The 69,868-nt window shown below is 57.4% G+C and overlaps 1 protein-coding gene and 1 long non-coding RNA gene across 2 annotated transcripts in view; both read right to left on the bottom strand.

Moving 5' to 3' along the window:
• Positions 1-16,137: 16,137 nt before the first annotated feature.
• Positions 16,138-47,411, bottom strand: LOC108962666 (uncharacterized). Its single transcript, XR_007779052.1, has 3 exons — positions 47,215-47,411; positions 40,040-40,452; positions 16,138-17,060 (listed from the first exon to the last, which is right to left on the bottom strand). It is a non-coding gene; the product is annotated as an uncharacterized LOC108962666 (long non-coding RNA).
• Positions 47,412-60,354: 12,943 nt separating this feature from the next.
• SLC39A11 (solute carrier family 39 member 11) overlaps positions 60,355-69,868 on the bottom strand; it is a 41,794-nt gene continuing 32,280 nt past the window's right edge. The window contains exons 8-10 of the mRNA XM_050981571.1: positions 63,304-63,402; positions 62,083-62,241; positions 60,355-61,740 (exon numbers count right to left, since the gene is read on the bottom strand). Of these exons, the coding sequence (XP_050837528.1) occupies positions 61,662-61,740; positions 62,083-62,241; positions 63,304-63,402 (337 nt within the window). The 3' untranslated portion in view covers positions 60,355-61,661. The remainder of the gene's footprint in view (positions 61,741-62,082; positions 62,242-63,303; positions 63,403-69,868) is intronic.

Raw genomic sequence — 69,868 nt, 5'->3', positions numbered from 1 at the left:
AGAGGCTGCTCTGAAGGGCTTAAAGCCGCTGCTGTGCCAGCCCCAAAGCGCTCCCGGGAGCCTGACAAGGGCAGGGGAGAGCAGAGACACTCACTTTGGGGTTTCACCCAAAGCACAGAGCCAAAAGAGGAGCCCGACAAGGGCAGGGGGAGCAGGGACACTCAGTTTGGAGTTTCACCCAAAGCACAGATCCCAGGAGGGCAAGGGGCAGGAGGGAGCAGGGACACTCACTTTGGGGTTTCACCCAAAGCACAGCCCCAAAGATCTCCCAGGAGCCCCACAAGGGCAGGAGGCAGCAGGGACACTCATTTTGGAGTTTCACCCAAGCCAGAGCCCTAAAGATCTCCCAGGAGGGCAAGGGCAGGAGGGAGCAGGGACACTCACTCTGCAGAGTTTCACCCAAAGCACAGCCCCAAATGTGCCCTCAGGAGCCCCACAAGGGCAAGGGAGAGCAGGGACACTCATTTTGGGGTTTCACCCAAAGCACAGCCCCAAAGAACTCCCCAAGAGCTCCACAAGGGCAAGGGAGAGCAGGGACACTCATTTTGGGGTTTCACCCAAGCCACAGCCCCAAAACTCTCCCAGGAGCCCAATAAGGGCAGGGGGAGCAGGGACACTCACTCTGCAGAGTTTCACCCAAAGCACAGATCCACAGCAGGAAGGAGGAGGAAAATATTAAAAAAAAAAAAAAAAAACCCAAAAAACAACTAAAAAAAACGAAACGCTGAAGGTGATGCAGAGAGCCCGGGGTCAGATTCTTTTCTGCAGAGGTAATGGGGGAAGAGGGAGGAAATTCAGGTTAATAACAAACGGGCTGTGGTGGTTAAAGTTTGCCAGCCCCGAGGATGTGCTCGGGCTGAGCCATGGGCTCCCAGGGCAGGGCTGGCACTGCCAGGGCACAGGGCAGCCCTGCAGGGGGCAAAGCTGCTGGAAATCCCCGTCCCTCCTAGAATTGTATGGTTATAAATTAAATATTATGTATGTGTGTGTATATATATACATATATATAACTTTGTGTATATATATATATATATATATATATATATATATATATAAAAAATACTTTGTGTATATATATATATATATACAATAGTTTTATAGATATATATAAATACAAGTGTAATACATACATAAATACACATATATAAATATATAAATGCATATATATATCTAAATACAACTATAATATATAAAATACAGGTATAATATATAGAAATATAAGTATTATATAGTTAAAAAATCAGGTATGATATAGGTATAAATATATATATACAAGTATAATATACAAATATAATATATATATATACATAAATTCAGGTATTATATATAGAAATACAAGTATTATATAGTTATAAATCAAGTATAGTTATAAATATATCTATACAAGTATGATATAAAAATATAATATATATACACATACATGAATACAAATATAATATATAGAAATACAAGTATTCTATAGTTATAAATCAGTTATTATATAGTTATAAATATATATATACAGGTATAATATACAAATATAATACATACATACATAAATTCAGGTATTATATATAGAAATACAAGCATTATATAGTTATAAATACATATATTTTAAAGTACAAGTATAATATATAAAAATACAAGACTTATATAGTTATAAATAAATAAAAATACAAGTATCATATTTATATACATATATACAGATATAAATACAAGAATAGTATATAAAAATACAAGTATAATATATAAAAATTAAAGTATAATATATAGAAATACAAGTATTATATAGTTATATATATATACACGTATGATATTTATATACCTGTATAAGTGTATATTTATACCTCTAGAAATACAAGTATAATATCTAGAAATACAAGTATAGTATCTAGAAATACAAGTATTATATAGTTATAAATACATATAGAAATACAAGTATATATCTAGAAATACAAGTATTATATAGTTATAAATGCATATAAAAATACAAGTATAATATCTAGAAATACAAGTATTATATAGTTATAAATGCATATAGAAACACAAGTATAATATCTAGAAATACAAGGGTTATAAATCCAAGGAAGTTTTGTGTCACCTCCCTGGATTTCTCCCATTGCAGACCCAGCACTCCTCTCCTCTCTCTGCAGGAGGATTTCTCCCGGGTGCAGCAGCTCCAGGCAGGGGAGCCCGGGCTGGCAGGGTGCAGCTGAGAAGCTCCAGGCACCCCCCAGGAGGAAGATCCCAGCTAGCCCAAACAGCCTCTCCGCTCCCAAAATTAGCCCAGACCGAGCTCCCACCTGGAAGCGATGCCAGGAGCTGCAAACCCAATTACCTGCATGACAGCACCTCCATGCCCGGACTTGAAATTTGGAGTTTGGGGTTGAGGAGTTTGGGTTCCCGCCCCCCCCCCCCCCCAACCCCATTTTTGGCTACTTGGCACAGTTCCCCCGGCAGGAAATTGGGAAGAGAAACAGTCTCAGTGTCAATAGTGCCCCGAGCTTATTTACCCAGGGCTATTTGCACGAGATAATCGCTCACAAGTGTCTCACCTCCTCCACTCCGGCTGATCTCATGGAAGTGGCATCCAGGGCAGGAGCCAAAGTGAACCAGCATAACCCAGGCCCAGCAGGAAATGGCTCCGGAGCCTCTCCACGTGCAGGGAATGGAGCTCCCCTTCTCCCCAGGGCTGGCCAGGACATGGAACCTGCTCCCCTTTTCCCCTGGGATTGTCCAGGACATGGAACCTGCTCCCCTTCTCTCCAGGGCTGGCCAGGACATGGAACCTGCTCCCCTCCTCCCCGGTGGCCAGGACATGACCTGCTCCCTTTCCTGGGGCCAGGACATGGAACCTGCTCCCCTTCTCCCCAGGGCTGGCCAGGACATGGAACCTGCTCCCCTTTCTCGGGCTGCCCATGGCGACCTTTCCGGTGCCAGGACATGGAACCTGCTCCTTCTCCGGCTGCTGTTCCCTTTCCCTGGGATTGTCCAGGACATGGAACCTGCTCCCCTTCTCTTCAGGGCTGGCCAGGACATGGAACCTGCTCCCCTTTTCCCCTGGGATTGTCCAGGACATGGAACCTGCTCCCCTTCTCCCCAGGGCTGGCCAGGACATGGAACCTGCTCCCCTTTTCCCCAGGGCTGGTCAGGACATGGAACCTGCTCCCCTTCTCCCCTGGGATTGTCCAGGATATGGAATCTTCTCCCCTTTCCCTTTGGGGTTGTCCAGGAATGAAATCAGCTCCCCTTTTCCTCTGGGACTGTCCAGGACATGGAATCAGCTCCCCTGGGACTCTCCAGGACATGGAATCTTCTCCCCTTTTCCTTTGGGATTGCCCAGGACATGGAATCAGCTCCCCTTTATTCCAGGGCTGTCCAGGAATTGGAATCAGCTCCCCTTCACCTGGAATAGAAATTCCTTTCCCCCAGAACTCTCCTTCACATGGAATCAGTTCCCTTTTCCCCTGGGACTGTCCAAAACATGGAATCTGCTCCCCTTTTCCCCTGGGACTGTCCATGACATGGAATCTGCTCCCCTTTTCCCCTGGGACTGTCCAAGACATGGAATTCTGCTCCCCCTTTTCCCCTGGAACCCACAGCAGCAGAGCACTGCTTGGTATAAAACCGAGCCCAGCTTTTGTAGGAGGCAAAAATAAATGAAAAATAAATCAATAAAATGCTGTGTCCTTTCCAACAAGCGCAGCCAGCAGGGTCCTGCTTGGAGGGGACTCCTGCACCTGGATGGATTTCCAGAGCTCATTAAAACAAGGACGAGTGGGAAGCTGGCGTTCCCTCCAGCTCCTTTCAGCTCTCCGTGTTCCCAAAGCTCAGGGACCACAGGGACTGCCCTGCTTGGCAGCCCTCGAAAAGAACCCTCTTGCATTTTATCCCATTCTTTAAACAACTAAAAGCCGAGAGGGAGGTGGAGCCCGGGGGGTATCAGACGATTAAATATCCCCAGCAGCCCAGAGAGAGAAGAGCCCAGGAACAAAGGGGTGGGGAGGAAGGAAAAAAAAAAAAATCTGCTTTTTATTATTAAACTATTCTCTCAAATTTCTAATAAGCAGGTTGAAGTTTAAATTACCAGATCTCTGACAAAGTCAGGATCCAAACAGCTCAGGAGCCTGCAGATAACAATCGCCTTCCCCCAGATCGCTTTCAAGGCCCTTTCTGCAGAGACAAAGCTCCCATTCAGAGGGGCACAGGCACCTCGGGGCTTCGGTTTCCCCCAGCCCCGGAGCCCCGAAGGCTCGGCCAGGGAGAGAGGCAGGTCCTGCACCTGCCAAGAAAGGAGCAGGAATGCTGGAAAAGCCAGGATCCACGGCAAGGACCAGGAATGCTGGAAAAGCCAGGATCCAAGGCAGCCAGCACAGGCTGAGCCCCCGCTCCACACAACCCGACAGATCTGTCAGATTTGGGGGGGAAAATGAGGGAATGAGGAGCCCCGAGTGCTCCCAGAGCTGGCCCAGGTTTGGCTGCTGGGGAGGATAAGGCAGAGGATGTGTCACAGCTTGTCCCAGGTGGGATTAAAGCTGGAAGCGTTCCTGCCTGGGAATGTGGCAGGAAGGACGCCCCAAATCCCTGATCATAAAAGTTCTGAGGGAATGGCAGGGGAAGAGACATTTGATAGTGGATCAGGAAGGTGGGAGCGGGCTGGGAGAAGGGGCAGGTGATAACCACAGAGCACCTGGGCAAAGAGCAGCCAAATCTCCATTTCCAGCACCCAGATCCCAAATGCCTGGAAGGATCTGCAGATCCCGGGCTGATTCCTTCCAACTCCTGTTGTGTCCCACTTCCTCTGGTGCCTGTCCCCAGCTGGCACAGGGTGACAGACACAGACACCCAGCTCCACTTCCAGCTGGGGCCCTGCACGTGCCAAACCCATCTGCAGCTCAAACCCACGGCTTGTGTCACCACGGGAGCCCCGAGGAGCTCCTGGTGCCACCAGCTGCTGGCCAGGGCTGTGCCCCAGCTCCCCTCAACTAATTGGGGTTAATTAAGCAGGAGCCAGCTGGGGGACCCTGGCTCATCCCTCGGGGTCAGCTGGCAAGCATCATTCCCCGGCAGGGAATTGAGGATTCTCCAGGAAATGCCATCCCTTGCACCTCCCCTCGCCCCCAGGGCTGCTCCTTTCCGTGCTGAGGATAATCTCAGTGCTCCCAGCTCCCCCTGGATAAATCCAGCTGGAAAGGCTCCACATTCCCGTGCTGCCCTTCCTCCCCTCTGCCCCTGGAGCGGGAGGAAGGCTGGCAGGCTCACCTGGGGCAGGTGAGCATCCCAGGGATGCTGCACAGCCAAGGGCCTGCCAAAACCTGCAGGAATTTCCCTCATCCTTCCCGGGAATGTTCAATCCCACCTGCCCAGCAGCTCAGGGAGGTGCCAAAGAGGTAAAGGACAAGAACAAACCAACGCCCCCTAAATCCACTTCTCCTCTGGAGCCTGGAATTGAGGCTGAATTTCCTCCCCCGCGTGGTGAGGAGCCCTGGAGGAGCCAGGGCCCGGCACTGCTCAGCCTCAGGGTGCTGTGTCCCACCTCCTCTACTTCAGTATGCACCAAAACTCCCACAACAGAGGGGAAATGCCCAGAAGCAGCATTTGGGATTTGGGACACGCAGTGCCCGGGACCTTCCCCCCTGCCCACCCCCGTCGTGGCTGAGAGCGGCTCCAGGAACCAGCCTGGGAAGGCAGAGGAAGGAGATTTAATTCCTGCTCTGCCAAGAGCCCATAGATCACCCTGGAAAAACTTCCCCCACACCTTCCCAGCCCGGCCTGCCGTCACAATTCCTCTAATTAATTCAGGAGAAAATTAATTACAGCAGGATTTGCGGCAGCACAGCATCTAATGACCGACTCCTGTGCCCCAAAGCAGATCATCCCAGCTCCCGCCTGCGCTGCCAAAGCCGGCCCTGCCTCCTCCCCCTTCCCAGACCAGCACAAAGCCCTGCTCTAAATTAGGCAGGGAAAGAGTGGCTTGGCAAAAACGAAGCAGAGCACCGAGGTCAGGCCCTGAAAAACAAGAGCGGTGCCTAAAGAAACGCCGGCCTTAATCCCGTCATGCTTCCGCCAAAGATTCCCCTTTTCAAGGGTTTTCTTCCTGGTAAACAAAGTCCTCTCCGCTGGGCTGTGAATTTTAGGACATGGTTGCTTGGTAATGCCAGGCTGCGGAGCAGGAGGTTTGTGCTGCAGAGGATGGCTCGGGGTTTAGCCAGGAAATTCAAAAGGAGTTGGAATCTCAGGGCAGGCAGAGCTGATCTGCAGCACAATGACTCCGACCCAAGCCCAGCTCTGCTCCTGGTGATCTGGGTTTTTGTGAAGATGCTCCCCCCAGCCCTCCCCTGCAGCTGGCTCTGCCCATCTCCCCTTGCCCCGAGGAAGTTCCCAAAACTCTGTGATCAGAGTGCCCAGGATTCACCTCTCCCAGGGCACGGCCCAGCCCTGCCCTGCATCTGCTCCCGCTCACCCAGGGGCTGGAGGTGTCACCTCCCTGTCCCTGGGGTCACTGCACCACCTCAGCCCCCTCCACACCCACCCTGGCACTGCAGCCACCCCAGGGCCAGCCAGGACACAAAAAACACAAAACTCTTCCCATTCCCAGGGAGCAGCTCCTGCTCCCAGCACCCCCACGCTGCTGCAGGGAGGACGAGCTGGGGCACCAGCCAGGGTGGGGGATGAAGGAAGAGCAGGAGCTGGGAATGCTGGAGCCACCTCAGTGTCCCTGAGCATCCCCCCAGTGCCATCCCAGTGACCTTGAGCATCCCCCAGTGCCATCCCAGTGTCCTTGAGCACCCCCCAGTGCCATCCCAGTGTCCCTGAGCATCCCCCAGTGCCATCCCAGTGCCCTGAGCATCCCCCCAGTGCCACCCCAGTGTCCCTGAGCACCCCCCAGTGCCATCCCAGTGACCCTGAGCGTCCCCCAGTGCCATCCCAGTGTCCCTGAGCGTCCCCCAGTGCCATCCCATTGTCCCTGAGCACTCCCCAGTGCCACCCCAGTATCCCTGAGCATCTCCCAGCAGGGTGAGGGCGTCACCAAGGTGCTGCACCCACAGGAGCAGAGCTTTGGGAATGCTGGAGCCATCCCAGTGACCCTGAGCACCCCCCAGTGCCGTCCCCAGCAGGGTGAGGGGGTCACCGAGGTGCTGCAGCCCCAGGAGCAGAGCTCTGCACAAGGCTGGTGCAAACAGCAAGGGGAGCACTCCCTGTGCCTGCCCTGGTGAATCCCAGCATTTCCAGCAGCTCTGGGAGCTCAGGGGGACACGGAGATATCCAAGATGCTCTTGGTCCCACAGCTGAGGTCCCTCCCCACCGTGGGCTCCCACGAGGAGAGGCCAGACGGACCAAAGGGCTCCTGGCAACCTGTGAGGAGCCAACAAATCCTCCTGAGCCCTCCTGAGACGGGTCAGGAGCCTCTCAGGGCCGGGCTGGCACAGCCTGCACTCCCAAAGCCCGATCCCACCGATTCCAAGGCAGCTCGGTGCCCAAATCCAGCTGGCCCCAACTTCAGAGCATCCCCCGAGCCTGAGCGGCTCCTGGAGCTGCCACATCTGCCCCCAGCCCTGCAAACACCACCGCGGGCACCCAGCCTGGCAGGAGCAGCCCAGGGCTGGCACAGCCTCCAGCTGCCCCGGGGAGCTTTTTGGGGCCGGGTTTGTTCAGCTCCTGGCCGGCCCTGCCGGTCACACTCACTGTTACATAACGGGTGAGAAGTGCCAGTGCCGGAGTGGCACTGCCAGCAGCCAGGCTGGGGAGGGCACAAAGCTCAGCTCCGGGGCCACCCCAGCAGCAAAAATACATTCCCAGCCCTGATTTAACCCCTGCTGGTGGCACGGACAAAATCTGAGGAGATCAAAGCAGGCTGGCGCTCATTGCAGCCTCTGAAAGCTCCAGTAAAGTTTTGATGGCGTGACTTTGCCCACGGTGAGGAGACGCCCAGCTGGGGCAGAGGTGTTCAGAGCATCCTGCTCCCACCTCCCCCCCTCCCCCAAGTCCATTTTTCCCAGGTTTCTGCTGGAGGGAGCAGAAGCAGGAGAGGCAGCCCCGAGCAGAGCTCAGGAAATTTGCATTTTATCGATATTCCCACTCCAGGGAAACCAAGGGAACCGCACAAAGTTCCAGAAAGGGCCGCGGGATGTTACAAAGTTACCTTCAAAGCTGCTTGGAATTCTGGGCAGTGGGGGTGTTTTTCATTAAAAACAAAGAAAAAAACCAAACCCAAAGCAAACCTAACTTGTGCGCGACTCAGCTCTTCACCCAAACCGTTCCTAAACCAAGATTTGAATAGAAACCCGATAAGATTTATAGGGAAAACAGGAGGGATATACCAGGAAAAGCCTCTCTGCCCCGAGAAAATGAGGCTTGAGGGCGCTCCCGCAGCCCTGTCCTGCTCCAAAGGCAGGCAGGGAACCCCCACACCGCGGTGGGGAGCCCCAAAGGCGGCAGGGAGGAGATGAAGCCCCAGCTGTGCCTCCTGCGGCCCCTCCTGCACCCCCCAGCTCCTCTGGCTGTTTGTTTTCCCAATTTCTCCGCAGCAAACCAGGCCAGTTGGAAAGAAAAGGAGTCAAAAACAGAGAGGAGGGGGAGGGAAGGAGGGAGGGAGGGAAGGAGGGGGAATTAACTCTTTGCCACCGCGCTGTCCATCTCCAGCAGATTTTAATCCTGCCACAGCAAGGTCAGAGTTGAAGCCTGGGCTAAAGGGCTTTGTTTTGTCCTTGGGAATTGCGTGTGACCAGCGGCAGGCCGGGGCCGCGGGCTGGAGGAGGCAGAGCCGCAGCCCCTGCTCCGAGAACCAGCTGCTTTTACCTCCCACATTTCCTACACCTCACCCTTGAAACTGAGGCGTTTTCGCTAAACTGTTTCTTTTGTAACTTTTGAAAGTTTCTTTTTAGCTTTCTCCTTCAGCGGCCAGGGATTTTTAAGAAGTGTTATTTGGGGGTTGGGGAAAGATTAAACCGCGCTGGAGGAGCTGGACGCGGCTCGTTTGACTCCCGAAGGAAGCTGAGCATGGAGAAGGCTCCCCCCGAGCTGCTGGAGCGTGGGCTGGGGGCGGCAGCTCCGGGGGAGCCTCTCCCCCCCGGCCCGGCTGCCGGCGCATCCCGAATTCCATCAGGATAAGCCCCGAGTGCCGTCCCCGATGGCACAGGAGCGGATCCCCGCCGGTCCCACGCTCCCCGCGGGCAGAGCGCGCATCCCGTTCCCATGGCAACGCCGCATCCCGCCGGGATGGGAGGGACGGCGTCATCGGCCCGGCAGCCAATGGGAGGCCGCCGAGGTGATGTCATGGCCGCGCCCCCCCCGGCCCCGCCCGGCGGGAGCGACCCCCGGGCCCCGCGCGGGTGGCACCGGCCGGGGACACCGGGGACACCCCGGGGGACAAACCCAGCGCGTCCCGCCGTGACTCGGCGCCCACAGCGCTTCGGCCCTTCCAGAGTTTTTGGCCAAATTTTTGTTTTTCCTTTTGCCCCGAGCTCGGGCAGGGGCCGGGAGCGCCCCAGGCTGGGCCCTGCCCTGGGTGATGCCCTCGGACAGCTCGGCCAGGCCGGGAGCTGGAGCAGAACAGGGACAGGGAGGGGCCCGATGGCACCGGGAGGGACACGAGGGTCCCCTCGGGGCCCCGCAGCTCCGGCCAGCTCTGCTGGGAAGGGAGAGAAAACGAGCAGGGAGAGCAGGGACAGTGCCAGGCAGCACTGGGAGCGCACTGGGAAGGGGCTCAGCAGCGCCAGGAGGGCTCGGGATGGCGCAGCTGGGTGACAGCAGTGTCCCCTCTGTGCTCCCCTGCCTGGCGGGGACACGGGTGACTCACAGGGTGACTCACCCCGAGCCCAGGCAGCGCGGAACGCTCCGTTCCACCGGGCTTTCCATTAACCCCGCGCCCAAAAGCCTCTCCAGGGCTGCAGCCGCGGGACCCCTGCGGCCCCGGGTGGCCGTGACACGGTGCCAGCCGCGCTGTCACCGCTGTCCTTGCCCGGCTCACCTGCCCCAACACCCCGCGCGTCACTCCCGCCCCGCGCTGTTGCCAAAACCGCGGCTCGGCCGCTCCCAAGGGAGAGCGGAAAACCTGGCCGGGCACAGGGGACGGGCGGTGCCACCCGGCCCCTCCTGGCACCCCGGGGGACAGAAAGGTGGCACCGCGGTGTTGGGGTTCCCTGCCTGCTTCTGGAGCAGGACAGGGCTGCCTGGAGGCTGCGGGAGCGCCCTCAAGCCTCATTTTCTCAGGGCAGAGGCTTTTCCTGTTATAATCCCTTCTGTTTTCCCTATAAATCTTATCAGGTTTCTATTCAAATCCTGGTTTAGGAACGGTTTGGGTGAAGAGCTGGGAGCAGGAGCATTCCCCGCTGGCATTGCAGGGGGCACGGCCGGGCAGGGGCTCAGAGGTGGCACCGAGGGGACGCAGAGCCCGAGGGCCAGCCCAGCTCGGCCCCAGGAAGCGCCGCTAATCGGGGCATCGGCAGCGCAGGAATTTTATCACCTGCGGACAGCTCCGGGCAGGTTTCTCCTCGTCAGCCCCGGTTTGACAAACACCCGGCACGGCCGGCACAGCGCGGGCGGCTCCGGGGCACGGAGGGGGAGCTGGATGCTGGGATTTGTCCACCTGGCTGAGCCTGAGCAGAGCCAGAGCCAGAGCAGAGCCTGAGCTTGAGACTGAACCTGAGCCTGAGCAAGAGCAGAGCCTGAGCGAGAGTCTGAGAGTCTGAGCAAGAGCCAGAGCAGAGCCTGAGCCAGAGCCTGAGTCTGAGCAAGAGCTTGAGACTGAACCTGAGCCTGAGCCAGAGCCTGAGCCTGAGCTTGAGACTGAATCTGACCCTGAGCCTGAGCAAGAGCAGAGCCAGAGCCAGAGTGTGAGAGTCTGAGTCTGATCCAGAGCAAGAGCCAGAGCTGCTCCCCCAGCTCCTCATCCCAGGACAGCACCGCTCCAAGCTCTGCCATTCCGGGCAGCCATGGATTGAGAAGCACCAGGTACCAAACCTGATCCCACTCTGGCATTTATTTCTGGCTGCAGAGAGGAAAATCCCTTCAGAAACGAGAGTTTGGGATCAGGCAGCCTGAGCAGAAGAGGCCAGGCCCTGTCCTGCTCCCAGCAGCTCTGGCTCCCAAAGCCCTTGGGAAGAGAGGCAGCTCCTCTCCCAGCCATGAGTCACCTCCTGCCGGGCATCGATCAGGAATTTCTAAAAATAAACCCAGATAATGATCTCAGGCTCAGGTGGTGGCTCCCAGGCAAGGAGAGCAGGCACAGAAACTGGGGCTGAGCTCCAGAACATCACCCCACGTCCTGAGTCAGGGCTTGGGCATGGGATGACAGCCCCACACACCCCCTGGGGATTTCCTGCACGGGATTTGGGGGAAGGACAAAAAAATCAGAGGAAGAACAAAATAATCCCAAAAAGAAAATAATCCCAAGAAGAACAAAATAGTCCCCCCAAAAAATAATCCCAAGAATAAGAACAAAATAATCCAGTTCACCCCCAAAACTGCCAGAATGAATCCTCCAAAAGCAGCAGGTGCAGGGAGGAGGAAACTCCAATTTCCAGGTATCCAAGGGCACCTTCCTGGGCACAGCCCCTCAGCAGCAAGGTGTGAGCCAGGAGAAGCTGCCAGGGCTGCTGGAATCAGCTGTGGGAAAGGGGGAGCAGCAGGATGGGGATGGATCCAGCAAACTCCTCCCTGAGAAACCACGGGGAGATTCCCTGGGGAGCAGGGGGCAAACCCAGGAGAGCTCAGAGAGCAGCAGGGCTGGGTTGGATGGCCAGATCTCCTCCCAGATCTCCTCTCCTTCATTCCTTGCCATTCCCACAATTAGGCTCTGTGGTTTTAATTAAGCCAAGCCCAATATCAGCCCAAGGAGAGCAGGAACAAAGCCTGGCTGCCCCTCAGCAGGGCTGAGGTGGCTCCAGCTGGGATGGTGGCAGGTGGATTTTCCAGTGGGGCTTTTCCTCATTTCCCACAGACTGCTGTGAGCCAGCGCTGGCAGTCTGAGAGGAACCATCCCCTGAGGGCCACCAGCACCACCTCAGCCTGTGGAAGGGGCTGGAAGAGGTTCTACAGTGGCTTCTGCCAGCCAGATAAGAGGACTCTTCATTTATTATTATCTTAGCAGATAAGATAATTCTGTGTTTGATAAGAGGATCCATGCTCACCCCTGGAAGAGTTTCCTACCAAGGTCACTGACACAGAAACCAAGAGAGAAAGGAGGAGAAATGAGAGAAACTGCAGCTGCCTGTCCCAGTGAGCACTTTGTCTTTGTGACCAATGAGTGTAAACTGATGAGTTTTATAAGAATGGATAAAAAGCACTCAGGCTGGAATAAAAACAGCCCTGAAGCCTTCTGGAAATGGAGCGTTGCTCTGTACTGTGACTGTCTCAGCTACAACAGAAGACTCTGACCCACAACACCCCAAAATCCATCAGATGGCCACCAAAAAATCCCCTCTCCCACCTGAGCTGGTGCCTGACTCTTCTTCCCCCAAAATCCCTCCCCACTCCCTCCACTGCTCCACCTTCCACAGCAGAATTCCCACAAATCCCAAGGGATCCGACGTTTCCTCTGGCAGAAAGCTCCCAGCTGCCCAGCAAACAGCAGCTCCAACTTGAATTTCAACCCCAGCAGTTCAACAAAAAGAACCTCAGAAAGGATTCTTGAGTGATTTGGGGTTTTTGTCTTTAAAACATTGTGGTTTGGAGCTCCTGGCTGGATTTGCACATCCCCAGGGCTCCTCCAGCCGTGCCAAGGAAACCTCCGGGGCTGCCCAAAAATCTCTCCCAGTTTTCCAGGCTGTCCCCAGAGGTGACAAAATGTTAATTTGGGCCAGCTTTGGTCCATGTCCCTGCACTTGATGCCATGCCACACCTTCAGATGGCTTTCACTTGGACAAAGATTTTCCTTTTTTTGAAGTATTTATGTCACATCCCTCAAACCCTCCCCTCAAGGTTGTGTCTCCCTCCTGGATTTCCCCCTGCTCCTGCAGCACCTGGGAGGTCACTTTTGGCACCTTTTGGTCCTTTGCACTGCACCTCATGTAATCCCACTCCATTTGCTCATAGCCACTAAATTCCTAAATTTCCCAATCTTTTCTTTTCTTCTGTTCTTTTTTATTCTTTTCACGCCCCCCCCCCCACCCCCTGGGCCGTGTCACAGCGATTAAATCAGATTTACTGCCCCCCTTCCCTGCTCCCTGCCCTTCCCGACCGGAATTCTGCGATTAAATCAGATTTACTGCCCCCATTCTCTGCTCCTTGCCCTTCCCGACAGGAATTCTGCCGGCCGGGCAAGGGGAAGGGCAGTTCTGTCACCGAGAGCAGGGAAATCAGGGAATGCTCCATTCTCCACTCGGAACAATCCTCCCCACGAGCCCAGAGCCCCGGCTGGGTGCAGGGCTGGCACTGCCAGGCTGGGGGTCGGTGCCAGCCCTGGGCACCCCTGGGGTGCAGGGTGATCGCCGATCCAAAGCCCTGGGAACCACCACCTTTGCCTGGGGCGCTGCTTAATTAGCAGGCGCTAATTACCATTAGCACCCCCGCCGGGATGGAGTTTTAGCCCAAACCCAGGAGGATCCGTTTGGGTTTCTCCGCGTTCTTTCAGCAGCCGAGCCCGAAGCCACAACCCCATCACCACAGGAACCGCAGGAGCGTCCTCCCCTCTCCGGGAGAACATTCCTGCGCTTCCCACACCCACATCCCCGGCAGGGCAGCCAGCCTCCCAATTACAGCAATTAACATCGCGGGTATTAATAAACCAGCCCGGCTTTCCCAACAGGAAAACCTGCAGGGGCTTGTCGGAGAACAAGGAGCCCTGGGCGATGTCGGGAATAACTGGGATTGCGGGATGGCACCGTGGGGTCTCCAGAGGTTCTGGAAGCACATCCAGCTGTGGGGAGAGGTGGGAAGACCACGAGCGTCCTCCCCATCCCTGAAGCTCCTGCAGATCCCGGAGCCAGGAAGGCGAAGCTCCATTTCCACCCGGGAAGGCGATAACCCCACTCCATGGAATTATCCGGGGGGATTTCCGTGTCTGCACCCCCCAGGATTTATGGGCCCCCCATTCCCTGCAGGAGGAGGGCAGGGAGAAGGGAAATGGAATATTTCCTCCTCCGGGGCCAGGAGCAGCCCCTCTCCCTCTCCATCCAGCCCGGGAATGTTGATCCCCCTCGGAGGGGTTAAGGCAGGGTGGCTGCAGGCACAAACGCCACCGATTGCTCCAAGCCCTGCCCTTCCTCCCCTCTTTCCCAACACCTCGGTGCCTGCTCTCCTCTCCCAAGCACCGGAGAAAACGCTCGGGAGCAAGACCAGACACAGAGAGAGGAAGCAGCAGCTTCCTTCCCCAATTATCCCGGTGTTACACAAGGCACCATCCCCACCCCAAACTCTGGGATTGGGATCCTCCACCTTCCCTGAGCCCTCACACTCGGGCAGCCCCTGCCTGGAAACGTCCATCCCATCAAAAGCTCCATCCCAAAGGAGTTTTCCTGCAGGCAGGGAGGTGCCATCACTTCCCAAGCCCCCCGGTGGGATTCCCTGTAAATCCCCCCGAGCCCAGGCACTCACATCCTATTCCACGTGGAAAACACTAAAACGGGATCACACCTTTTAAAACTGATCTTTCCACCTCGCTGCAGCCTCTGCCACCCCCTCCCCACCAGGCTCGGCCATCGGGCCTCGGATTTTAATTGAAAAAACGTGATTTAGGTTAATTGGCTGCAGATGAGTTGCAGGGCTCAGAAGCAGGGGAACATTTGATGCAGCAGATTTATGGCAGCAGCAGGGACCCGACCATCCCAGGTCCTGCATCCCCCTCACAGCCCCACTGCCAGAACAGCTCAGCTGGCCAAAAATAAAAAAAAAAAAAATGTAATTAGTGTTTAATTTCTTAACAATTTTTTTTTTACCTTCCTTTTAATTGCTCCACATAAAACTGTCCTAGAATTTTACAGCCTGGCCCAGTCCTCATTGCTGGTTTTAATTAGGCTGAGGCAGGGCTGGCACTTAATTTGGAGAGGGGGAGGATGTCAGAGCAGGCTCGGGAAGGTTCTGCCATTCCAAGCACCCAGAAAACACCAGGAGGGAGCAGGAGCAGGAGCAGGAGCAGGAGCAGGAGCAGGGCTCCCAGAGCTGGGCTGGCTCATCCTGCTCATGGCTCCACGAAATCTCTGGTGGGAAGGAGCAGAGCTCTCTGCCAGCGGAATTCCCTCTCCTTGAGGGAGACCAAAGCACATTTTTACAGGGAAAAGGAGCTCAACTCTGGGGTAATTCCCATTCCTGGGGGATTGGGGCTCCCAGCCCCTCCTCAGAGAGGGGCTCTGGCACCCTCCAGAGATCCCAAACCACTCCCAGCCCGGAGGAGCAGGCAGGGAATTCCCTGCAGGACCTCGGAATTCCTGCCCAGCGAGGGTTAATGTTTGCATTGGGGAAAGCAAAGCCATAAATCCATGGATTGTTCCTGGCAGGAAGGCCAGGCTGCTCCTCCAGCTGCTCACCCAGGAAGGTCCCACCCTTCCCTGGCTGTGTCTGCTCGGAACTGGGGGATCCAAAGGCCTTGGAGGGGAATTTTCCTTGGGAACCCCACAAATCCCACAGCCCATCCCTGGATCCATGCAGGATCCTGTGCTGGGAAAGGAGGGCACAGGGTGAGCAGGGCTCTGGTTTAATGGACAAGGTGGGGATCACCCACAGCTTGGACTCAACCTTGGGAACCTTTCCCAACCCAAATGATCCTGGCAGAAACTTCCAGTCTCCCTGGCTGCTCCCAAATCATCATTCTGAATCCATGCTCACCAGCATGGGATGAGCTTTTTGTATGACAGGACCTCTTTTTTTTGGTTAAACAACGTTCAAAATCCTAAAAAAATAACGATCACAAATGGATATTTCCACTGCCTCAGTATCCCTTTCATGTCCTGTTCCCACAGGGTAGGAGGGAACAGGATCCAGGCACAATTTACACCAGGATTTTAGGGGAAATAATTTGCATTTCAGCGGCTTTTGGAGCAGGAGGGGTGGTGGCAGTGGTGGTTAAAGGCTGGAAAGGCAAGAGGGAAAGGACCTCCTGCAAAATGAAGGTGCTCAACTCCTGGGCTGGCTTTGGTGGGACAGGAGATTCTCAAGGGTTCCTGGAGAATCCAAAGCACCCCCAAAACCCCCTGGAAATGTGGGAAAACAACATCCAGCACGCACAGAGCCAATGGGGTTTATTAAAGGCAGTTTAATTGTCCCTGAGGGTGACACTCCCCTCACTGTGACATTCCCCTGGCTGGGGTGTGGCCCCCCATTCCTGCTCCACATTCCCACCTGCGTGGGATCCACTGGGATGGCACAAGGACCCTCCTGAGGCCACCCAGCACAGGGTGAGCCCCTGCCAGTCTGGAACCCCAGCAGCAGCTCAGCTCCTGCTCTTCCAAAGGCTCCAGTCCCCACCACGGGATCCACTGCAGCTCCAGCATCCTCGGGAAACACCCAAACCCCCAAAAAGCAGCAAAAATAAAGAGCAAAAAAATCCACTGCAAACCAGGCAAGTGCTTGGTGCTGGCCAGAGAAAAGCACTGAGCTCCTGGAGCTTTCACCATCCATCCATCCATCCATCCATGGCCAGGATCCACGAGGATAATTCCCAGAGCCCAGCAGAAATCCCTCCTGAGCGCTGCCAGCTCCACGTGGAGGAGCCCAGCTCCGGGAGGGATGTGCAGCCCAGGCAGGCTGGGCAGGAGGGGAATGGGGCTCAGGGAAGAGCCTCTCCCAGCCCTGATGGTCCATGGCTGCCCAGGGGGCTGCTGCTCCTCAGCTCCAGCTGCAGTCTGTCCTGGCCTCAGGCTGTCCTTCTGTCCCTCTGCTCCGGCTGCAGGTGTCCATCCTGTCCTCAGGAGCTGTTCCTGGCTGTCCTTCTGTCCCTCTGCTCCAGCTGCAGTGTCCATCCTGTCCTCAGGAGATGTTCCTGGCTGTCCTTCTGTCCCTCTGTCCCAGCTACAGTGTCCATCCTGTCCTCAGGAGATGTTCCTGGCTGTCCTTCTGTCCCTCTGTCCCAGCTGCAGTCTGTCCTGTCCTCGGGAGCTGTTCCTGGCTGTCCCTGTGTCCCTCACCCCGAGCCTCCAGCAGGGACCCTGTGAAGGAGAAGCAGGGTTAATGAAGGGCCAGGCTGGGCTGGAGCAGGGCTGATCCTCCCTGGGCACCAATTCCAGGCTCTGCAGCGATGTGGGGAGGAGGAGATGGAGCAGCAGCCCCAAACCCTTCTCCTCCTTTCCCCAACCTCTCCTGTGCCCTCCCACAGCTGCTGGGGAGTGAGAGCTGCAAACCCTCCTGCCTGCCCCGAGCTCCCCTGGCCCCCTGGGAGCTCTGAGGGCACTGACCCCGAACCCCAGGGGCTGGGGAGCACAGACCAGCGGGATCTGGGATGAGCAGGGAGCTCAAACATGGGTGGTGACACCCCAGGGGCACCTCATGAGCCTCACTGGGGTCTGCAGGGCACCAACCCCAAACCCCCAGGCTCTAGGGACAGCGGGATGTGGGACAGGCAGGGACACTGGTGACACCCCAAAGGTACCCAGTGCCCAAGGAGAACACCCAGAAGAGGGTCCAGCCCCTGGGCTGGCAGCTCACACAGCCTCAGGGGGTGCTGGAGCTGCAGCCCAGCCCAGGGGTGCAGGGTGGGCACAGGGTGGGTGCAGGGTAGGCACAGGGTGGTGCCCCCAGCCCAGCCCAGCCTGGGGTGCAGGGTGGGCACAGGGTGGTGCCCCCAGCCCAGCCCAGCCGGGGTGCAGGGTGGGTGCCCCCAGCCCAGCCCGCGGTGCAGGGTGGGCACAGGGTGGGTGCCCCCAGCCCAGCCCAGCCCGGGGTGCAGGGTGGGTGCCCCCAGCCCAGCCCAGCCCGGGGTGCAGGGTGGGTGCCCCAGCCGTGCAGGGAGTGCCCGGGCAGAGCCGCGTTTGAAGGCGCCGCGGCTGGGAGCGATCAGAGGGCACGGGGCGATAGCGCAGCCCCGGGGCTGCTCTGATCTCCTGATCTGTTATCTCGGGCTCCGGCGCGGGGAACACCCGCACTTCAAAGCGCTTCCTGCCGCCCCCAGCCCGGAGGGGCCTTCGGGCAGCTCGGGATGCGGCCGGAGCTCCGCGGGGATGGGGCAGGGAGCGCCGGCACTGCGGGGAGAGAGGCACGGGAGCGATGTCCCAGGACGGGGACACCACAGCACTGAACACACCAGCAGTGATGTCCCCTGCCTGTCCTGGGGACACCACAGCACTGGACTGGAGCGATGTCCCCTGCCTGTCCTGGTGACACCACAGCACTGGACTGGAGCGATGTCCCCTGCCTGTCCTGGTGACACCAGCAGTCCTGAATGTGTGAATGCTGTCCAGTGCCCAGTTTAACCCACAGGACCCTTTGCTCTCCCCCAAGGAAATCCCACCCTACCAAACCCCACTCCTCCCCCTGCACCCCCGCCCAGGCAGATTCCAGGTGCACTTTTCCCCATTTTCCGCCCCCATTCCCCAGCAGGGCCCATCTGCTTCCCTGAGCCCCAGCCCAAGGAGCAGCAGCCCAGCCAGGCCACACACTGCGAGCCACCAGCAGCTCCTGGCCACCAGCCCCGGGGTTTGTCCTCTCCAGGAGCCCCCAGACACCCCGGGGGAGCAGGGATGGGACGAGGGCTCATCCCACAAGGGGACAGGATCCACCCCGAGCACCGGAGCAGTGCTGGGCCTGCAGCAGGGCAGCACCTGCACGTTTTGGGCTGGGATCTGCCCTGTGCCCTCCCCAGAGCCCTGCTCTCCAGGAGCAGAGCAAAGAGCAGGAATAAATCGGGAATTTGGGCTGTGGAGGGTGGGAGCGTCCAGGGACGGCGAGAGCACAAATTGTGTGGGCAGCAAAGGCAAACAGGAAAGGGATCCGAGGGGCAGGGCCGGGGTTGTGGCAGCTCCCACCCCCCTGCTGCTCCCTCAGACCCCTGGCCCTGCTCAGACATGCCCCAGTTCCGCTTCCACCGCTGCAATCCTTCCGTCCTAAGGGCTGGAGTGACAAAAATGCAGCTGGAGAGCCACAAGGTGGATCCACGGAGGAGATCCTTGGAATCAATCCCTGCTTTGTTCTGGGACTCTGCCCAGCCTGCACAAGGCATCCCAGGGATGCTCTGAGGCACCTCCTGCACCCAGGGGGGGTTGGAAGGGTTGGACCCCCAGGATAAAAGGGATTCCAGGGGTCTCCTCCTCATTCCCAGCCCTGTCTCCCATTCCAGTGCCCAATGAACTGCTCCCAGGGTGGGAAGAGCTGCAACCCCCCGTGTTTGTCCCCAGGGAGGGGATGGGTTTGGCTGGGGGATCCCCCCCAGGGACCAGCCCTGCTCCCCACAGCCTGAGGGGCCCCAAATCCACACATCTGGGGCAAGGTGCTCTCTGGAAAGCTTTGGATCAGGGAGTGACACCAGACAAGGGTGCAAAAGCCACACTGGGGTCCTGGCCTGTCCCCACCCCCTGTCCTTGGAGGTGGGAGGGAGGGAGAGAGGGAAGGAGGAAAACCCATCCAGCCGCGAGCTGATCTCCAGCTCTGAGCTGATTTCCAGCCTGGGGATTACCCATTTAAGCAGTGTTTTTTCCTGTGCTGACCCTAAGCTGATTAATTCTCCGTGCTCCCCCCTTCTCCCCTCTCTCCCTTCCTCCTTTCCATGGAAAATGAAGGAATGAAATCCCTGGAACGAGCCAAGAGCTGGATGTGAGCGGAGCCTGACGGGATCCTGCCTCCCTGCAGAGCTCCCAAGCACCACAGCCTTCACCTCCTTATCCCAAAGGATCTGAGACCCCTGAGGGAAGGGAGAACTCTCCCTGCCCACCACCCCAGCAGGTCACGGTGCTCCCCCAGCTCCCTCTGGCCCAGTGCCACCAGTTCAGCCCAGCCCAGCTGCTGGGAGCCAGGTCTGCCGTGGGTCTGACCCTGACAATCCTGGCTTCTGAAACCCTCCCTATCTCAGAGGAGCTGAGCCTGGCTGAGCCCCAGCTCCCAGCCCAGGATAAACACAGCCTACCTGGCCTGGAGGTGCCAGAGGCACCATCCCTCTGGATAAACAGCCCAGCCAAGGCAGCCCCGAGCCCTGCAGGAACACTCTGTGCAGGGCTCAAGTGTTTGGGAACACTGGAGCACCCGAGATGCTCTCCCTGCCTCCCTCCTGCCTGCCCCGGGCTCGGCTCCTCCAGGGCATTTAAAGGCAAAGCCCAGCACCAGGCTCAGCAGGAGGAGGAGGAGGAGGAGGAGGGTCCAGGACAGGCAGGTGGGCATGTCCCCGTGTCCCTCACACCTCTGGGGAGGCACAAACGATGCTGGGCAGGCAGGAGAGCCAGGGCTGGGCTGGAGGGGGGGATCCAGCCTTGGAGTGGGCACAAAGGAGCTGCAGGGACACCCCGAGGCAGAGGAAGGTCAGGATTGGGGTCTCACACTCTGACCCTGAGCAGGGCTGAGGGTGGGATCAACCTGACACAGCAGGAAAAACTTCATCCCTGGGAAGGTGGGGAGACCCTGGCACAGAATTCCCAGAGCAGCCGTGGCTGCCCTGGATCCCTGGGAGTGCCCAAAGCCAGGCTGGAGCAGCCTGGGACAGGGGAAGGTGTCCCTGTCCATGGCAGGGTGGCACTGGATGAGCTTTAAGGTCCTTCCCAACCCAACCCATCCCAGGATTCCAGGCTCAGCATTCCCAGGGTGAATGACCCTGGCTGGAGCATCCCTGCTCCTCACAGGACACCCCACCATGCACCAGGATCACAGAGAGAATTCCTGCCCCCACTTCCTGAGCAGGTGCCCCAATTCCAGACAATCTCCCCCCTCCTGTCTCCCTCTCCCTGCCCTTGCCCTCCATCCCCTGCTTTTCCAGCTCCCAGAGGGTTAAAGGTGTGTTCTCCCTCCCTCCCTCCCACCCCTCTTTTCCCAGCATGGAGCAGGAGACCGGAGCTCTCCAGATTTAATCTCCAAGACAAACAGCCTGGAGCTGCTCCACGCACTCAGCCCAGGATCCGGAGGGGCAGGGCCAGCCCCAGGGCTCTGCCCACCCCTCCCGGGCTCCCCGTGCCAGGGAGGTGCCCCAGCTCGGCAGGTTTGGGGCTGGCAGTGCAGAAATTCCCACCCCAGAAACCTCTGGGGGGGTTTTATGGGATGGAGATCCCACAGGGGCTGAGGGAGGCGGGGAGGGGTGGAAGATGAACACGGGAACACCAAACGGGGCTCAGGGTGCTGATGCAGTGAAGAACCAGGTGGGGTGTCCCCAAAAGTCACCATTTTATGGCCACTCCTCCTGAGGAGGAGGTTTGGGAGCTGCTGGAAGGCACCTGGCAGGAGCCAGGGGCTCGAGGCCGTTGCTGTCACAAAGGTGTAAATCCCACACCAGGTGAGAGCCCAGAGAGCCAGGGAACACCTGGATGCTCCTGCTGGAAGAGGAAGGGAAACATCTCCAGGCTATCTGGCAACAGGAGCCTCCCATGAAACGCTCCACGTTGCCCTTCCCTCCCAGCTGGAGAGCAAAGGGGGGACAGCCCCAACAGCTCTGTCACCTTGGGGACAGTGGGGTCCCCTGCTCACAGAGCCAAACCCCCCCTTGTTCTCCCCTCCTCTCTGCCCCCAGGCTCCAGCAGGGATGGACTGGGGGATTGAAGGAATTGTGTCCCCTGCAGCCGCAGTGGGGACAAGGAACTGTCCCTGGGGGCTGGGGTGTCCTGGGATCAGGGGTCCCACCAGCCAGGATGAGGGAGAGCATCCAGGAACTGCTGGGAGCAGCCCAGGGAGGACAAAACCCCTCAGGTTTTTACTGTCCCCCCTAATTAGTGCTGCAGAAATCCTCAGCTGATCCTCCCCCTCACCCACGGGTTGGGTTCCTTCCCAAATGTTCACTCCAGGACTTTGTTCCTCTGCACTTCCCCCACTGCCACTGAACTCCCAGATTTTCAAGGACAAAACTCCACCTCCGTTTTCTGCTTTACATCACTGTCCGTGTCACACAAATGGGGAAACTGAGGCACGGGGAAGTGACCAAATCCAGAGGATTCCCCTAAATCCAGCAAGGCTGAGCAGGGCACTGCTCACCCCTCCCTCTGGTCCAGGCTGGAATGTTGGATCTGTTCTTCCCTAATTCCCAATTCTGTTCTTCCTCCCGAGGCTTCACCTCATCCCCTGCACGACAGCAATGACAATTCACCAATTAATCAATGAGTTAATTAATCAATCAGCTGCTGCAGCCAGTCCCTGCTCCTGCTGCTCCTCCAGCCCCTTCTCTCCAGCCAGGTCTCTCCTTTCTTTTTGCTCTGGGCAGGAATTCTGCCCTGGCACAATAACCAGGATGGTCATCCCAGATCCCCCGCGGGACCAGCCAAGGAACACCACCCCCTCTCCAAACTGCTCTGGGAGCCAGGGAATTCTGCATTCCAGGACAACAACAGCCCCAAAGCCAAGCTGCTTTTTCCATCTGGAGCCCCGGGCAGGAAGTTGGGGAGGACAGAGGGGACGTTTGTGGTGTTGGAACATCTGCTCTGCAACACCCAGGAGCCCCTCCTGGCCAAAAGCCTCGGGGCTGGAGCACGGGGGGTCTGGGAGATGCTGCAGCTGCTGGGAAGAGCCTGGCTCAGCTCCTGGCATCCCAGAATCCCAGAAATCCCAGGAAATCGGCACACAGAGCCCTGGGTGCCATCCCAGGGACAGCCAGGGTGGCTCTCCCTGCCTGTCACAGCCAGAGGGGTGGCAGGTGACAGCCCCAGGTGACAGCCCCAGGCCCTGTTTGCTGGGAGGAGCAGGGAGAGCCCCATTCCTGCCTGGGAATCCCCAGCTCTGGGCTCTGGAGCTCTGGAGCTGCGGGGCAGCAGGAAAACAATTCCTGCACTTTGCTCTCCAGTGAATCTGGTCCTGGCCCACAGGAGCAGGGATGAGCCAGAGGCAGAGCATCACCTGCAGGGATGAAACCCATCCCACACCTCAGCAGAGTGCACAATCCAAGGGAAAAAACCTGGGAAAGGGGCACGGGCATGGACATGACATTCCCTCAGTGCAGGGCAGCCACAAGGATTCAGGAACCATGGGAATGATGAGAGGAGAAGGGCTCTGGGACAGGGCTGAGCTGTTTGCATGAGCACAGCTGAATTTCCTGGGAAATCAGCCTGGAAACCTCGGGAGGAGCTGGGCAGGGATGGGAGAGCAGAGGTTGGGAGAGATGGGGGCTGGGGATGGGCTCTGGGGGATGCTGAGCTGGGATCTGCTGCTGTCCTGGGAAATCACCCTGGAAACCTCAGGAGAAGCTGTGCAAGGAAAGGAGAGGGGAGGTTTGGAGAGGTTTGGGGATGAGCCGCAGGGATGCTGAGCTGGGATCTGCCCCGGGCCCCTCCCGCAGCCATTCCAGCCGTGCTCTCCCAGCCCGGGATTCCCAGAGCCCTCGGGGAGGCTCAGAACGATCCCGTCCCGATGTCAGGCTCTCGGCAAGCGCCCCGCCCCCGACAGACACACAGACACATCCTGCTGGGATCCCGCCTGGGAATTCCAGGAACAGCTGCAACCTCCCTCACCCCAGCTGCGTGTCTGTACCTGCAGAGCCCTCCCACATCCCACAGATCCATCTCCCATCCCACAGATCCATCTCCAACATTCCACAGATCCCACATCCCTCAGATCCATCTCCCATCCCACAGATCCATCTCCAACATCCCACAGATCCATCTCCCACATCCCACAAATCCCACATCCCACAGATCCATCTCCACCATCCCACAGATCCATCTCCCATCCCACAGATCCATCTCCCACTCCACAGGGCTGGAAAAGGCAGCAAAGCCCCCCCAGCACCCCAGGAATGTTCTGTCCCCAGCGAGTCCCCTCAGGGAAATGAATAAATTGGGAATGCCAAGCCCAGCATTCCATGGGATGCCTGGGGAGGCAGGGGAGGAGAAGCACACGTGGATCAGACGTGTTCCCAACTCCTGAGGGAAACCTTGTCCTCTCCAGGAAGAAAATCAGGAAAAGTAGGAGCAGCAGCGTGATCCTGACAAGGAGATGATGGGATGGGATGGGATGGGATGGGATGGGATGGGATGGGATGGGATGGGATGGGATGGATGGGATGGGATGGGATGGGATGGGATGGGATGGGATGGGATGTGGATGGGGATGGGATGGGCTGTGGGATGGGATGGGATTGGATGGGATGGGATGGGATGGGATGGGATGGGATGGGGATGGGATGGGATGGGGATGGGATGGGGATGGGATGGGATGGGATGGGATGGGATGGGATGGGATGGGATGGGATGGGGATGGTCACAGCTGGGAGCAGGGCAGGGATTTGGGACAGGGAGCCTGTGAAACACCACTACTCCCCCCTGAGTGCTCCCATCCCATCCCATCCCATCCCAGCCCTGCCAGGGACACCTTCCAGCATCCCAGGGTGCTCCAAGCCCTGTCCAGCCTGGCCTTGGGCACTGCCAGGGATAAAACAGCCCCAACCCGTCCTGCATGGAGAATTAAACCTGGCTTAAGCCCTGGCTCAAGGGCAGGGCCCCAGGGATGAGCAGCACCTCGTGGTGGCCACCATGAGCTCGTGGCTCCCATCCCACAGGGCTGACCCCGCTCCCCCCAGCCCAGCAGGGATCAGCACAAGGATAAAGGATCCCAAAGCCTCACCCACCCCACAGCCCCTTCCCAAAGCTCGTCCTGCTCCTCTCCTCCCCCACAGGGAGCTGCAGTGCAGCCCTCGAGGGGCTCACAGCAAACCTGGGGGCTTCAGGATCCCCCAGATCCAAGGAAAAGGAAGAAAAGGTTAAACAAGCACAGAAAGCAACGGCAGCTCCAGCCAAGAGCAACAGCCTTTGGCAACTGGGTTTGGAAAAATTCATAATCCCACAAAATTTCAACAGCGGGGAAGAGGATGGGGAGAGAGGGGGGGAAAGGCAGCCTGGAAATTCAGAAACCCCTTCAAATTCTCTCCCCGAGCCCGAGCAAGGCTGGGAAATAAGGAGCAACACAACACATTGCTGATGACTTTTCCATTAAACCCCCCCTCCAAACCCCCTCCTTGTATCCCAACCTCTGCCTGCAGCCCAGCAGGCCCCACTCCTCTTTTTTTTTTTTTTTTTTATTACCCCTCCCCTCCTCTCCCTCCTTTTTAATAATAATAACAATAATAAAAAAAAAGTTATATGACTTTAATTAAATGCCCTTATTAAAGGCTGAGCTGTGTGCAGGGCTGGGGCTGTGCTGCAGGCACATTTTCCAGGGAGCTGCCGAGTGGCTGCATCCGCCCGCCCCGGGCCCTTTTTAATGCCCAAATAAATCCCCACCTGAGCTGCTGACAGCTCCTCCTGCACCCAGGGCAGCCAGCACGGCACACACAGGGCAGAGATTTAACCTCTTGCAGGCACAGAAACAACCCCAGCTGGGCCAGGCTTAGGGGGGAAGGCCCAGCAGCAAAAGAGTCCCCCAGCGTCCTCTCAGTGTCCTCCCAGTGTCCCCCCAGTGTCCCCTCCCAGTGTCCTCCCAGTGTTCCCCCCAGTATCCTCTCAGTGTCCTCCCAGCATCCTCCTACTGTCCCACCATGTCCTCCCATTGTCACGCCAGTGTCCCCTCAGTGTCCTCCCATTGTCCCCCCAGTATCCTCTCAGTGTCCTCCCAGTGTCCCCTCACTGTCCCCACAGTGTCCTCTTAGTGTCCTCCCATTGTCCCTCCAGTGTCCCCCCCGTGTCCTTGCAGAGTCCCCTAAGTGTCCTCCCAGTGTTCCCCCCAGTATCCTCTCAGTGTCCTCCCAGTGTCCTCCTGCTGTCCCACCATGTCCTCCCAGCATCATGCCAGTGTTCCCTCAGTGTCCCCCCGTGTCCCCCCCCATTGTCCTCTCACTGTCCCCCCAGTGTCCTCTCAGCATCCCCTCAGTGTCTCCCCAGTGTCCTCCCATTGTCCTCTCTGTCCCTTCATGTCCCCCCAGTGTCCCCCCCAATGTCTTTTCAGTATCGCCATGTCCCCTCAGCATCCTCTCAGTGTCCTCCCATTGTCCCCCCATTGTCGTCTCAAGTGTCCCCTCACTGTCCCCCATGTCCTCACAGTGTCCCCTAAGTATCCTCCCAGTATCCTCTCAGTGTCCCCCATTGTCCTCCCAGTGTCCCCTCACTGTCCTCCCACTGTCCCCCCAGTATCCTCTCAGTGTCCCCTCAGTGTCCCCTCAGTGTCCAGTGTCCTCCCAGTAGCCTCTCACTGTCCCCCCAGTGCCCTCCCACCTCCTTCTCAGTGTCCCCTCAGTGTCCCCCAGTGTCCTCTCATGTCCTCCCAGTGTCCCCCTCAATGTTCTCTCAGTATCCCCATGGAAGAGAATCCCAGTTGCAGCTGTGGCTGTCCCTGGAAGTGTCCCAGGCCAGCCTGGGGCAGTGGGAGGTGTCCCTGTCCATGGCAGGGGATGGATCCAGGGCCTGGATGGGATTTCAGGTCCTGTCCAAGCCAAACCATCCCACAGCTCTGTGATAACAGGAGAGCTCTGCCTGTCCCAGCTGGAATGCGAGGCTGGGGAGGTGTCAAGGGATGGAAAACATCCTCTGCTCCCCGTGGAGCCTCCCAGCCCTGAGGGTTGGGGTTCCTGGGGTGCCAGGCTGGGCCTGGCTCCACACCAGGCAGGATTTGCATCCCTGTTCCAAAGGCAAGCCCGGGGTTTGCAGATGGTCACGGGGGGAGCAAAGGTGGAGCAGACGATGTCCAAAGTGCAGCCCAGCCCCAGGGATGAGAGCAACCAAAGCTACCACGTGCTGCTTTTCCCTGGGCAAATCCTGGCATTCCTGCTCCAGGGCTGGACAGGAGTGTGACCAGAGCTGCCACACCTGGAAACAGCAACTCTGAGTTCCAAACGTGTCCAATTCCCAAGCTCCCAGCGCAATTAACAGCCGCTAATTAACTCCGTGTGCTCAGGGCCTGCCAGAGCCAGGCTGGGCTCCTCAGAGCTGCCCAAAGCAGCAGCTCCCCAAGCCTGGATGCAGGAAGCTCCTCCCGGGGATCCCAGGGTGCTGCAGCCCCTCCTTGTCCAAAATCCAGGAGGTTCCAACAGCGAGAGCAGCAGCCCCAGCTCCTGGGTGAGGAATTCTCTGGGAAAAGAAAGGAGGGATGGGGATGATGGAATGGGGATAGGGATGATGGAATGGGGATGGGGATGGAAATGGGAGTGACTGGAATGGGAATAATGGGAATGGGAGTGATGGAATGGGGATGGGATGAAACGTGATGGGATTGGGATGGAGACGGAATGATGGGATGGGGATGGGATGGCACGGCACGGCACTGCCTCCCCTCCTGGAGCACACATTGATCCCTGGGAGCCAGGGAGCCTCAGCCCCTGCTCCAGAGGGAAAAGCTGGGATCCTTTGGGGTGTCCTGCAGAGCACCAGGAGCTGGATGCACCTTGTGAGCCCCGTCCAAGCCGGAATATTCCGGGATGCTCTGGCCCCTCCCGTCCCAGGCGCAAGTGGAAACCAGCGGGATCCTCCATCCTGCCAGCTAACACACTGCTGTTTTACAGAACTTTTTGGGAATTTGCAGCAGCCCAGCCCTCAGTGGGTCACTGGGGCAGCGTGAGGCAGGGCTGGGCTCCAGCAGGAGCCTCCCCCTTGTCTGGAAGAATTACGGCCCCGGTGCTGCTCCCACATCTGACAAGACGCCGCATGCTCGGCTAATCCTGCTGGAGATTAACTCTGCCTTTGGAATTCCTGCCTCTCCAGCAGGCAATTAGCAAAGGTGCTGCTGCGGGGGCTTTTCCCTGCTGTAAACTCCTGGCAAGGAGAGCACTTTCTCCAGGCTGGCTGGGAAGGGCTGGGTCAGGGTGGATCCGGGGTCACTTCCCCTCTCGGAGCCTCCAGGATGTCCCTTGTCCCAGCTGTCACCCCAAAGGTGCTGCCTGTTTGTGGGGAGAGGAAAGGAGAAGATTTGGGATGGATTTGCTGCCAACAGATCCTCACCAAAACCTGCTCCTCCTCTGGATCAGGAGCCCCCAAAGTGCCACATTTCACCCCAAAACAGCTGAGATCCAGCAGGGGATCCAGCAGGGGCACAAAAGGGATCAGCTGCTCCAAGGAATCCCAAAAGCCCGAGGCCTCCAGTTACAAAGCAGGAACAATTCAACCTAAACCAAGACTTAGAGAGGAAATCATTCCAAAAACACGAGGATGTGATTTTTCAGGGAAGCCCCAGCCTGGTCCCGTGCAGATCCCAATCCCACACTCCAGGGCAGCTGCTCCCACCCCACAGGCCCTGAGTGACTCCAGCAGCACTGGAGCAGCTCGTGGAAACTCAGGAAGAGATTCCCTGAACAGAGCAAAGACAACTCCTACTGTACACTGAGGAAAAGGCAAAAAAAGGGGAAAAAAGGAGGAAAAAATGTATCGAGTGCCTGGAGCTGTCAGAAAGATTTCTGCAGCTTTGGCAAGACAGACACAACTAATTTAGCACAGCCTGGCTGAGGAATATTAAGGAATATTAAGCTGTCAGTCTGGATGATAGGAATTTAATCACTGGGAGCAGATCAAAGCTCCAGCACCATCGGTGTGGGCCGGACACGCAGCATCAGAGTGGGATGGGCAGGAAAAGCCTGTCCTGCAGGAACAGCCCCCTCCTGGATGTCACTGCCACTCTGGGATGCTGGATCCCTTAGGGAATGCCATGGAGAGGGAGGATGAGGCTCAGGAGGGCCCTGGGGCCCAACAGAAATCCCTCCCCAGAGGGTGGCAAGGCCCTGGCACAGCTGGGACTGAAGTGTCCCAGGCCAGGTGGGATTGGGCTGATCCCAACTTCCATCCCCCTCTGCAGGAGGAGCAGCTCAGCCTCTCCCTGGGACGAGCAAAAAGATTTTGAGAATATGGAAACTATAGGTGAGATTGAAATGAAAGCAAGCTCTGAGACCCCTCAGCTACTGAACACCTGGCAAACAATGGCATGGGCAGCTGGAGGATGGAACAACACCCTCTGCCTGCAGGCAGCTCCAGGGGGCAGAGCAGACCCTGCCAAGGGTCCAAAAGGGGCCCAGAGAGGAGTTTTTAGGGTTTAAAATGTAACAGAGTGTGGTAATGCAATGATTCTTATAGGCTGTGTGTGAATGCTGTAGGATTTGTGTCTTGTTCTAGATTGGTTAGAGTTAGAATACTCAGCACAGAAGATTTATTGTATTGGAATGGGAACCTCGCTCTCTTACCCTCTCATCCTCTCTCTCTCCCATCCTCTTTCCCACTCTCTTTACCTCTCTCAGTCCTGCTCCAGCTGTGCCTGGCAGCTCCCAGCAGGGCCCTGCTCACACATCCTTTACAATAAACCCCAAGTTCCAGACCTGGCTGCAGAGCTCTCCCATCCATCCCAGGTCCAACACTCCCACTCCAGCCCAGCCTCCAGCAGCCCCCAGCCTGCTTCCCAATTAAGCCCTGCCCAATTAGGGAGCCCGGTTACATAAACCTAATTAGCAGGGCTCCACTTGCAGCACGGCCACTGGCTCTGCTAATCCAGGATTTGTCCCCCAGGAGCTGATGGGAGCTGGCAGTGCCAGCCAGGCTGCTCACGTGGGCCAGCACAGCAGCCCCCGGGAATGAGGCAGCAGAGGGAGCTGGGGGGAAGCACTCGGGGCTTTAACCCTCCCCAAGAGCCCCAGGCAGGATGGACTGCTCCAAAAACCTCCCAAAAGCTCAGGAGGAAGATCACGATTTGGGGAGGAAGGTCAGCACCAGGCAGGATGGACTGCTCCAAAAACCTCCCAAAAGCTCAGGAGGAAGTCAGGATTTGGGGAGGAAGGTCAGCCCCAGACAGGATGGACTGCTCCAAAAAACCTCCCAAAAGCTCAGGAGGAAGGTCAGGAATAAAGGAGCAAAGCTGGATCCTTCCCTGCTGACCCAGCTCCAACTTTTTGGAGCTTTCTGGGATGGGGGAGAGGCTGCAGCCACCCTGCTGGAGCCCAAAGTGTGCATCCCAAGGGCTCTGCAGGGAAGGGAAGCTCCGGGGCTGCCAAGCTGAGCAGAAGCAGCTCTGAGTTAAGCTGATCTTAATTAGGGATCTCCAGGCTAAGCCCACCCCAACTGCAGGATGGCACCAGCTCGTGGTAATTGGATCGCTCAGGCTTTGAAAATCAGGATTATTCCCAGTGAAATGAATCCCCAGATCTGACCACAGACAAAATTCAGATTCTGTTCCTTTTTTTCTTTCCTTCCTGCCTTTTCAGACTTCGGGGCTGCGTTATCAAACTCAATTTACAAACAGAGAAGCTGCAAAGTTGCTCAACAAAACAGAAAAACGAGGTTGCAGAGCCCTCAGCCGACTGCAAACCTCAAATTTTAAGCAAAACCATCACCCCAGAGCCAGGAGAGGTCCCAGCTCTGGCTGCTCTCCCCAAGCCCATGCAGAGGGAGCAGAGCAGGGCCCGGCTGGGATGGATTCCCAGCTCCTCCTGTCCTCAGCCAGGGTTTATTCCCTGGATTGTGGGGAGGTGAGGCCAGGACAGCCTCCAGAGCTCTGCTGTAGGGAAATACTGCAGCCAGTCTGAATTTAGAACTGCAGCTTGGAGAAAGGCAGGCACTGGGCTCCTGATCCCTGGAATTAAAGGGCATCCAGAAATCCCAGTTTGGGAGTTCTGTCCCTCCTGAGCTTCCCACGGACAAGGTGTTGGAAAGGCAGCTTTCACACCCAGCCTTCAACGAGGATTAAATCCCACACTGACACAGGGCTTCACGGTCCCAGAGGATCCCAAAAACCCCTCAGGCAGAGGAAGCTGCCCCTCCTGGAGCTCGGAATTCCAGGGGAATTCCAGCCCTCAGTCAGGGCTGCTCCTGCCCCCAGGGTGATGCTCCCAGGTCACGGCAGAGCCAGGAGCAGCCCCGGGGACAGGGAAGGGACCAAGCCCAGCCTCCACCTTCCCTCAGGTGAGTCCTTATCAAACAGCCCCACCCCCCAGGTGAGCCCTTATCAGCCCGCGGCACCACAAAGGGCCGGAGGTGACAGCTGTGCTCCAGGTGTGCCCCAGGTGGGGCGGGGCCCTTTCATCTCGCCCCAAACCTGGCACAGAGCAGGGAAAATCCCAGCAGGATGGGCTCGGGCCTTCAGGGAGACCTTGGGAATTGGTTATTCCCTGGCTCCATCCGTTGGGAGCAGGAGGAGCTGGGCTGTGCTGGGATTTAGGGAGGACCTTTCAGCAAGGAGAGCCCAGCAGCATTCCCAAGGGAAGGAGGGGGCTGTGGGGACAGCAAAATCCGGGAAAAAACAGCAAGTGGGAGCTTCATTTGGGAGCAGAGCTTCCCTTTGGCCAAACTCCCTGAGGACACAGCACAGTGGGACTTGAACCACAGTGGGAATTTAATCACAGTGGGAATTTCGACTCCAGTGGGATTTTAACCACAGTGGGATTTTAACACGAGTGGGACTTTAACCACAGTGGGATTTTATCCCAGTGGGAATTTCAGCTCTAGTGGGAATTTAATTTTAACCCCAGTGGGATTTTAACTACACTGGAATTTTAACCCCACTGGGATTTTAACTACACTGGGATTTTAATTTTAACCCCAGTGGGATTTTAAACCCAACGAGATTTTAATTTTAACCCTGGTAGGATTTTAACCACACTGGGATTTTTACCCCTGCCAGGCACATCCCAAGGGCAGAGGTGGCTCCTCCTTTTTCCCCTCCCAGCCGCAGGTGCCAGCCGTGCCCATGGGAAGAGCAGTGCCAGCCCCGCCAGATGTCACCACAGGTGTCACCCCAGGGCCAGGGGAGCTGTCCTGCCCGGGCAGGGGCTGGCCCTGTCCTTGGGCTGGCAGCAAACACCCCCTTATCTCCCGTGCCTTATCTCCTGGGCAAACAGCGGGGTCGCTCCGTGCCCTGCCCGGACAATGTTTAATTACCCCGGTGTTTAATTACCCCGGTGTTTAATTACCCCGGTCCTCGTGGGAAGGGGCAGCAGGGGGGAGGTGGGAACTGCAGGGGAATTCCACAACGGGAGATGAAACAGAGCTGGAAAAGCAACGGGTAAACAGCCAGGGAATGTCCCAGTGGGATCTGCTCAGTTCCCTGCAGGACAGGCTCACACCATTCCCAAACTCCAGCCAGGGAATGTTCCAGTGGGATCTGCTCAGTTCCCTGCAGGACAGGCTCACACCATTCCCAAACTCCAGCCAGGGAATGTTCCAGGATCTGCTCAGTTCCCTGCAGGACAGGCTCACACCATTCCCAAACTCCAGCCAGGGAATGTCCCAGTGGGATCTGCTCAGTTCCCTGCAGGACAGGCTCACAGCATTCCCAAACTCCAGCCAGGGAATGTCCCAGGATCTGCTCAGTTCCCTGCAGGACAGGCTCACACCATTCCCAAACTCCAGCCAGGGAATGTCCCAGCGGGCAGGAAGGGCTCACCCCATTCCCAAATTCCAGCCAGGGAATGTCCCAGCGGGCAGGAAGGGCTCCCACATTCCCGAACACCACAAGCCCCAATCCCAGGATGTTCCCCCTCTGTGTGAGGAGTTCCCTTCTCCTGCAGATGGGAATTCCCGGCTGGAGCAGGGGCTGCTGTTGCACCACCTGGATGGAAGCAGCGCTGGCTCCCCAAATCCCTCCTCACCCCTCTGAGGGGTTTCCTGACCCCCTAAGGCCTCTCCCGGCTCTTCCCCAGCCCCAGGTGGGGCACAGCCCCAGCAGAGCCCCCTGTCCCTGTCCCCAGGAGGGCTTTGGACAGCCCGGCCAGCAGCTCCATCCCAGCGCATTCCCAGGGCGCATCCCAGAGCCAGGAATGCGGGGGAAGGGCAGCGAGCACATCGGGGAAGGTGTTAAAGAGCCCGGCAGTTGTTTATAACCCCGATTAGCCCTTAATCCTCTCTGAGCGCCGCTTTACGAGCCGGGCGGGCCTCCCGCGGAGCTGCACAAACACCTGGGCAAGGAACCCCGGAGCACCAAATCCCCCGTGCCCACCTGGGCAAGGAACCCCGGAGCACCAAATCCCCCGTGCCCACCTGGGCAAGGAATCCTGGGGCACCAAATCCCCCGTGCCCACCTGGGCAAGGAACCCTGGAGCACAAAAATCTCATCCTCACCTGAGCAAGGAACCCTGGAGCACAAAAAACTCCCATTTTCACCTGCCCAAGGAACCCTAGAGCACAAAAATCTCATCCTCACCTGCCCAAAAAACCTTGGAGCACAAAAAACTCATCCTCACCATGGAGCACAAAATTCCCCGTTCCCACCTGCACAAGGAACCCTGGAGCACAAAATCCCCCCATCCTCACCTGGGCAAGGAAGCCTGGGCACAGGATTCCTTGAACACAGAGCAGATGTGGAAAGCATCATCCGACACTCCTGCCAGGGACAAGGGGCATTTCCCCCCGGGAATGCAAAAGCAGCACCCACAAAATTCCAACCTGCAGAGAGGAGCTGAGCAACAGCTCCAAGAGAACAGGAAGTGCCTCCCCTGTGCAGGCACCCCCCAAAATGCCCCAAACCCAGAGCTGCTCCTTCCCTTCCCAGATGTGCCCCCACCCAGAGGGAGCTGCTCTCCACCTGCCCATGGATTTGCCTGAACTTTGTTTTCCAAGATTTGCTTATCCCCCCCCCATCCCAGATCTCTCCCACCCACGGGGGGAAAACACCAGGAAAAATAAGAAAAAATAAGATGGGAATGACTCAAGGGAAAACTCCAGGAGGAAAGAGCTTGACTTCTCATTTTAAAATTTTAGTTTTAAAGTTACTTACATTTATTTCAAGTTTATTTAATTTTATTTCAAGTTTATTTACATTAATTAAATTTTGAGGTTATTTCATTTTAAAATGTTAAGGGATTTTCAACCACTGGTTTTCTCCTGGAGAGTTGGGATGCACTGGATGTGACAGATCCCGAGCTCAATATTCCATCCTGGCCAGGAATTTTACACAGAGGCTCCTGAGGAACTCCAGGACTTGCAATTCCCATTCTCCTTAAGCAGGAGGCTTTAGAAAATCCCAGCCCTAATCCCTGCGTGCCTGCTGTAAAAACGGGATAATCTCTCTTATCCCAAAGGAATACCAGCCTGGAGCTGCTCAGAGCCTGCCCTGGGAAGAGCCTGGAGGCAGCTGAGCATGGAATTGCTCCCCAAACTCAGCTCCAGCCCCTTTTCCTTGGGATCCTTCTCCCCACAGCTCAGCTCAGCCATTCCCAGAGCCAAGGATCCAAATCCATCAGATCCCACCATTCCCACGGGACTTTGGATTGGTGATTTCACCCCTCACAGGCTCAGCTCCCCCCTGGATCAAGGAAAAGGACACAAACACCTCTCCACCTGCCTGGCCACAGGGGTCTCCAGCCCCAGGGGATTCCAAAATCCTTGGAAAAGAGGCAGGAAAAGCATGAGAACAGCCAGAGCCCCCGTGGCTGTTTATGGGATGAAGAAAGTGAGGCTGAGTCACGGAGCCAGTGCTCAGCATTCCCAGGAGAGCACCAGACTCCCAACAAACTGGTTCCAGAGAGGATTCCAGAGCTGATCCCACAACAGCATCCCAAGGTCCCAGCACCGGGGATTCAGCAGGGCAGGAGCAGCTGGGAGGGGATTTGGGGCCATCACTTGCAGGGGAGGTGGGATAAACACTCCACATCCTCCCAGAACTTCCCAGAGGAGCATTCCCAACCACCCCAAGTGAGCTCTTCCATCCCACAGGTGCCATCCTGCAAAAAGAGGGGGGAAGTGCTGGGGTTATCCTGGGAAAAAGAGGAGGGAAAAGTTGGGCTCATCCTGGGAAAATGAGGAGGGAAGAGCTGGGCTCATCCCTGCAAAAAGAGGAGGGAAAAGTTGGGCTCATCCTGGGAAAAAGAGGAGGGAAAAGCCGGGCTCATCCCTGGCAGCAGAGTGGGACCCCACAATTCCCTCACCCTTTAAACCCCCCCGGTCCCTGCTCCTGCCCTCACCCCCTCCCCATCCCGGGATATTTCTGATCCCGATTCCCTAAGCTGCAGCACATGATGTGAGAGCAGAGCTCAGCACACAGAGGCAGCCAGGAGCCCTGGGGATGTGGGAAAGCACTTCCCCGGCTCCTGCAGGGGCTGGGGACAGCGGGATGAGGGCAGCAGCTCCTGGGAAGGATGCTGGAGGTGGGAAAAACAAGTGGCTGCTTCCCCAGGGACTCGGCTGAGTCACGGTCCCACGATGGAGCCAAGGGCCAGCAGGACTCCCAGGATCCCATCCTTCCACAGATTTCATGGAGACAGAAGGAGATCTCCCCCTGTGAGGGACAGATTCCAGCTCAGAGCCATCCCCTGCACCCTTCACTGCTTCAGAGCATTCCCAAATCTGATCCTGCCCTTTCCTCATGGAAAAGGGAATCCCTCTGCAGCCAGGCCAGGCCAGGCTCCTTCCCAAGGCAGGGAAAAGCCTGGAAGCAAAGGAACTGCAGCAGAGCAGGGCAGGGCAAGCCTGGAGAGCCTCGGGGCAGCCCCTGCAAGGGCAGCAGAGTTTCCAAGGGAAAAGCAGGAGTTTCACAGGATCAGGGAATGGTTTGGCTCGGAAGGGACCTTGAGGATCACCCAGTTCCAACCCCCTGCCACGCATTTGGTGGCCAAAAGCCACCACAGCCCGGGAAGGAGGGCTGGAACAAAGCAAAGGGAGAAGGAGGGAGGAAGGGAGAAGGTGAAGGGCATGGACAGGAGGGGATGGAAGCAGAGGGAAGGATTTGCTCGGAGCCGCTCCTGAAGCCTGCAGCCCGTGTGCCAGGCACTCCCGAATACTAATCAGAGCTGAAAAAATATCAAACAATTAGGAAGGAAAGTCTCCTGGCAGGGTTTCTCCTGGAGACGTCGGGCTGGTTTTGTTTATGAGCGGGAGGAAGTGGGAACCGCTCCTGTTTGTTCTGCGGGAGAAAAGAGAAAGCTCCAGTGTTTTAATTTCTCTGCTGAAAACCCTGGAGATTTGGCCTGAGACGGAGCAGAGAGGCTGATCCAGATTCACCCGCAGCCTTTTGTTACAAGAAAATATTTGAGTCGTTTTTTTCCTCCCTCCCCTTCTGCGTGGGCAAAGAAAGGGGCAGTGGATACAAAGCCGGCATTTTTTGTTCCCAGAAAATATCAATGAAAAGAGCATTCCAGAGGCCAAGGGCACAGCACAGCTCCCAGGGCACTGGAGGTGTCCTGGCTGAGCCCAGGAAAGGCAAAAATATCACCTCAAAAAGTCCTTTTTGTTAGAAAAGCAGGTGAGCAATACGTGGGAAGCCTAAATTAAGTTTTTAAACCAGGTTTTTGCCTCCCAGGGACGCACACGAGGCTGGGAGGGGACGAGGTCACGTAAACTTCATTTACTCAGAGGGGCAACTTGCAGCTCCTCAGATGCAAAATCCCTGGATCGACATTTTCCTTTGGTTTTCACCTGAAGCAGCAGCTCAGCAAATGAAATAAATTGGGTTTAGTGTGGGCTGTAACAGCAGGAGGAGCTGGGGAAGGAGCCGGGACAGTTCCTGGGCGAGGAAAAGCAGATCCCAGGACAAATCCCAGCATCCCAGGGCCAGAGGGGACTCCTGGAGCGCAGAGCAGTGTGAGAACTGAGCTCAGGCTGTCCCCAAGGCTCTCAGGGCCCTTTCAAAGCTCTTCCCCCCACAGGGAGCAGCCTGGGGATGGACAAAATGTGCCATTCCCGGCTGAAAACTTCCCAAAAACCCGGCTTTTCACAGCAAACCCCAAATGCCTTCACCATGGAAACCCAGCCCGGGGCTGGTATCGCCGCTGGAATTCGCCCTTGGCTGCAGCTCGGGAGGAGCCCGGACAGGGAAACCTTTGAGCTCGGGAAGTGCCAGCCCAGGAGCCTGGGATTGCTCGGGAAGAGCTTCCAAAGCAGCCCCAGACACGGCGTTATCCCACAGTAATTCCCCCCTTCCCAGACCAGGGGTTATCCCGCAGTAATTCCCCCCTTCCCACCAAACACGGGATAACCCCGAAGTAATTCCCCCCTTCCCAGACACGGGGTTATCCTGCAGGAATTCACCCCCTTCCCAACCGGCGTTATCCCACAGTAATTCCCCCTTCCAGACCAGGGTTATCCCGCAGTAATTCCCCCCTTCCCACCAAACACGGGATAACCCCGAAGTAATTCCCCCCTTCCCAGACACGGGGTTATCCTGCAGGAATTCACCCCCTTCCCAAACACGGCGTTATCCCACAGTAATTCCCCCCTTCCCAGACCAGGGGTTATCCCACAGTAATTTCCCCCTTCCCAAACACGGGGTTATCCCGCAGTAATTCCCCCCTTCCCAGACACGGGGTTATCCCGCAGTAATTCCCCCCTTCCCGTGTGCAAGCAGAGCCAGCCCCGGCTCCCAATCCCGCTCCCTCTTCTCCCCGGGGAGCTGGGGCAGGGAGGGGCAGGGAGAGGCAGAGCAGGAGCTTTCCAAGCTTTTCTTTGGGAGAAGGGAGCACGCTGAGCCATCCCACGAGGAGCTGGGAATGCTGGAGCCATCCCGAGCAAACCCCCCCACGCTCCCCAAATCCCACATTCCTGGATCAGCAGCATTCCAGACAAAGTTTTAAAGGTTTCCCAAGCGCCACAGGTTTTTGGCTGAAGGCAGATCCGTAAAAGTCACATTTATCACCTCCCTCCTCATCCTCATCCCTCAGCTCTGGGGAGCCAAGAACCAGACTGGGCTTCTCCAGAATCATGGAAGCGACCCACAGGGAGCAAGTCCAGCTCCGGAATAACCACTGGGGTTTGGGGTCTGTGCTTCCATGGGCATCCCGGGGGGTTGGGAATTGCCCTTCCCGGGGAGCAGCACCCTCGGGAACCCACGGTGCCACCGCGGGGTGGGAGCCACCAGCGGAGCAGGAGCGGGGGATGGATGAGGGGATGGAGGCAGCGCCGGGAGCGGGAATGGCGCGGATCGGGAATGCCGCGGAGCTCCGCTGCCATCCAGCGGCCGCGGGACGCGGCTCCAGCAGCGCCCGTGGCTTCGCTGGAAGCCGCTCTCACCTCCCGAGCGATTTCTGACACAGCCAACACCCGCCGGATGAGCTTTCCCCAATATCCCACCTCGTCTGGAGCAGCCCTGCGGGGTTTAACTGCTGCTCCCAAAGATATTTGTTGCTCCATGGGGTTCTTACGCCTTTTTCCAGGCCTGGAGCAACTCTGCTCCAGAGCCAGGCTGGGAAAGCTGAGAATGTTCAGCCTCCGGGGAAAATTTAAAACCCCTTCCAGCGCCTGAAGAAGCTCCAGAGGGGCTGATGAGGGGATTCGGACAAGGGATGGAGTGACAGGACACAGGGAATGGCTTCCCACTGCCAGAGGGCAGGGATAGATGGGACACAGGGAAGGAATTCTTGGCTGTCCCATCCCTGGAAGTGTCCAAAGCCAGGCGAGACGGGGCTTGGAGCAGCCTGGGATAGTGGAAGGCGTCCCTCTCGTGGCAGGGGTGGCACTGGATGGGATTTAAAGTCCATCCCATCAATCCCAAAAATCCCATCAATCCCATCCCCTGCGATCCCAGCGAATCCCGCGCGCCCCCTGCGGGCCCCGCTGGGCACTGCAGGCGCTGCCGCTGCTGCCGCCAGGGGTCAGCGCGAGCCCGGGAGAGAGACCCCGATCCCACCGGAATCCCGCGGGAATCCCACTGGAACCCCGCTGGAACCAACCCCGCATTTCCCACCCGGGATGTGCCCCCAAGCCCCCACCGGGATCCACGCCTGGGCTGTGCTGCCTGATCCATGGGATATCCTCCCAAAGGGAGCCTGTGGCACTGGGGACATGGGTCAGATCCATGGGAAATCCAAAGGGATCCCGTGGCACTGGGGACAGGGGTCAGATCCATGGGAAATCCAAAGGGAACCTGTGGCACTGGGGACACGGGTCAGATCCATGGGAAATCCAAAGGGAACCTGTGGCACTGGGGACAGGGGTCAGATCCATGGGAAATCCCTTCCAAAGGGAACCTGTGGCACTGGGGACACGGGTCAGATCCATGGGAAATCCAAAGGGAACCTGTGGCACTGGGGACACGGGTCAGATCCATGGGAAATCCAAAGGGAACCTGTGGCACTGGGGACACGGGTCAGATCCATGGGAAATCCCTCCCAAAGGGAGCCTGTGGCACTGGGGACACAGGTTGGTGATGGCCTTGGCTGGACTCCCTGACCTCTGAGGGCTTTTCCAGCCAGATGATTCTGTGATTCCATGGGATGCCACGGGCTGAGCAGCATCAGGGACTCCCTAAAATTGTTTGCACACAGGTTTCCCTCACCCAAAACCTCACGTGCCCCCAGCATCCCTGGAGCAGCCCTGGAGCATCCCTCAGGGACAGATCAGGGGAGAGAGCCTGAAGAGCACCAGCACCACTCAGAAAGTGACTGAGAGGAAACACTCTCAGCCCCAGCTGTGTTCAAACAGATGCTGCAGGGCCTGAAGACTGGAATCAGGAGCTGCTCCAGCCACTCAGAGCTCCTGGTTTGCATTTGCCACCTCCTCCTGGATTTGTGGTCAACAACAGCTCATTCCGCACCCAAGAAATCCCATTCCATCCTCCCTCTCCCAGGCCAAACACCCTCAGTCCCCCAGCTGTCCCCAGCAGCTCCTCAGGCACTTGTCCCATGTCACACCCAGACGACAACATAAGCACAAGTCCCCTCAAAATCCCAAGTCTGGCATCATTTTCTAGCAGGAAAACGGATTTTCCATCCCAAGGAGGTTCACAGCAGCCTCCCTCCCAAAGGGAGCCTTCCAGCTCCTCCCCTGGAGCCACCAGGAGCCCCTCAGGACAAGCCACACACTGTCCCCAGTGACCCTGCCAAGGGTCACCACCACTGGCTTGGGAGAGTGGAAAACCACCAGGATTCCCCTCCTGAGATAAAGAAAGGAAAACCTGCTGGGAAGCTGCAGCCTTTAACCTTTTATCCATTACTCCGCAATAAAACTCCAGGAAGAGAGCTCCTGTTGGGGATTTCAAGCTGGAATGGCATGAAAAAGCCCTGTATTGATTAAAGCAGCCAGTCCAGCTGCCAGAACCAACCTGCCTGCTCCCTCATTCCCTCCCAGCAGCTCCCTGGACTGGGCAGGTATTTTTCCTCAAGACAGGGAAAATAGCATTTTCCAAGGAGTCCAACAGGAAGGTGCTTTTAAAAAAAATTTTAAAAGAAGAAAAACACACGTTCTTGACTCACATCAGAGCAGCAGGACTTGTCCTCCAGCAGTGCATGGAATCCTTCCTCCTGCAGAGCCAGGATGCTCCGAGTAGCCCAGAAAAAAGGAGAATTGTAGCCTCAGGCTGCTGGTGCTGCTTTTCCCCATCTGTCCCTCGGAGATTCCCTGTGCCAGAGCCAGTCCCAGCAGGAGATGCCAAAAGCAGTAAATCCACAGGATTTGGGAGGAGCAGGAGGAATGACCCTGCCATTCCAGCTGCCGACAGAAGGGAGCATCCAAAGCCCAGGCAAAGCTCCGAGGAACCATCCAGGGATAAATCCTGCCTCGGGAGGGGACAAGTGCCACTCATGCCCTGGCGTCCTCACCGCGGGCACAAGGAGGTTCCAGCGGCTCCTGGGGCCGATGGGAGCTGTCCCAGCAGGAATGCCAAAACCTGCGGAGAAACAAAGCTCAGGGTGAGGGACAGGGCACTGCAGCACAACCTTGTGTCCAGCCCTGGCTCTGCTCAGGGCACCGGAGCACATCCCATGGAGCAGGGCTGCAAGAGATGCCCAAACTCAGCACCCAGGTGGTGCCAAACTCCGGGAGCCAGCTGGGTTTCCCTGCTGCTGCTCCTGGGCAGAGGGGCTGGCCACGCTGGTGGCCACGGCCCCAGGGAGCACTGGCCACTTCCCTGACCAGGACTGGTTCCACTGGCTCCTGGCACGTGGGATTCCTGTTTGGATCCACCATAGCCCAGGACCGATTCATGTTTGGGAAAAGAGCCTGGGATTGATTCCTACTTGGATCCATAAGAGCCCAGGGTTGATTCCTGCTTGGATCCACCATAGCCCAGGGTTGATTCCTGCTTGGATCCACAAGAGCCCAGGGTTGATTCCTGCTTGGATCCACAAGAGCCCAGGGTTGATTCCTGCTTGGATCCACAAGAGCCCAGGGTTGATTCCTGCTTGGATCCACAGGAGCCCAGGATTGATTCCTCACAGGAAGCACAGCAAACACCCAGAGGTGACAATTCCCAAGCCGAATTCCCGTGGGGAACAGGAGCTGAGCCCCCGAGGGTCCGGGCAGGGCTCAGAGGACGCGTCCATCCCTTCCCTCTGGTGACAACCCCAGCCCAGCAGCAGCAGCTCCTCCCAAACTGGGAGCAGGGACTGGGGACAGCCAGCAGATTTCTGGGGGGGTTTGGAGTCCCCTGGAGCCCCTCACGTGGCCACCCGGGCTCGCGGCAGCCCCGCTCGGGCTCGTTAGGGCGCCGCTGCCGCCGGCACAAAGTCCGTATTTGTTTCCCCGCAGGGGTGGAAAGAAAGGGGGTTTTGTGTTTTCTTCCTCTGCTCTTTGCAGGCTGCGGGGAGTTTATTTGACACTCCAGCACTCTTTGTGAGCTGAGTGCCCCGGGATAAATGCTACCCTTAAGAGTTACTTGGCGTTAGACAGAGGGACCCTCTTCAGAAGAGAATGGGGGCTTGTTGGGATGGGGTGGGAGGGGGCGCGGGGAGGGGGCTCGAGGAGAGCCCTCATAGAAGGGTCTCTGTCCTGGCCTCACAATGGAGCGAATTCTTCAAGATACCAGGAGCTGAAAGGAAGGAAGGAACTTTCCTGCTTTTAAAAAGGATTTTCAGGAACAATTGAAGAAGCCGTAAAAAGGGGAGCATTATTCCCCATCCAGGCCGCTGGGCTGGGAAGCTGCTCCCTCCCCCTCCGAGCCCTGGGCTGGGCACATCCCACAGATCCCACTGGGACAAGCACAGGGCTGCCACGAGGGTCACGGGCACTTTATGGAGGGGACTGCCCAGACCCTGCCAGCAGGAGATGCCCTGGCCCTTGTCCTCCCTCCCCCAGCCAGGTGCCACTTCCACAAGCCACCTTTTCCTGCCTCCAGGTCCTTCTGCCTCCACAGGAAAAAGGGACTGTCCCAGGAGCAGGGATTACACACCCACCATCCTGCCAGGGCTGCAGGAACCGCTGTCCCCAGGGACACAGCCCGGATCCCTGCAGCCAGAGGGGCATTTCCATGGAAAACAGCTGGGGAGGGCCCTGCCAGGCACTTCCAGGTGAGCAGCTCCCCCTCCCCAGCTCACGGGGAGTTTTCTGCACACCCTCAGCCTCACACAGCCCAGGAAGAGGAGCTCAGCTCCAGCTGGGGAGCTTCAGCTCCAGCCTGGCTCCATCACAGAGCCCAACTACCTCCAGGGTTTTGATGGATTCACCTCCCGCTCCCTCCCAGTGGCCACTGGTGGCCGGGTCCCCCCCAAACCGGGCCCTCCTATCCCCACCCCAGGGTGCAGCATCTCCAGCCCCTCCCCAGAACCCCAAATGCAGCCCCAGAGGATCCCTCCTTCCCTCTTCCCCTCCAGTTGCTCAGGAAATGCTGGAAGAAGAACCAAACCAAGCCCAAGGAAGAGCTGGCTGTGAGGAAACCTCCTGGAGCTCATGACAACCCCCCCAGCAAGGAAGGGACCTGCTCTCCAGGCTCTGGAATTGCAGGGAAGCTCCTGTCAGCTGGAATTCCTGCCATTCCAGCCTCAGGGACAGGTACCTGCCTCTTGGTGTCACTGGCAGCCCAGGTGCCAGCGCTGGCAGCAGCTCCTGTCCCTGCAGGGCCACCTTCCCTGGCGCTGGGGCAGTGCCAGCCCTGGTTTGACTGCAGGGAAGGAGGATGGGCAGGGACAGCGTCACAGGAACCCCCTGAGCTGCCACCCCACAGCTCCCAGAGCACCCCTGGCCGCACCTCAGAATTCCCAGAGTCACCAGGTTGGAGGAGATTTAAAGATCATCGAGTCCAGCCAAGCCCCAACACCCCAACCAAGCCCTGGCCCCCAGTGCCACATCCAGGCTGTGTTAAACACACCCAGGGATGGGGACTCCACCACCTCCCCAGGCCACTCCAGAACTTTGTCACTCTTTCCGTGAAAAGCTTTTTCCTAATATCCAAGCCTCCTGCCTGCCAGCGGGACCCCACACCCCAAAACCTTCTTTTCTCCTACAAACTTGGGAAAAACTTCCAAACATCCTCGTGCTTCGGCCTGAGAGAGAGTGTAAAGGAGCAGCAGGAGCTGCAGCAGCTCCAGTGACACCGCAGCCACCCCAGACTGGGACAAGGTGACACCGGGGTCCCAGAGCTGCTGCTCCACCCAACCCTGAGCAGGACCCGTTCCAGGAGCCCAGACCCAGGGAGATCCAAGAGCCCAGCAGGACCCAGGAGATCAGCAGGATCCAGGAATCCAGGAGCCCAGCAGCACCCAGGGAGATCCAGAAGATCCAGGAGCCCAAGTCCAGCAGACCCTGGAGCCCAGCAGGATCCAGGAGACCCCGGAGCCAAGTCCAACAGGATCCAGGAGACCCCGGAGCCCAGATCCAGCAGGATCCAGGAGATCCAGGAGCCCAAGCCCAGCAGGATCCAGGAGATCCAGGAGCCCAAGCCCAGCAGGATCCAGGAGATCCAGGAGCCCAAGCCCAGCAGGATCCAGGAGACCCCGGAGCCCATTTCCAGCAGGATCCAGGAGACCCTCAGCCAGCCTGAAGCTCCTGCAGGGCACAAAGCCCCTCTGGCCTTGCTGATCCCGGCTGCCTTAGGCTGAGCTTTACCCAGCAGAGCCCTCGGGAGCTTTTCCCGCAGCTCTGATCCCCTGCCAGGGAGAAAAAGCAGGAATAAAACCTGAGGAATCTGCCTCAGGAACTGCCCGAGCAGGCGACGTTCGCTCCCCGTACAAAACCCACTCCGAGATTGATTTTTTAACTCAGGAAAGCTGCACAACCACCCAGGGATCAAACACATTTATTTAAAGGCTTAGGTTTTAGCCCTCGAAAAAACATCTGCGGCTTGGCAGCAGGAGCAGCAATTGAAGGGGAAAAATGTTCCTTTCTGAGGGCCGGGCGAGGCCTTCGCACCTCATCAGCTCCGGGAGATCGCACCCAGGAGGGGCCCGAGGTGACAACAACCCCCTGCCAGGCCAGCAAAGCTCTTCCTGCAGTTCCAGAGCTGCCAAAGAGGGGGGAAAACCCCAAAAAAATGGGGAAAAGGGGAAGCCTTGGAGCGCTAAGATCAAACCGGGAGCAGGACGGAGGTGCAGAGTCCTCAGGGAGTCGTGAGGGGGCAAACGCTAATCCTGCGCCGAGAGCTGCCCTCAGAAAGGAGCAGCATTTATTAAATAATAAAAGCCATTCCACGCCCCGTTTACAGCAACACGGGGCACTTTTCTGCCCCCTCGTTTCAGTTTTAAACCCATCTTCCGTGGTGGAGGCAGCCCGGCTGAACAAGGCCAGGCTTTGTAAAGCGGCTCCAGCTCTGGGCACGGGCAGAGCCCTGGGCCCTCCTCGGCCTCTCTTTTGTTGCTTTTATTTTCTGTTCAAAGTTCAAACAACCCCCAAAGAACCCCCCAGGAAGCTGCATTGTGCTCCTGGCAGGATCCCCCTGCTGTCTGGGGAGCGGGTGTGGCTCTAAACTTTTGATCTCCGAAAATTTAAGGGTCATTCCTTATCCAGGAGAATTCCCAGATGGAGGAGCTGGAGTCCAAAACTGTCCAGATCCGAGCCAGCTGCTGTTCAAAACCACCGGGGAGAAGGGATGCTGCTGGATTGAACAGATTTAAAACCAGGCAGGAGGGGAATGGAAAAAGTTCAGCCCTGGAAGAGCCAGGTCAGAGCTGGAGGCTTCCAGATGTCCCAGGCAGAGCGATCCTAAAAAAAGCCAGGTGCCAACATTCCCCAAGCCCTCGCTGCACCTGTAACCCTGAGCCCAGCTCAGCCAGGTGCAGGTGAGGTGGCACCTGAGCTTAGGGACCCCAAACCCCCCAAAATCCCATTTAACTCTGAGCTGTGCCCCAAACACTGCAGGTGACACCGCTCTGCTCGCGTGGCCACCCAATGTCCCAGGCTGCTGGGACATTCCTGCTTTTCCAGCCCTTCAGGGCTGAACCCCCCTTCCCCAGGACATTCCTGCTTTTCCAGCCCTTCAGGGCTGAACCCCCCTTCCCCAGGACATTCCTCCTTCTCCAGCCCTTCAGGGCTGAACCCCCCTTCCCCAGGACATTCCTCCTTCTCCAGCCCTTCAGGGCTGAACCCCCCTTCCCCAGGACATTCCTGCTTCTCCAGCCCTTCAGGGCTGAACCCCCCTTCCCCAGGACATTCCTCCTTTTCCAGCCCTTCAAGGCTGAACCCCCCTTCCCCAGGACATTCCTCCTTCTCCAGCCCTTCAGGGCTGAACCCCCCTTCCCCAGGACATTCCTCCTTCTCCAGCCCTTCAGGGCTGAACCCCCGTTCCCCAGGACATTCCTCCTTCTCCAGCCCTTCAGGGCTGAACCCCCCTTCCCCAGGACATTCCTGCTTTTCCAGCCCTTCAGGGCTGAACCCCCCTTCCCCAGGACATTCCTCCTTCTCCAGCCCTTCAGGGCTGAACCCCCCCCTTCTCCAGCAGGTCCCAGCCATTCCAGAGGGATCTGGGGGATCCTTCAGCCAAAGGGAGCAGCCCCAGTTCAGCACCTCCAAACCAGGTCCTGCCAACATCTCAGAGAGTGGGATGAGTCCCTTTGGGATCGCTTCCCTGTCTCAGCAGGCAGGAGGATCCTGCCGGACTCCACAGCCCTGAAATCCTGGCTCAGCAGAGTGAGCAGGGACATTTCTGCTCCCAAATCCCTTGGGCAGGAGAAGCACCTGCAGCTCCTGAGACCGGCCAGAGCAGAGCACCTGAGCCTGCTCCCCCTGCCCAGGTCAGCCTTCCCAAAATCTCTTTATCCTCGGGAGACACCACACAGGTGTCACCACTCCTGCCCACGGGGGGTTTTGCCTCCTCCTGACCCCACAAGAATCGGGATTTGGGGTCTTTTCACACCTCAGCTGGGAGCCTCTTCCCAGGGGATTGATATTCCCACAGCCAGAGTGACCCCACTGCCACATCAAATGGAGTTTGAGGGGTGCCATATCTCCCAAACCTTTGTTTTGGGACACCTGAACATGGAAAGCACCTGGTAAGCTTAAAAAAAACCCCAAATTTTGATAGAGTGGATCCAGCTGGTTTTGAGCAAAGCCTTAGAAAATGAGAGCACAAAGTGATTGTCTCCGTATCAGGGCTCCAACTCCCCTCCCATGGCAGATCCCACACCTGGGGGTGATGCCCTAAATTTTAGCTTTGATATTTGAAGGGTTGAGGTGAACCAGGAAGATTTCTCCCCCTCGGCTCTACAGGGAAATGAGAAATTTGACGTCCTGAAAGCATCACTGCCTGCCAGCAGAGAGGGCCGCTGTCCTTGGGAGCCCTGCTCCAGCTTCCCGGCTGGGATCTCCCCCCACAACCCCGGGCAAAGCCAAACGCAGCCTCTTCCCAAGGCCTGAGTCACCAACGCTCTGCCCCCACTTCCCTCCCGCGGCTGCGCCCGTGATTATAAAAAGATGCCTCAATTAGCAAGAGCTGAGCAACTCCCGCAGCCTCCGAAACCTTCGGAGGAAATTCCGAGCCAGCAGCGAGCAACACCAACAATGCCCGGGCGATAAAACCTCCTCGTTCCTATCGGAGTCACCTCAAACATCCTTTCCCCAAAGCGGCAGCCCCGGCCCTCCGGAGGGATCCCGGGCTGGAGCTGCCCTGGACACGCCGGGTCCCCGGGAGCAGACAGCGCTCATTTCTGTCTGTGCCGCCGGCTGCAGGTCTAGACTGGTGTGGTCTTTTTGTTGTAGCCAGCAAAAGAAGGGAGTCATTCATATTTTTTTTTTTTTCCAGGATTCGCACAAAAGTGCTCTTGTGCATCCCAGACCCCGCGAAGCGGCCGGCTCGCCCCGGGGCTGGGACGGGCTCCGAGGGGCTGCGGGCACTGCCCAAAGCCCCGCCCGAGCACCTGCCCCGGGGCGAGACTTTGGGGTAACGAATTCCTACGGCAGGGAAGGGAAAAGCCGTGTGCGAGTCTCTGAAAATAAACCAAAAACTCCACCTAATAAAACCCCGCAAAGGCAAAGGAAAACGGCGGCCATGCGCTTTTCCTTGGAGAGAAGGGGAAAACTCCACCAGGAGCATCCCGGGCCGGAGCCCCGAGCCCGGGCAGGGGAAGGGACACAAAGGGGATGGAACGGGGGAAGAAGCGACAGCGGCTGCGGGCACCGAGGGGTCCCGCAGTGCCCAGCACAGCCCCCCAGTACCGGGCAGCAAGTGCGGGGCGCAGGAGCCCCGTGCTGAGCCCCGCACCCCCGAACCGAGCGGGGCACCCACCTCCACCTCCGCCGGCAGCGCCCGAAGCCTCCCGGGGCTGCGGCTCCCTCGGTGCGCGGAGCGGCATCCTCCGCATCCTCCTTCCGCAGAGCCTCTGCCCGCTCCGGGGGTGCGGGTATCGCCCCGCTCCCAGCGGGAATATCCTCGGGAGCGCCGGGATGGGCAGCGGGAGCGGCTCCGCCTCAGCCAGGGATGCTCCGACTGCGGCTGCCGGGCCATTCCGCCTTTTATAGCCCCGCGGCGCGGGCGGGCGGCGCGGCTTCACGGGACTTGTAGTTCCTCCCCCTGGCCTAGAGCCACCTCCCTCCGCCTTTCTGTCCCTCCCTCCCTCCCTCCGTCCTTCTGTCTGTCCGTCAGTCCCTCTGTGAGGAGGGGAGGGCGTGGGCTGTTCGGGGGAACCGAGGGTCGGGGCGGTTCCGCTCCTCACCGGGACCCCGCCGCTGTCCAGGGGAGGGAAGAGCCGATGGTTTTGCCTGGGAAAGTCCGGTTTTCCCTGGGATTCCCGGAGCCGCATCCCTGGCGCAGCCAGCCCGACGCCCCAGCGGCCCTAAAGTGAATGAGTAACCCCAAAACCGCGGCACGAACAGCGAGCGCTTCAATCGTGCCGAGAATGGGTTATTGTTTTGTTTAATTATTCTCCCAATTATTAATTTAACTTAATTATTAACCCATCCGAGGAACGAATGAGCAATTAACCGTGCTGTTGACTTCGGGGCTCATTTAAAGCCCGTTCTCCCCAGCTCTGGGTGCCGGCAGAGTCGCCCAGCGGGATGGAGCCGTGTCCCACGGGCTCCCTCTGCCCTCTGAACCCCGCGTGCCGTGGGCACAGCAGGCACGAGGAGGGGGTGGCACCGTGCCCGCTGTCCCCTCCGGGAGCTGTGGCAGAGGGGAGGGTGCAGAATGCGCTGCTCAGGGGGATGATCCTGCACAAACCTGCTCCAGGTGGGAAATGTCCCACCCCAGCAGGGACAGGGACACGGATCCAGCCCCTTCCCACCAGGCTGGGATTTACCACCCCAGAATTGCTGCTGAAGGGAAACCACAGAAGTTTTTTAGGACAAGGGGGGCTGAGGGAGCAAGAGGGAGAGAGGAGGGGAAGGAACAAAAATCCCTCCTGGCAGCTTTTCAGGGCCCGAAGCCGGAGTGGAAATGCTTCCCTGCCCGTAATTGCTTCGAGAGCAGATGAATTTCTTGAAGAAACCGCAGCTGAAACGCTGCACAAATCACATTGTTGTGCTTGTGTTGGCTGCCTGCTGAAAGAGGGAAAAGGTCATCGTTTAGGGGATATTAAAAAGAGGGAAAAGCCATATTTTAGTGCTGTGCAGGAGGGGGTTGAGCTGCGTTTTCATAGCCACGGTCTGGAAATTCAAACCTGTTTGGCAAGAGGCAGAACGGGGCTCACAGAGAGGAAAGAGCTGGGAAAAGGCTCCAAGGGATGGAGTTTATCCTGCCCTTGGATCCTTGGAAATGTCCAGGGCTGGGTTGGATGAGGCTTGGAGCAGTCTGGGACAGTGGGAAGTGTCACTGATCCAGCACCACCTGAGCTGGGTGTCCAGAGGGCTCCCGTGGGCTCACAGAGCCGTGGGATTGGATATCTGGGATTTCCAAAGGCAAATTTCCCTTTTTGGAATTGAATTCTGAAGTTTTACTCCCTTTTTTAGTGTCATTTCCTTCAGAGCCATGAGCCCACAGGACACGGAGCTGTCAGACACTATCTCCAACAAAACCAATCTGGAGTTCTCCAAGGCTCTGCCACAGCTTTTGTGTCACCCTGTGACGGTGTAAGGGACCACGACAGCTCCTGGGTGCTGCTCCGGCCCCTCTGCGCTGCCCAGAGCCCCCCAAGGGAGCAGGAATTCCCATGGAAAGCTGCAGGACTCGTTCCCAGAGGAGCCTGACGCTGATTTCGGGATGCTCCCAGGCCTGGCTGCGCCGCCTCCATGGTGGGAGGTGTTGGGAGATGCCGGAACGGGATCCAGCTCCAGGTGGGGCAGCATTCCCGGCCCTGCACACACGCTGGCATTGTGGGAAGTGCCAGCCGTGCCCCTTCCCTGCTCCTTGGAGAGCTCAGCATTCCTGCCCCGCATTCCTGAGCCACAGGGAAAAGCCCTGGAATGCTGCGGAGGGCGGGGTGGGCAGGGGAGGAGCAGGATTGCCCATGGAGCAGGGAATGAGGAGCCTGGGGGTGGGAGGATGGCAGCCAGATGTTCCCATGGCGTGAAAAATCCACTGGGAGCAGCTGGAATCATCCTTTATCCCCCAGGGATCTGCAGCTGGAATCATCCTTTATCCCCCAGGGATCTGCAGCTGGAATCATCCTTTATCCCCCAGGGATCTGCAGCTCCCTGGTGGCCTGGGGAGCACAGAATCCCAGGATTATCCAGGCTGGGAAAAACCCCCGAGATCATCGAGTGCACCCTGCAAACATCAAATCCAACACGGGAATGTGGCCCCTGGATCTGCTGGATCTGAGCTCTGGGGGAGCTTTGAAGGGAGGAAATGCTCAGTTGCTCAGTGCAAGGGCTAGGGAAAGGGGAAAGCAAAGGGAAGAGGGTTTTGATGGAAAAGGAGGAGGGTTTTCCTGGGAAGGGAAGAGGGTTTTCCTGAGAAGGGAAGTCTTGTTCCTCGCTCCAGGCATGGTTTTGGGCCTCCCAAGGAGACCACCAGGAGGACGGGCTGGCTCTTCTCCAGAAGAATCTTCCCAAGATCCAGAACTGCCGATGGCCAGGAATTGCCAAGGAGGAAGGACTGGGTTGTTGACTCCTCCAGGAAAACAGGGAAAGCTCTGGGAAGCAACAGGAGCTCTGCCCTGGGAAGGGGGAGCCAGGAAAACTCTTAATTCTGTCAAAGCCGTGTTGGTCCCAACGCTCTGTGGAGCAGCTTGGGGTCACAGCCCCAGCTCGTGTTGCTTTTCCCACCCCAGCTTGGGAATGGCACGTCCATAAATCCACACCCTGGAATTTGGTGGTGGCTTTTTCCCAGAGAAGCAAGAAAATAAAGTGTTTAGCGAGGGGCAGCACTGGGAAAATAGAGACAGGGAAGGGTGAGCTGGGAATGGGTTCCCACAGGATGGCTGTTCCCTGTTCCCAGGGCCTGGCCAGCACAGTAACCTCTGCAAGTCCTCTGACCTTCAAATACCCTCCCCAGCTCAGTTAAATCCATATAAATATATGGAAATATGGGAACAAAAAGCTTTTTCTTTCCAGTGCTGAGAGTGCCAAGTGCTGTGGGAGCCAATAAAGAGCTGCTGCTCCTGGGAGCTGTGGCAGGTAAAACACAAACAGCCCCAATCTTTCCCCAAAACTGCAGCCAATCCCCAAATTAAAAAAGAAAAATAAAACTCAACCCAAGCCCCAAAGCTGAGGTTTGTAAAAGAGGAGGGAAATGTGGTTTTAGCTCTTGCCTGGTGCTGGATCCCAGCCTGGCCCACAGGCCTGGGAAGGAGCACTGGGAATCCTCAGAGGGAGCTGGGAAGCCCTTGGGGACACTCCTGTCCCCTCCACAGCCCGCTGTGCTCCGGGGACAAAGGGACACGGAGCAGTCCCAGCCTGGGACTGTCCCAGGAACACGGGGAGGGTCTGCTGCCACCACCAGCCCTGGGGTCTGAGCCCCTCAGATCCTGAGGCGGGAACAGCTCCCGGGAACAGGGACAGGAAACAGCCTCGAGCTGCTCCAGGGAGGATCAGGGGGGATGTCCCAAAATTCCTGTCCTGCAGGAGCTGCCCAGGGCACCGGGAGAGTCCCTGTCCCTTGGAAAGGAGCACAGGTGGCCCTTGTCCACCAGGTCTGGTTGACAGGGGGTGTTTTGGTCTGAGGTTGGACTTGATGGTCCTGGAGTTCTTTCCCCACCTTTTTATGGAGCCACAGTGAGAGGGAGAGCTGTTCCAAGCAGGAGCAGTTTGGTACCTGGAATTCTCTGCCTGCTCCCAAGATCCCAGGCAGGCTCCAGGAGCTTCCCAGCAGCCTGGGGAGGAGGACAAAGGCAGGGCTGAGCTGTGTTTTGTGTCACTGTTTGCTCAGTGACACGGGCACCGCAGGGCACAGAGGTGTAAATGCCATGGCCAAGGTCACACGGGACACCTGGGACACAGCACGGAGCTTCCAGCCCCTGCCCCCTCAGCCAGGGAAGGGACACAGCCTCAAACCCCACGGCAAATGTCAGATAAACCCCCCCAAACCCACCACAAACCCAGAGCAGAGGAAGGGGACAGGTAAAATGATGAACCCCAAGAGCCAAACCTGCTCCTCAATGGGACAGGGACACAGAAAATCCCAATTCCTCCCACGCCAGCATCTGGATGGACTCAGTGTTTGATCCTTAAGCCACTTCAAGGGAGCCTTAAAGCTAAAAAGTGCCTAAAATGAGCTCGGCTGGGGAGATAAATCCATTCTCTGACCCCCCCGAGGTGCCTCAGCCCCCATCTCTGAGGAAAAGGCACCAGCAGCCCCACGGGCCGAGCTCTGAGCTGCGCTGGGAGGAGGAGGAGGGCAGTGATTTAGTGTCTCTCCCTTTCTCTCCCCGCACTCCTTGCCTCCTGCACAAGGATCCATTGAGAGGCTGCAGAACAAACGTTCCCTTATGCAGCTCCAAAAAACCCCGGCTCGGTTTGTGTGAGGCAGCTGCCTCGGAGCTCGCTGTGGTTACTCATTAACCGCGGCTCCCAGGGCACGGGAAGGAGGAATCAACTTAATAGATCCTAAAAAAAAAAAAAAACAGAGAAAAAAAAAAAAGAAAACAAACCGGCAATGAAAATAAATACATCAGGTGTCCTGGAAAAGGACGTGGAAAAAACAGGTGGAACGTGGAAAAAACAGCTCCCGGGCTGGGGTGGGCTGAGGGAGCAGGGGGGACAATGGCACAGAGGGAAATGTGTGGGGACAAAAGGGGGCGATTTTAAAGGGAAGGGAAGGCAGAGGGGACAGAGAGGCTCTTGTGCTCCACAGAGAGGGGTTTCTGTGCCCAGGCTGTGGGGCGGGATCCGCTCCCCTCCCGAGCCATTCCCTGCTCCGGAGCCATTCCCTGCTCCTGGCCCCGGCGCGTTCCCCAGCAGAATGAGGCACTGCGGGGGCTGGGGGCGGTTTCCAGGTGTCACTCCCTGCCCGCGGCCAGGAGAGCCCCCGGTGACCTGTCCCTGCAGGAGAGGGTGGAGCTGCTCCCTGGATTCCCACCCTGGATCCCAGAGATCAGGAGCCTCCTCCAGCCCCAGCGGGATTCACAGGATCTCAGAATTTCTAGGTTGGAAGAGACCTTTAAGATGATCGAGTCCAACCCATGCTCCAACACCTCAACCAGAACACGGCACCAAGCACCACATCCAGTCTTTTTTTAAACACATCGAGGGATGGTGACTCCACCACCTCCCTGGGCAGATGATTCCAGTATCTGACCACTCTTTCTGTGAAAAACTTCCTCCTTAATTCTAGCCTGTAATTCAGGTGCTGCCCTGGCCAGGTGAGCCCCCGGTGAGCTGCCCTGGCCATCACCACGTCCTTCAGCTGCTCCTCCACCATCCCTTCCGTGGAAAACACATCCCCTGGGTGCCTTCATCCCTCACCTCCCCCAGGGGTGGATTCTGGGGAGAAAGGAGTCCCTGGAATTACAGAATAGGTTGGAAAAGCCCCCTAAGATCACCCAGTCCAACCTCCCTGAGCACTGCCAACGCCACCCTGCCCCTGTCCCCAAGTGCCACATCCACACGGTTTTCAATCCCTGCAGGGATGGGGTCTCCACCACCTGTGCCAGGGCTGGCAGCCCTTCCCATGGAGTCTTTCCCAATATCCAACCTCGGCCTCCGCTGGTGCCACCTGAGGGTGTTTCCATTGTCCCATGATTTGTAACCTGGGACAAGAGCCCGACCCCAACTGGATTTGTGCAGCTCCTGGGCTCGCCTCATGGACAGGGTGGTGTCACAGACACATTTCATGAAAAATCCTTTCCTCGGGACCTTTTGTCCTGGGAAGCTGGGAAGCTTCAGCTTCCCCATGTTTTGCTGCTTTGGAATGTGATTTGGAGAATTGTTTACCCAGCATGTGAAATTGTTTTTCCCTGATGACCAATGACAGCCACCTGTGTCGAGGCTGTGAGAGGCCACAAGATTTTATTCTCATTCCATTCCATTCCTTTCCTTTCAAGCCTTCTGATGAAATCCTTTCTTCTATTCTTTTAGTTTAGTTTTAATAGATCATTTTCTTTTCATATAATATATATAATAAAATAATAAATCAGTCTTCTGAAACGTGGAGTCAAGGTTCTCATCTCTTCCCTCGTCCTGGGACCCCTGGGACCACCACCACAGGGTGGGGCCCAGCCTGTCCCCAGCCTGTGTCCCCGAGGTGGGAGGCACCTCCCTGCCCAGCCCTGGGCTCCAGGAGAAGGAATTCCTGACACTTCCATGAGATCCCGAGGGACCACCACAATTAGAGCCGGAATAAAAAGCTGAGTATTTCTGGGAGCAGAACATTGAGCTCCCTGCCAGGCAGCCGGTGCTGCAGGGGAACAGGTACCTGGTGCTGGAGCTTTTGTGGGATGAGGAACATCTGGAGCTCGGCGGCACAAGGCAGCCTTTGTGCAGCTGGGGAAGGCCGTGCCAGAAGGCAGCACTTGCTTGGGACAGCTTCAGGGAGAGGGGGAGGGAAAGGGAAAAAGAGCAGAGGGAAGGAATCTCAGCCTCCCCCCGGACAGTTCCCACCTCCCCTTCCCCGTGGGAATCCCTGGAAGCAGCGCTGTGGGGCTGGTCCTGGCTGCATTAAATAATCAAATCAAAGCCTTTGGATTCCTTTTGGCTCTGGAAGGGCCATCATCCCCTCCTGGCTGGCGGCATTCCAGCAGCAGGGATGTTTCCCGCTGGGATTATCAGATAGCCTGAGCTGAGAAGCGCTGATCAGCTGATCATTCCAAGGGTTGGTATCCCTAAGGAATAGCCCAGGCAGAGCTGCCGGGCACTGGGAGCTTGGGAAAGCCAGAGCTGAGGATTCCCGTGGAGGCTCCCGATGCTTCTCCTCATGGGCTGTCATCCCGCTGAGCACAGACAGCCCTGGAACCTGGAATTCGGGAATTCCACACCTCTCCGGAGCCACGGGAGCCCTCGCAGGTTTTTGGGGGGAGGTGGCTTTGGTCACCTTCTCAGAGGGAAAACCATTTCCAATGAAATTGGGATGTTCCTCTAGAGCGGTGGCAGAGGCTGTGGACTGGGGGCTGGGGTCCATGAGGGAGCTGGAGTGCACTGGGAGGACTGGGAGCTCTCCCCACACCTTCCCCGGGGACAGGGACCTCATCCCAGCTCATCCCGGGCTCTGCTCCAGCACAGCCAAATCTCTGAGCCCTCCGTGGATCCAAAAAGAGCTGGAGCTGCTGCTGACTGGGCCAGGGGAGGAAAAATCCCCCAAATCCCCCCAAAATCCCCCCAAATCCCTTTGTCTCTTCCACCCACCAGAGCTGCAGAGCAATTACCGAGCCCCCGGGGGTTTCACACGCAATCACGGGGCCTCCTCCTGCTAACACTTAATTTGTTTAATGACTCGGGAGGCCCCGAGGCTCCTCGGTGTCAGCATTCATCTCCCTGCTCTCCGAAGGATTTTCTCTCCACCCGAAACCGGAGGGATTTGGTGAAATCCTGGCCAAGACAAGATTTAAGAGATCTCCCCCAAATTCTCGGGGCTCTCTGACCTCCAGGGACACACCAGCCGTGTTGGATTCAGGGAAAGGACCTGCAGATCCTCCTGGGTTTGTGTCCATCCTCCAGCAGAGACGAGCTGGGATAAATTATGGCCTGGCAAAGGAAAGGAAAAAGCCAAATATGCTGGGAGCTGTGATTTGTGTTTGAAATCCAACCTCTCTCCTGCCCCTGCTGCCAGCCTGGCCTGACACCGCAGGGTGGGAGGAACTGGGGTGCTCCAGCCTTCCCTGGAGTCAAAACCTTGGGAAAGAAAGGGGAGCAGAAAACGTTTGGGAATGTTGATGCTGATGGTGTGTCCTGCACAGGGGAGGGGGAGCAGCACTGGAATGGCAGGAGGGGGGCTCCCATGGGATTGGGGTCCTGGAGGAGATGGGGGGCTCCAATGGGATTGGGGTCATGGAGGAGATGGGGGGTTCAAATGGGATTGGGGTCCTGGAGGAGATGGGGGGCTCCAATGGGATTGGGGTCCTGGAGGAGATGGGGGGTTCCAAGGGGATTGGAGTCCTGGAGGAGATGGGGGGTTCCAATGGGATTGGGGTCCTGGAGGAGATGAGGGGTTCCAATGGGATTGGGGTCATGGAGGACATGGGGGGTTCAGTGGAGGCTGATATTCCAGAGGAGTTGGGATCCTGCAAGAGATGAGATCCTGGAGAAGCTCAGGGTCCTGACAGAGGTGTGGGATCCTGAAGGAGATGGGAGTTCCAGTGGAGCTGGGATCCTGGTGGAGGTGAAGGTCCTGGGAGAACTGGGGGTCCCAATGGAGTTGGGATCCTGGAAGAGAAGGGGTTCCTGATGGAGGTTGGAGTTCCTGATGGAGATTGGGGTTCCTGATGGAGGTTGGGGTTCCTGATGGAGATTGGGGTTCCTGATGGAGGCTGGGGGTCCCTGGGGAAGCTGGGGGTCCCTGGAGGAGCTGGGGGTCCCCAGGGCACTGCAGGCTGTGGGACATCCCCACCCCAGCCGTTACCAGCACCTCCCTCCATTGTTTCCCAAGCCGTGTTTTTCCCTATGACCTCATCTTCCCTTGGCTCCTGCCGGTGATTTTATGGCAGGGAAGCGATTCTGCAGCCAAAGGAGAGCAGACCCAGGGTTCTCTTCCCCCCCAGCCCCTTTCCAGCTGGGTTTGTTTCTGCTGCAGGCACAGCAGAGGGATTGTGTCAGATGAGCTGGGAGCTCCGGTCAGGAACATTTTCCTTGTTCCTGCAGGAACACGAGAGGCACCAGCCAGAGGGTGAAACAATCCCCTCCCAGGAACCAGCCCTGGACACAAAAGCTTTTCAGTTATCATCAGCATTTTGTCAGATTATATTAAAACAAACCTTCAGGCTCCATTTCCTGCTCTGGAGATCCCCCTGGAAGGATTATGAGGCACTAAAAACACCTCCCAGAAATCTCAACCAAGGCCGTACCAGGAATGTGCTCCCCCTGCTCTCACACGAACCCTGCACGCTGCAAAAGCCTCAGAACAAGAAATGAGGCACTAAAACGGGAGCTGGGCCAGCTGCAGGTCCCACAGAGGGGGATTTTCCCTCTTTTCCCATTAGGAACAACCCCGTGGGTCGAAGAAGTGGGGTTGGAATCCTTCTGGGACCGACGGGATTTCACCTTTCCCACCTCACACAGCTCCTAAGGAAGCACATGGAGAACATCCCCCTGAGGTGGCACAGTGAAAATGAAGGATTTTAGGTAAAAGAACCAGGAACAAGGGAAGCAGGAGCTCATCCATGAGCTGCAATCCCAGGAATCCAGCAGGGACACAAGCACGGAGCTCTTCAAGGGCTGGTTGACCATGGAAGACTAAACAAACCCGCTGGGAGAGAGCCAATAAATACCTGAAAAATAACCGGAATTCAATTAAAAGTTGGGATTGTTCAGCCTGGAAAAGAGAAGAGTCTGGAGAGACCTCAGAGACTTCCAGGGCCTGAAGGGGCTCCAGGAGAGCTGGAGAGGGTGAAGGGGCAGGACACAGGGAATGGCTTTAAACTGCCAGAGGCAAGGAGGGATGGAAGATTGGGAATTGGGAATTCCTGGATGGGATGGGATGGCTGCCACTGCCAGAGGCAGGAAGGGATGGGATATTGGGAATTAGGAATTCTTGGCTGGGCTGTGGCTGCCCTGGATCCCTGGCAGTGCCCAAGGCCAGGCTGGACACTGGGACAGTGGGAGGTGTCCCTGCCCATGGCATGGTGCCACCAGATGGGATTTAAGGTCCCTCCCAACCCAAACCATTCCAGGATTCTCCAAAATCTCCTCTCCAAACTCAATAACCCCCACACAACATCTGCACTGGGAAAAGCACACCCTGAGCCGAAATTCCCTGCGTTCCCTCCCCTCCCCAGGGCCAGGCTGGGACGGGAAGGAGGAACGCGGCACCTCCAGGGGGGATCGGGGCACGGGAGGGCTGCGAGGGGCCGGGGGAGCACCGGGAGGCTTCGATTGCGCCGCGGCTGCCAAGGCCAACAAAGCCGCGCACGAAGAATAGAAGTCATTTATTCAGCCTGCAGGTCGGGATCGCTGCCGTGCCGAGGGAGGGGCGGGAGTGAAATCCATCCCTGTCTGCAGGTCGGGATCGCTGCCGTGCCGAGGGAGGGGCGGGAGGTGAAATCCATCCCTTCCCAGGCGGTGACTCAGGTGCCGCGATCCACCCCGGGCGCGCATCTCGCACCGCGAGCGGCTCCAGCCGCGCTCGCCGCCGGGCTCATAATGGGATTATTGTTCCTTTGCGTGCAAAGCCTCGCTTGGGGTTGGTGTCCCCGCCCTGCCCTGCAAACCGCAGCCGCCTGCGCCTTCCCAGCCCCCGGCACGGCACGGGCCGCCCGGCCCCGCTCGTTCCTGGCATCCCCGAGAGCCGTTCCTGCGCCCTGAGTCACCGCCGGGTGCCGGGGAGCACCGGGAGCACTGGGGGGGAGCCAGGGGTCATCCAGCCCCACAGGGATCATCCAGCCCCACAGGAATCATCCAGCCCCACAGGGATCATCCAGCCCCACAGGGAGCATCCAGCCCCACAGGGATCATCCAGCCCCACAGGATCATCCAGCCCCACAGGGATCATCCAGCCCCACAGGGGTCATCCAGCCCCACAGGGATCATCACAGGGGACATCGAGTCCCACAGGGACCATCCAGCCCCACAGGGATCATCATAGAGACCATCCAGCCCTACAGGAATCATCCAGTCCAACCCCTGTCCAGACACCCCAATAATCCCACCCTGGACCTGGCAGTGCTGTCCAAACCCTGCTGGAGCTCTGGCAGCCTTGGGAATGTGCCATTCCCTGGGCAGTGCCCAGCACCATCTGGGGGAAGAATCTTTCCCTAAAATCCATCCCAATCCCCTGCCACAGCTCCAGCACTGCCTGTCCCTGTCCCTGTCCCTGTCCCTGGGAAGAGTTCCTGAAATTCCCCCCTCTGCCTGCACAGCCCTGGGCAGGGACAGCCCCCAGTGCCCCAGGCTGGCCCGGGACACTGCCAGGGACCCAGGGACACTGCCAGGGACACTGCCAGGGACAGCCACAGTTCCTCTGGGAACCTCCCCACAGTTCCAGGCAGGAATTCCTTCCAATATCTCACCCAAACCTGCTCTCCCTCAGCTCAGGGCCATGGGAAGGGAAGGAAAAGGGAGGAAAGGAGAAAGAAAGGAGGAAGGAGGAAAGGAGGAAAGGAAAGGCAAAAGGCAAACCAGAGCAGGGCATTGCACACCCACGAGTCCCTGGATGAACACAGGCCCTGCTCCCAGCTATCAGCAGCCTCCATCCTCCACTAGGGACTGATTTCAGGCCAAGCCCAGCTGATCCCTCCTGGCTCCAGAGGAACCTCCCTGGGGATTCCTCCACCACCTCAGCAGCCACCGAGGCAGAGCCTCCATGGTTTGGCCTCTGAAGCACAAAAAAAACCCCAGAATAAAAGCAGGAAAATCCACCCAGCCCTGCATTCCTGGGCTTTTCCACAGGCACGGTGCCTGGCCAAGCCCTGGGAGCAGCAGAGCACCTCCAGTGCCAAGCACAGCCAGCCCTGGGGCTGGGAGGAACTGGGGGATTTCCCGTGATTTTCCCATTCTTGGGTCACCCTGTTCATCAGCAGGGCTTGGAAAACCCCAAAACATCCAAAAAACAGCAGCAAAGAGGCCACAAATACAGGCTGGGGGGTTGGGGTGGGAAAAGAGAAAAAGGAAAAAGAAAAATAAAGAGGAAGGGAAGGGAAAAAGAAGAAAGGCAAGGAAAGGAAAGGAAAAGGAAAGAAAGGAAAGGAAAGAAAAGGAAAGGAAAGGACAGGAAAGAAAAGGAAAAGGCAAAGGAAAGGAAAAGGAAGAAAGGGAAGGAAAGAAAGGAAAGGAAAGGAAAGGAAAAGGAAAGGAAAGGAAACGGAAAGGAAAGGAACGCAAAGAAAGGAAGAAGGAACAAAACGAAAAAGGAAAACGGAAAGGAAACAAAGGAAAAGGAAAGAACGGAAAGGAAGAGGAAAGAAGGAAAGGAAAGGAAAGGAAGATTTATTTGGGGGGTTTGAGGTTTTAACTGGAGAGGGGTCACAGTTTAAGTTTCCCTCCAACCACTGCTAGAATTTATTATGATTTTAAGACCAAACTCAGGAATCTAAAGGTTTTACTGAAAAATTAGTGGGGGGAGGGAGAAATCTTGTCCACAGGGATCATTTCAGGCCTGGCCCCGTGGCAGCCTCCCCTCACACCAAGGAATGGGGAGATCACTTCACCCCCCTCCACGGGACAAACAGGAAAAAGGGATTTTCCTCTGGGATTTCTGCCTCCCTCCCTGCCTGCTCCTTCCCAGGGCTCCAGCCCCATCTGGCCTGGCTGCATCCAGGCAGGATTCAAGGCTTTATGTGGCATTATCTCCCAGAAATCTGATTACAAGGCTGCCTCCAACTCTCTAATTGTTTTTATTTTTTGTACCAGCTGGCCCCACACTTTGGGAATTACACCAGGAAACATCCCTGACAGGCTGGAGAACCCCAAGCCATGGCCATCCCAGAGGATGTGAAGGTTTTTAAGCTGGAAACAGAGAGCTCAGAGCTCTCCAGAGCCTCCAGTGGGAGTGGGATTAGGGAGAGCAGTGGGAGATGCTCCAGCCCTGGGAATGGGACACTGGAAGGGCTCTGATTCCCAGCTGGGGCAGATCCCTTCCCTCTCCTGCCCTGGCACGCAGGGACAGCTGTCACCTTTCCAGAAGGAGGGCCTGACACCCCTTTGGCTGATCCTGCTAAAGGCTGAATTCCCAAATTTCCCCCGGGCCTGGAGGGACCCAGCTCAGCCCTGCAGTTCCCAGGGATGCACAGCCAGGGTGAAACGGCCTCTCCTTGGCTTTTCCCTCCTTTTCCCAGCCCCAAGAAAGCCTTCCCAGCCAAGAGCAGGACCTTGGAAAGCCAGGACCAGTGAGGCTGGAGGAAGGAACCCCAGCAGAGTGGAGGGAGGAGGAGCAAATCCGTGGATTTACGGCATGGAAACAACTCCGTGCAAACTCCATTTCCCATTTATTGAAAGCAATCACAGTTCAAAGGTCAAATCCATCGTCAGACAGGAGCTTTGGGTCATCCAGAGGGACACACAAAGGGAATCCATCCAAAAAACCAGGACTGAACAAAACGGAGAGCTCAGTTTATTCCAGCCTGTTCCCTTTGGCTCCGGTGGGAGCGGAGGGGGGTCTGGGACATCCCAGCCCCACTTCCAGAGGGACTGAGCAGCAGGAGGCAGCCAGGTGGTCCAGGTGTTCCACAGGAGGGTTTAGGGAAGCCCTTTGTGCTGGAGATGAGAGCGAGGGGGAGTTGGGATTTGCAGCATCCTCCCAGCCTGGCAGTTCCCTCCTCCCTGGGCATGGGCAGGATTCACTCCTCAGCCTGCTCAGGAGGAGCCATTCCACAAGAAAAGCTTGGGAAGCATCAGGAGAAGAGGCAGGAATGTCCTTGCACGGTTGTGGCTCTCCGGGTGGGATAATTAATTCATCCTGAGGGATTCATTCATCCATCCATTCATCCCGGGATGCTCCGGTGCTGGCTCAGCTCCTGCCCTTCCTGCAGGGGAGCAGGAGAGCCCTGGCTTGGCCCTTCAGGGAGTTCTGATTGCTGGAAGCAGCAGCTGAAATCCAGAATCCCTTGGATTTCCATGGAATTGCATGGAGAACACTCAAATCCTCCTTTCCTGGGGTTTTTCCCAGAGAAAACCCCGGAGCACTGGACACAGCACATGGCAGCAGTGCCCCTCTGAGACACATTTAGGAAGAAATGACATTTCCCTCTTGCAGAGATCCCAAGAAAATTCATCTTTATTTGCCAGGACTATCTCCATGCACCCAAAGCAATTCCCTGCAGCGTTCCTGAGGAGCAGCAGGATGTGGAAGACTCATCACAGTCCTAATGCCTTCGACCTTCCCAAAAAAGGGTGCAATCCCACACTCCATAAGGAGCTTACTCCATTTCCAGACCCCAGGCCAGCCTCCACATGGGACAGGGAATTCCCAGCCTCTGACAGAACAGAGAGGATCAAAATCCCAAATGCCTTTCCTTGGAGAAACCAGCCCAGCGTCATCCAGCATCCATTCCAAGAGGAAAACCAAGCCGGGATCTGGGAGGTCCCACCCATATTTGTGCTTGGAAACCATCTCCAGGAACTCAGAGGGGAGGGGGAGGTACAAAATCAGAGGAAATCAACACCAAACCAGATCCCAAAAATCTATGTACAGATCCAGTCCCGGGCCAAGGCGTGTCCGGCTCCCGATCCCGCGGGCGGGGCTCTGCTGTGTCCTCCTGGGAACGCAGCTCTGCCCTACCCCAGCCCCACGTCCAGGGACATCATCACCACAAAGCCCAGGATGGAGGTCCAGGATGCCAACTTCCCGTTGCCACTGCAGGGACAGGGGAGAGGGGAATGCTGGAGCAGGGAATGCTGCTCGCGTCCCGTCCCAGCCCCCCTGCCCACGGGGGCCATTCCCTGGCATGGGCAGGGAGCACAGCAATCCCTTGGCTGCATCCTGACCCCCCAGGATCCCAAACCCCATCTCCATGGGATAACTTCCCCCTTTTCACTTTGCTCCCTGGAGGATTCCCAGCCCCTACTCCAGCCAAGGAGCAGAGCCCATCTCCACTTCCTTGGCTGGGTGTTTATATCCCCCAAACTCCCCGTTCCCATGGACACTCCTCGTTCCCAGGGGTAGCTGGGATCCCCCCGCAGGTGAGGGGGGTCTCACCTGGTTTGTGCCTCGGGGATGATGTCGTCCATCACCACGTAGACCATGGCTCCGGCGGCGAATCCCAGCGCGTAGGGCAGGAGCGGCTCCGCCAGCACCACGGCCAAGGCGCCCAGGACCCCGGCCAGGGGCTCCACCATCCCACTCAGCTGCCCATACCTGCCAGACAAACAGCCAGAACTTCCCTGGAGAGCTGGAGCAGGGCTGGCCCAGCCATCCCAAAGGGACCACAGGGCTCACGCTGCCCCATCCCCGCTGTGCCCTCTCCAGTGCCCCGCAGGAGTCAGACAGCGGCCACGCCTGGCCAAGGCACCTGGATTATGGGAACAGGAAAGGGCTTGGCAGAACAATTTTGACAATTTCCCAGCTGAGCTTTCCAGGCAGGATCTAATTCCTGCCCCCAGCAGCTCTGTGGGATTTAGGGATCCAGCTCCCAGTCAGCACAACTCGGTCCCAAAGGGGGCACCTGGCCCTCTCCTCCAGGACACCACCTTCTGCCCACTCCTTTTCTTTCCCTCTAGGATTCCCTCTAGATTCCCTCTCTGGACCACGGGAAATCCCTTCCCAGCAGCAGCAATCCTGCTGCAAGTCCCAGCACTTCAGGAGGTGGGTGGGAGGAAAGGAAAACAAAACTTTGGAGCAGTTTGGGAGCCTGCCCTGCCCTCCATCCATCACCCAGAGCAGGGCAGGGGCAGGAACGCAGCTCCTGCTCCCAGGGCTTGTGCCCTTGGCTTCTGCACCTCAGGGAAAAGGGGGAAAAATAGGAGTGGGGTTGGAATCCAGCCTGGAGGGAAAGAAAAATGAAGTGACATAAAAATTTAAACAACAATATTAATATTAATATTAATAATAATTATAATAATAATAATAATGGCATTGCAGGATCTGGGAGCTCAGCACAGGCACTGAAATGGGATGTGGTGATGGTTGGGATCAGGGATTCCTCCCCTGGGATGTGGTGATGGTTGGGATCAGGGATTCCTCCCCTGGGATGTGGTGATGGTTGGGATCAGGGCTGCATCCCTTGGGATCCAGGGGCTGGGATCTGCCCTTGGAGGGTGTGGAAGGAGCAGGACAGTGCTGGAGAGCTGCAGCACTCCCAGCAGCAGAGGGAATGCAGCAGATCCAGAGCAATCCCGTTCCTGATGGAGCTGCACACGGATGTGGGGGATCAGAGGGGCTGCTGGAGGCTCCTTTCCCTGGAGCAGAGGGAGAGCTCACCAGAAGGCTTTCCACGTGGAAAATCCAGCACCACGCAGGGGCAGGCTGACAGCCAGGCCCTCTGGGAAGTTCTGGATCCCAATCCCGATGGCTAAATTCCTAAAAAAAGCACAAATAGATCCATTTGTTTATGTCAGGGGCTAAGCTCAGCCTGGGATAGGCTGCTGGGAAAAAGGGACACGATTAAGGATTCAGTGGAAGAGCTCCCAGCCCCAGGGCCCACATTTAACAGGATCCCAGCAAATTCCATCCCCCACCAGCTCCAGAGCTTCCATCAGCTCCAGCACCAGCCCATGGAGCAGATGAGGAGAAGAGATGCGTCCTGAGAGGCCCTGGAGGGATTCCAGCCCGAGGATTCCCGGGAGCTGCAGCATTCCCACTCCTGGCACCTGGAGCAGCATTCCCAGGTTCGAGGGGGGGCTGAGGTTCCTCCCTCCTGGGGGGCTTTGCCAGAGGGGCCCCAACAGCCACAGGGCTTTGCTTCCCCTCTTTTCCCCCTCCTGAATCCCACGGAACTTCCAGGGTCACACTCAGGGCAGGGGAGAGCAGGCTGTGCATAGCCATGGAACCCCAGAATCCTGGAATGCTTTGGGTGGGACCCATCCCAGCCCTGCCATGGCAGGAACACCTCCAGGCCCTGCCCAGCCTGGCCTTGGGCACTGCCAGGGATCCAGGGCAGCCCCAGCTCCTCTGGGAATTCCATCCCAGGGCCTGCCCACCCTCCCAGGGAAGGGTTTTGTCCTCCCAGGGGAGAATTCCCTGAGCAGCTCCTGCTGGATCCCTGCTGGAGCTGAGCATGGCTGGCACAGCCACCTCCACCCTCGCAGCTCTGCAGGGGCTGGGGATTTGGGGGAATGTTTGGGGGAACGTTTGGGGTTTGGGATTTTGGGGGAACGTATGGGATTTGGGGGGAACGTATGGGGTTTGGGATTGGGAATTTGGGGTTTGGATTTTGGGAATGTTGGGTTGGGATTTGGGGGGAACGTGGGGTTGGGATTTGGGGGACATTGGGGTTGGGGTGTGGGGAACGTTTGGGTTTGGGGAATGTTGGGTGGGGATTTGGGGATTTTGGGGGGAACGTTTGGGGTTTGGGATTTTGGGGGGACATTTGGGGTTTGGGGGAATGTTTGGGGTTTGGGGGAACGTTTGGGGTTTGGGGGAACGTTTGGGGTTTGGGATTTTGAGGGAACGTTTCAGGCACCAAGCAGGGCTCGTGTTTGTGCCGTGGGCTCCCTCCCCACACATCCCTGTCCCACCCAGCTTTGCTGGGCTCTGTTGGTGGCACTGGGGCACACCGAGAGTGGGACCACCCCGGGGGGCTCCAGCAGGGCGGGCTCAGGCTCTGAGCGATCCCAGAGAGATCCCAGAGCCTCTCCCAGCTCAGTTCCTGCTCTGCCAACAGCTCCAGCTCCCTTTTTTCACCCCCTCGTTTCCTCTGAGTAAAATAAGCCCGGTGAGAAAAACCTCTCAGGGTTGTTTAAACTTCTCCCAGGGTTTACAGAGCAGGGGAGGGCAAGGGGGAGAGCTCTGGGCTTCCCTGGGCAGGACAGGCCATTACAATCACAAACATTATTCCAGGCAAAGAGAGGGAGGACGGAGGGGGAAAACCATCCCTGCTGGAAAACACTGGAGCCGCTGTCTGGGCTCTGGGGTTTTTTTTCCCTCCTTCCCTCGCTCAGCACAAAGCAGCTATTGCTGCTCCTGGCCACAACAAATTAACAGGGAGGGAGCTGTGAATGGAGGGGTCTGTGTGGGAAGGGCGGGCAGCTCCCCCCCATCCCGATCCCACCGGGAATTGGGACCCCCACGCTGACCCCCGGGGGGCAGGAGGAAGGGATGGAGCTGGGGGGAGATCCAGGAAGAACCCATCAGGGGGTTGTCCCTGCTCTCCTCCTGCTCTCCTTCCCACACACACCCCAGGATAATCTGTGTGAGCTTCCCAAAACCAGGAACAACCCCAGGACAATCCAGCCAGGCACCCCAAAACCAGGAACTGCCTCAGGACAATCCAGCCAGGCTCCCCAAAACAGGAACAGCCCCAGGACAATCTATCTGGGTTTCCCAAAACCAAGCACTCCCCAAAATCAGGAATAACCCCATGACAATCCATCTGGGCTCCCCAAAACCAGGAACTTCCCAAAACAGGAACGACCCCAGGACAATCCAGCCAGGTTCCCCAAAACCAGGAACGACCCCAGGACAATCCATCTAGGTTCCCCAAAACAGGAACAAGCCCGGGACAATCCATCTGGGTTTCCCAAAACAGGAACAAGCCCGGGACAATCCATCTGGGTTTCCCAAAACCAGTGCCAGCCCTACAGCTGGGGCTGCAATGAGTGCCCAGCCCAGGGCAGGAATTTATCCCTTTTCCCAGAAAATGTGGGTGCTCCCATGGTGTTCCCACGGTGCTGCTCCAGCGCAGCCTCAGTGTGGGACAGACAGAGCAGACAGACCACGGACAGGGCGAGGCCACAGCTGGAGCTCCCAGGGGCAGGAGGGCCCTGCTGGCCCCATGCCAGGCTGGGAATGTCCCCCGACCTCTCCTGGCCCCCAGTGCCTCCCTGATCCCACCAGGATCTGCTCAGCAGGCCCCAATTCCCAAGGACCACCCCTTCCTTCCCCCCAGGGACATCCCAGGGCCTTCCCAGGGACACGGATCCCACTGGCACCAGGAGAGCTCCGTGCCAGCCTGGCAACACCTGAACATTCCCGAGACCTTCCCTGGGCACCTCCCCGAGGGGGCCACCCCAGCTCTGGCCAGGAGAAAGAAATGGGATTCACCTCCAGCGCTGCAGATAAACCCATCCCAGGGATAGCCTGTCCCAAAGGATGCACCATCCCAAGGGACATCCCATCCCAAGGGACATCCTGTCCCAGGGGTATCCTATCCCAGGGGACATCCCATCCCAAGGGATATCCTGTCCCAAGGGATGCTCCATCCCAAGGGACATCTCCATCCCAAGGGACATCCTGTCCCAGGGGTATCCTATCCCAGGGGACATCCCATCCCAAGGGATACTCCTGTCCCAAGGGATATCCCTGTCCCAAGGGACACTCCACCCCAAGAGACACTGCATCCCAAGGGAATACTCCCATCCTGAGGAATACTCTCGTCCCAAGGGACACTCCGGTCCCCGCGGGCCGGTCCCAGCTCACACCTTCCCCCGCAGCCCGGGGCGAGCAGGAGCAATCAAAGCCGCATTGTGTCCGAGGGGAACAAAGGCGCCTTTTGACGGAAATAGGTGGGGATTCTTGGAAGGCTTCCCCCGGCTGCAAGGGAATACATTGTTAAAAACACGGGCACAGGGACAGGGACACGGCCCTCGGGTGGCACAGGGACACACACGGGGGACAGGGACACGGCCCTCGGGTGGCACAGGGACACACACGGGGGACAGGGACAAGGCCGTGGGCCAGCGCGAGGACCCGTGGGGTGAAGGGTTTGGGGCCCCAAAGAGAGGAGAGGAAGGGTGGGGTGAGGGTAGGGAGAGGGGGGACTCAGATCCCATCAGGTCGGATTTTTGCCACCCCTGGGGGTGCCCGAGGATGTGGCACTCGGTGCTCTGGGCTGGTGACAAGGTGGGGATCAGGCACAGGTTGGGCTTGGTGATCCCGGAGAGCTTTTCCAGCCTCGGTGATCCTGGGATTCTGTGCATGGGGCAGCTGTGTCCAGCTGCAGCTCATCCCCAACCTACAAACCTCAGCCGGTCCCACAGAAGCACATCCAGGGAAAATCCCACCTGACTCTGCCTGGGGATGTGCCAGAGTGTCCCCAGGCTCTGTCACCAGCACACTAATGTCACTTGGGTGACTCCTCCACGTGGCTACAACAGCCCTCGGAAGCGTCAAGGACCCAACACACACGGGCTGTGTTCCCTTTCCCAGCTCTGCCTCAACTTCCCTGTCAGTAAAACCAGGGTGGTGACAGCCACGGGACAGCCACGTCCCCCAGAGCCGCCCCAAACCGGGCACAGAACCCCCAGCACCCACAGGTGAGCTCTGCCCTGCCCTCGGCTCATCCTGCCACGCAGCAGAGCCCAGGTTTTGGGAAGGAAAGGTGAATCCATGCCCTGCTGCTGGGGTTCCCCATGGAACAGCTCCGTGTCCCCCGGGAACATCCCAGGCTGCAGCTCCCACCCCCCTCTCCTGCCAACCGCTCTGGCACCACGCTGCCAGACTCCAAGTTCACTTGCATAAAAAAAAAAAAAGTTGGCATCTCTGCATATTTGCAAGGTCAAGGCACAGAAAGCCTTCTATAAGCCCCAAGCCTTGTTTTCAAGGGCCCATTCTTTGACGGAGTGATTATGAAAGCAGGCTACATATTCTTAACAAGCCCCTTTTCACTCGGGCTTTCAGTTCCCCGCAGTGGAGAATGTGCATGTGTATTCTTGCATGGCAGCCCTTCCATACTGTTGGGATTGTTATCGGGCCCTGAAAGGCCCGATTGTTTGGGGTTGCCGCGATTACATCACGGCTGCCCCCGGGCCGCCCGCCGAGGTGTTTGATCAGGGCTCGCAGGTGGGAAGGAGCTGCCGGGGCCCTTTCCCCAGACCTGCCCTACCTGTTAGACCCTGTTCTGCACAGCTGCTGCTCTGTTAGACCCTGTTCTGCACAGCTGCTCCTTCCCTGTTCTTCCCTGTTCCATAGAGCTGCTCCTTCCCTGTTCTCCCCAGCTAGACCCTGCTCCACAGAGCTGCTCATCTGTTAAACCCTGTTCTACACAGCTGCTCCTTCCCTCTGCTCCTTCCCTGTTCTCACCTGTTAGACCCTGGTCCACAGAGCTGCTCCTTCCCTGTTCTCCCCTGTTCCACAGAGCTGCTCCTTCCCTCTGCTCCTCTCTTAAACCCTGTTCCACTCAGCTTCTCCTTCCTTGCTCTCCTGTTCCACACAGTTTCTCCTTCCCTGTTCTCCCCAGTTAGACCCTGCTCCACAGAGCTGCTCATCTGTTAAACCCTGTTCTACACAGCTGCTCCTTCCCTGTTCTCCCCTGTTCCACAGAGCTACTCCTTCCCTCTGCTCCTCTCTTAAACCCTGTTCCACAGAGCCGCTCCTCTCTGCTTCCCAGTTAAACCCTGTTCCACCCAGATGCTCCTTCCCTCTGCTCCTTCCCCTGTTCCACCCAGCTGCTCCTCTGTTAAACCCTGTTCTACACAGCTGCTCCTTCCCTGTTCTCCTCTGTTAGACCCTGCTCCACTCAGCTTCTCCTTCCCTGCTCTCCTGTTCCACACAGCTGTTCCCTCCCTTTTCTCCTTGGCTCCCCTGTTCCACCCAGCTGCTCCTTCCCTGTTCTCCCCTGTTAGACCCTGTTCCACAGAGCTGCTCATCTGTTAAACCCTGTTCTACACAGCTGCTCCTTCCCTGTTCTCCCCTGTTCCACAGAGCCGCTCCTCTCTGCTTCCCAGTTAAACCCTGTTCCACCCAGCTGCTCCTTCCCTCTGCTCCCCAGTTAAACCCTGTTCCACTCAGCTTCTCCTTCCTGTTCTCCCCTGTTCCACCCAGCTGCTCCTTCCCTGTTCCACAGAGCTGCTCCTTCCCTGTTCCACTCAGCTTCTCCTTCCTGTTCTCCCCTGTTCCACCCAGCTGCTCCTTCCCTCTGCTCCCCAGCAGTGTGGGAAGAACCAGCCCCAATGTCACCCAGATGTCCCCCAGGCCACCCCCAATGCCTTAAATTTTAGCTCTGATATTCATCACGCCTTACATTTGAGCTGTTCTATTTCCCAGACTCTGCACTGGTTTATAACTCTGAATTTCACAGAAAGTGCCAGCAGTTCTCACAGCTCGGTCACACAGAACAATCCTTTTCCAGCCCCAGGACCAAGGACACCGCTGCAGCTCCAGCCCAAAAAAGTGCCCAAAAAAGGCCCAAAAAGGGCAAACAGCCGGGAATGGAGGAGAGCAAACTGGGAGGATGGGACTGCAGAACCTGGAGCTGTGACTGGAGAATTAACCCCAATATGGACATGGACCAAAACTCATAAAAGTGTGAAAAGTCCTGACCCTGGGTCCATTTCGGGTGCAGCCCTGGCTGGGCTCCTGTGCTGCCCAAGGTGGAGGAGATCCTTGGAATCAATCCTTTGAATAAATAAATTTATTCTGTAACTCTCTCCAGCCTCTGCTCCAGCTCAGCCTTCTCAAGGCCTCACCAGGTGAGCCCCAGGTGCTTCACCTGCTCCTCCAGCATGGAAAACATCCCCTGGGTGCCTTCATCCCTCCCCTCCCCCAGGGGTGGATTCTGGGGAGAAAGCCACCCCGGGAATGCAGAATCCTGGAATTGCTTTAAGGAGAAGCCCCTGCAGGTCACCAGGTCCAGCTGCTCCCCCAGCATTGCCAAGGCCACCGTGGATGTCCCCAGGTGCCACCTGCACCCATCAGCTGTTAACCCCCCCAGGGATGGGGACTCCAGCACTGCCCTGGGCGGCTGTGCCAGGCTGGACACCCTTTCCAGGCTGGAATTTTCCCAGTGTCCATCCTAAACCTCTCCTGGTGCAGCTGGAGGTGATTCCCTCCTGTCACTTGTCACTGGGGAGGAGAGCCCAGCCCAGCCCCAAACCTCCCTGTGGGTGGC

This window comes from Serinus canaria, chromosome 18, assembly GCF_022539315.1.
Source record: "Serinus canaria isolate serCan28SL12 chromosome 18, serCan2020, whole genome shotgun sequence".
Taxonomy (NCBI): domain Eukaryota; kingdom Metazoa; phylum Chordata; class Aves; order Passeriformes; family Fringillidae; genus Serinus; species Serinus canaria.
This window is presented reverse-complemented; position numbering and strand designations above follow the sequence as displayed.